This window comes from Watersipora subatra, chromosome 6 (genome assembly GCF_963576615.1).
Source record: "Watersipora subatra chromosome 6, tzWatSuba1.1, whole genome shotgun sequence".
Classification (NCBI taxonomy): domain Eukaryota; kingdom Metazoa; phylum Bryozoa; class Gymnolaemata; order Cheilostomatida; family Watersiporidae; genus Watersipora; species Watersipora subatra.
This window is the reverse complement of record NC_088713.1, coordinates 41,039,984-41,112,072: the sequence shown is the minus strand read 5'-3', so window position 1 is coordinate 41,112,072 and position 72,089 is coordinate 41,039,984. Positions and strand designations below refer to the sequence as shown.

Sequence of the window (72,089 nt, the reverse complement as noted above, 5' to 3'; positions counted from 1 at the left end):
AATAATGAAACTTTTCGATAAAATCTACTAACTTTTGGCAGCCTCATGTGAACGTGATGATAGTGTGAGAGCATGCAAATACTTAGATGGTTTTATCACATGTTAATTTGGAGAAACCCGCATACCGTATAATTTTTTGATGTTGTGGCAAATTTAATTCATGCCAAATTGATTATGCGATCGAATCATTGAAACAACCTGGTTAGGCTTAATTCTGAGCAAACCAAACTCCACAACGATCTCTTTATCGCAAAACACTGAAAAATTAAACTAAGACCTTTTGGTGACACAATGAACTGAGTAAAAGTTATTAATAAAAGATATTTTTAATATAATTCGGTATTTTCATACAAAGTGCACTCAGTCCCATGCTAACTCTATGGATGTAACTAACTAGTACAATTTTGCTTTGAATTTATGAAAATCTATAAAATCATGTACTAGTATAGTGTTATTAGGTTCACAGTCTAGTAATAATTTATATTAACAAATAACAATTTGTCATTGTGTATGATGAATAGCGCAATTAAGTTAGTTGCATCGTATTTACTGTGGCAAATCGCGTTAGTACTTTTTTGCGTGTCGCGTTATGTGTCTTGGACTATATAAATATCACAAACTACTAGAATCACGCTCGGTAATAATTTTTTTAGCCAATTAAAAGCGTTACGTCGGCGATTTCGGTGTGCATGCATAGCTTTGACAATTCTGTGAATTTCGATCGAATAATTTTGTGTTTTTTGTTTATTTCAGGATTTTGGTCAGAACCAGCAATAAAATCATTACGTGTGGTCATATCTTTACTCAACAAAATCTAATTGCTGCTATAACTCCATGAAATCTATTTACTGAGACATCTCCAAGAATTATTTATGGTGAATAGCTTCAGAAGGTCCATTTACTCACCCCACTTTATGATGTCAGTTACTGGTAGAGCTCAATGAGACTAATTTATTGATATAACCTTATTAGATTTATTTACTAGAATAACTCTATGGAAATCATTTACTGATATAATTATATAGGGTATATTCGTTGCCGTAGTACAAGGAGGCTGCTTTATGCCTGCATGATTGAATAAGCAGACAATGGAATGCAATTGACTCCCAATGAATCATTGTGACATTCCAGTCTACTTATTTCATTGATATTGTCTAAGAAAACCATCTGGACCTCATTAGCGCAACACAAAGAAACAGAGAGAAAACAAATCTCACCTTTACATTATGATTTGCTGCCTAATATAAAAAACGATCAAAGCTGTTTGAGAATATACAGGGCCAGCAAAAAACCATCAGGCTACATTTTATGGCAGAAAAATCTTGCAGTACCTAACATACCGTTCCTGCCAAAGGAATTATGTCAAAAAGATACATACTTTATCATGTTTTCATTTTGATAAACAGTTTTATTGGATTCATTTACGGGTGTTTGATAAAAATAACTCTGGTGATTGCATATCACAAAAAGCTATATGTAAAGAAAAACCCCACAATTTTATATCCTCCTATTCAGCTATTGGACACTAACATATTATATGATACTTCTATGGATCTCAGGCTACATTGTCTGTAATCCATCACCACTCATGCTCACAACCACAGTCTATGAATACTATCTAATTTGGTTATCATGCACCATCAGTTCCAAAACTACTGCAATTTTTTTAAAGCTTTTATGGGTCCATGATTGGAATTCAAATATATTTGAGCATTTAAAAAATTGTGAATTATTTTTAATAGCTAGTGCTTCAGAAGTTTAAATTTCTTAATTTTTAGCTTGGTTAAAGAAGTTCCTTTTCTATTCACCAAAAACAATAAACAGTCGCATTAGTAACTGTCCTATCATTGCTGGACCCTTCTAATCCTCCCCAACTCCATGTCTGTGGTCTATTAGTTTAAAGATATTCTATTAGACAACCTCTCAAGTCAGGAGCTCATGCTAACATAATCTAATTAGTGATTCACATAATCTCTGCTGATTGTATGCATGGACTCAACACAGGTGAAGTCCTTGAGATTGTGTTATGGAAGGTACATGTAGTTTATAATTATTCTTGTGTTTGAATTCTATAATGGTACACATATTACAATAGTGCAAACCTATTACATTAGTGTACACATATTGCAATAGTGTACCCATATTATGGTAGCGTACACATTTTATGGTAGCGTATGCATATTATAATAGTAACCATATATTACAATAGTGCAAACATATTACATTAGTGTATACATATTGCAATAGTGTACCCATATTATGGTAGTGTACACATTTTATGGTAGCGTACACATTTTATGGTAGCGTATGCATATTATAATAGTAACCATATATTACAATAGTGCAAACATATTACATTAGTGTACACATATTGCAATAGTGTACCCATATTATGGTAGTGTACCCATATTATGGTAGTGTACACATTTTATGGTATTGTACCCATTTTATGGTAGTGTACACATATTATAATAGTGTACACATATTATAATAGCGTACACATATTCTGATAGTGTACACATATTATGGTAGCGTAAACATATTATAATAGTAACCATATATTACAATAGTGCAAACATATTACATTAGTGTACACATATTGTAACATTTTTTGCCTTAATTAAAGTAAAAGTCGTAGCATAAGGTATTTATAAACATTTAAATAATTTAGGCTATGATAGCCAGATACTTGCCTTATAACAGCACCTGTCAGTTTATGATACAAACATTTTTTTAGATTTGTCTGTCATTGTTAGACAAACAGATGATGACAGCTGCAAGTTTGTGGGCTAAAATAAATAATTTGCTATGCGCACGTATAACTTGTCACAGCAAATCCAAAATTGTTATAAATGAAGTCAGAGTCTTTAGTAAGCACTATTAACTGTGCATTTAGATACTCTAGGCACTGGGTGGTTTTAGTTTTGATAGAGGTAGGGGTGAATGAGGGTAAGCAAAAGCTAATTTGGATAGCCTAAAACTGTTGATAGTGAATTGGCAAATGCTTAGTAACTTCTCAGGAAAAACTGTGGTCTGTGATCCTTACAAATAGTTTAAGGTTATTAGGCTACAGAAACCAAATGCTTGCCTAAAAGTGCATTTAAATAACAACAATTTGTCAGCGCTTCATTTTCTCTGAGAAAGTTGGAATGGCTTCTAGTTGTTTTATGACTTGAATAAGTTTTTGTAAAAAGACTACACCAAACCATCTTAAACTTTCACTATAGGAAATGTGTCACGTTTTTAGCCAATAAAATAAAACATCAATATCCCTTCCATTTGACTGTATTTTCCCCGCTATTAACAACGCTGGATATGTTGGTCCCCGCTATTAACAACGCTGGATATGTAGGTCCCCGCTATTAACAACGCTGGATGTGTTGGCCAGCTTCATGTTGCACTTCGTCTATCACGACCGATAAAAGCAGTTAAACATCATGCAGTATTTTATTAATCTTGTGTCGCTGATTGAGCTAAAGCCATTTTTATGACAGATTTTGTTTTACACCAAACAGATTTCGTTCAAATGGAAACTTCTGTAAATCGTCTTGGTATAAATGAATCATTCCATCCTGAACTCTCAAAATATGCTGAAGGTTTTTTATTAGATATGACCTTGTGGCAGTGATTAAAATTATAATAATCATAGCACTGGTCACGTATTCAAGGGAATCTATTATATTGATGGCCAAATGTTGACAATGGCCATATTAAAACCACACGCTAAATATATTCCAATTGCGCCTAACTTACTCTGGGTACTCTGGGTACTCTGGGTGTGACAAGTATTTATGAGTAATAAAAAGTATGAGCAAGCAGTGACAAGTGATTGTCATACCCATCTAAGGGTAATTGCCTGACATTACTATTGAGTCTCACTTTGATTTCATGCAGATAACCGTAAACCAAACCACAGGAATTATATGAATGATGAGTAAGATCTTTTGAACTTGTACCACACTGCTAGTAGACCCCAATAATATGTAAATTACACGATTGTACATGTATTGTTATGAAAAAATATGAGCACTATTGTGTTGAAAACCTAATAATTTAGCTAGTTAATAGGAAAGAAGCAGGAGAGAAAGAGAGTGAGAGAGGGAGAAAGGAGAGAGAGGAAAAAATAGAGAAAGAGGGAAAAAGGGAGAGAGAAATAGGGAGAGAAAATGAGAGAGAGAAAAAAAAGGAGAGGGAAAGAGAGAGGGAAAGAGAAAGGGAGAGAGAGAGCAGGAGAAAAGGGAGAGAAGAAACCAGAAAGAGAAAAAATAGGAAGGGAGAGAGAGAGGTAGAGGGAGGATGAGAGAGGGCGAGAGATCGAGAGAAAGAAGGAAGAGGGAAGGAAAAGGAAAAAGAGGGAAAGAGGGAGAGATGGAGAAAAAGGAAGAAGAAGAGGGCCAGACAAAGAGAAAAATAGAGAGAGAGAGAGAGAGAGAGGGGAGAGGGAGAGAGAGTGAGAAAGAAGGCTAGAGGAAAAGAAAAGGCTAAAGAGAGAGAGAGAGAAAAATAGAGAGTAGCCCTGATATCCAATAATAGTCATAAACAAAAAACTTTAAAATACAGGTCATCTCTTATAAGCATGAATAAAACTTAGCAAATAAGTGCTTTCATGGGTCAAGGTTTGATATATGCTTGGTTTTTGGATTTCAAGAATCTAAAAAACTCGAATGAAATAATTTTTAAGTCGTAAAAACACAACAAAACAAAGGTTTTTAGAAAGTTACCCAGATAGAACAATTTCATCACTTTTTAACTGGCTAGTGGTAACATTAAAATCTGTGATTGTATAATTCACTGGTATTTCAACAAGTAAGCACACTAGTGGTTTGCTAATAGAAAGCCACTCTTCAATTCTAACTTGTACCTGAAGCATGCAACTGCTTCAAGTATAGCTGAACAGTTTTTTTTAAAAACAAATTGTTCATTTCTGTTGCCAAAATTTTCTAAACAAAATAATCTCTTACGTTCTTTATAATTTAGTAATCGCCTCGGATTATAGACATACGTAATACTGAACTTTACAAAACTGTTAATGCAATAAAAATACCTATCTCAATTGAAGTAAAACGTAAATGCTGCCTGTATATATAAGAAGTTGCGTTCTCATTAAAGTTGCTTTTGAGCTATTATGAGAGTGATTGCATTGACTGAATATAATGCGCCAAAAGGACTGTGATTGGCTGCTTGAAATCTTAACAAGGCTACTCCACCTAACAGCTTCTTGAACACCCACCTGAACACAAATTGACTGAAAACGAAAAAATCGCTGCCATCGGTAAGTTTATCGCTAAAAAAATGATAAAAGTTTGAACTTCAACGCACAGTAATCTTTAGGCTATTTGTACAAAAACCGAAACTGTGAAAAAATTCTGGGTGGTCAACAAATAAATATTGAAATAGCAATAACTCATAGCAACTTTTAAGTTACTTTTACAAGAGCCAAAACTGAGTGAATTAGAATTCTGAATGGTGCACTAATAAAATTTGAACAAATTTTGTCTTTTTAATTTTCAAAAGGTTAGATTATTTTAGTTATGAAGCTGAATAGTAAGAGCAGAATAATATAAACTGAAAATAGCATAATGTAGTATAATAATATTAATAACAATAATAATATAATATAATATAGTAACTGATCCTTCATGAATGTTTGTATCTTTTTTCTACTAAGAAATAGTTAAAAACTCCGACAGCACCGTCCAAAAGGTAATTATTAAAATTAACCATAAAAACTCACGAATCAATAACAGCAGCTTATAAGTTTGTCACTAATCAAGAACATTGAATAAGCAATTTCTGATAAAGAAGATAACTCCAATTTATCTAAAAGAAGGAAGACCTTGAACTAGTCAGGCAAAATCTGCCGCACGGTATTAATTCTTACTACATCAAACTTCTTATCAGTGTGAGGAGTACCAGATAGCCTATACCGAAATTCTGCTAAGATATGTCTTTGTATGACATATCTCTTATGGTAAGCTAATAAAACCTACTGTATTGGTCGACAAAGCGTACACGCTAAAAAATTAGGTAATTTGCAAAGGGGCAATTTTACACTTGGAATTCCTAATCACCAACGGCATAGGAAAATGATTTCTTGTTGAGTTGATATTGAGATAGGATTACTAGCCGCTTACCTGATTTCTCATAACTTATGGTGTCATTTTATGGTGCAAGCTAACAACTTCCAATCAAAGATAGGAACTTTCAGCAAGTTCTCTGGTTACCGAACAGCCATAACTATTTTAAAAAAACTAGTGAAATGCTACCGCAGTTTTAAATTTGCACTAATGAGTGAACACTACTGCAATGAATGTCTAATTGCATGATACTAACACCCTGACAGCTAACAGAGAGATTACAAGGTGTGCCAACTGCGTGCACAATTATTGCTAAAGTTAGCATTGTGCTCGATTGTTGCAGGTTCAAAAGTGTTAGTCTTTTAGTGTGTTAGAATCCTGTGCAAAGCGTATCTTTTTTTCCAGCATCCAATCTTCCATTCAGACGGACAGATGACACGGCCCATATCATAATGATTAAGAGAATAAGTGTTAGAGTGATAGTGCATGGCAATACATGTACATTATTTCAAATGCAGGTATTGTATCAGCTTCTATTGCAACTGCATGCTGTTAACAAAAAAATATGGACAATCAGGATCTCCAAAATCAAGCAAACTAGAAAGATTGTCCTGGAAAATAGGACAATCTTCCAAGCTAGCATGGTTTGGGAGATCCTTGTACCCATATGACCTTCCAATCCACCCTAGTTCTTTTATAAGCTATGGAGGGTGTACGAATAACTCCATCACTACCGGGATACACAGTGGTGACTCGAGCTATGTAGTAACCCTATTAGAGCATTTTTGTATGAACATTGCATTCAATAGACATTTTAAGTTTTGCTCAAACAAAATGGTGGGATAGAGGGCATTGCGAAATGGCATTTCCTATCTACTTTGCTTGAATAGCGGGATGTAAGCGCTCATTAGTTGTAAGCCTACAGCTGTATGCATGCATACGCATTCATTATGGACTTATCAACTAGTAATTATGCGTGTGCAGCAGCCACGCTCAACTGAGGAGATGCATCAATCAATACCTCTCCAGCCTATTAACATATCAAATCAATAAGCTGTATTATGTAAGAGTGAGTAACTCCTCCAGGACATCCAATATTGAGTTGTCCTTGGCGACAGCATCACAACAATGTCAAAAAACAGCAAAGCAAATATTAGCTCTGCTTCTTTGCTACTAAAAGTTTTGTTAAGGCATTTGCTGGCACCAAGGATTATTTGATTATGTAATGGATTGCTGACATTCGCTGCCGTGAGAATGAAAAAGTTTGCGAGTGTTACGAATATTTAAAGATGGATGCACCTCTTAACCATTGGCAACGAGCATGCTTTGAAGCTACAAAGGTGCTGCCGATGAAGGCTGCCTTTAGAAAAATAACTTGTGCAATTCATAGCTGTGCTTATTCAATTTGCAGCTTATTAGTATAAACAATGTAAAGAGATTCATATATATGTAGCCTATGTGTGTGGGAGCAATCCCTTAAAAGTTGAGTGCAATGTCTGCTTAGTTTATTGCAAGCAGAGACTATTTGCTTGTATTTAAGAGTGTTTTTAAAGTTTGTTTTTGCTTTCAAACAATGGCTCTGTGACGTTAGCAGGACATGTCTAGTATGGTGGCAAAGGAACCTCAATGGCTAAAGACCCGCCAAGTTGCAGAAAGAAATTTATGGTCGGATGTCATTCCTGTGGTACCCTGGCAAATTTTAGAGTTGATGACCAACTGGTTGTTTGTAGGTCAAGCGCTAGACCAATAAAGCACAGCGCTTTCCTATTTACATACATAGCACAGGTGTGATCACTGCATTGCCATTACACACAATGCCTAGTTTCTATGTGTGAAAGCAAAGAAGGCTGGTAACCAGAGACACCCTACTTATGATGAAAATTAAAAAACATTTACACACCTGCAAGTTAGCAAACTTGAGCCTCATGAACTGCTAAATCTCACATGCCTGGCTTGAGTTTTTTTAAGGTTTGAAATCTTCTCAATTTTAGGGATTTGTTTATTGTATGTGAATCACTATGTTTCCATGATGCAGGTAATTCGAAAGTGTCCGCCATACTCATGATGGAAACAAAACGAACCGGCAAGCCAAGCAAGTTTTGTCACTTACAAAACTTCCTTTAATGTTTCACGCTGGCAAAAAATGGAAACGACACTTCAGAATAATGCATGCAAGCTAGTCCATTTTAATCATTTTTCACACTTTAGTCATTCCTATTTTGAAAGCGTTCTGCTAAACAAGACAGGATCGTGCTGTTATGACCTCTGGCACAAAACTCCTCATAATTTGTTTAAAAAGGATCCGTAACATGCAATAATTCTTTTAAAAAATTGTTACGCAGTAACTCATAGTGTGCACAACTCCAAATCAGCATTATACGTAACAATGAAACAAAATATATGCAGTATTTTTGAATTTTTTAGTATTTCAGAGAAATTAAAATGCCGAAATCCAATATGGAATAACTTTATAAAAATAAAACTATGGCCACCTGCATGAACTATTCCACAGTGTCCTGATGTGAAGTAGCCTGTTATCTAGAGTTGTCTGTTTGATGATAATCCGTACAGAGCTATAAAAATTTGATATGACAAAAATTGCCAGCTATGAACCCTTTGACCATAAAATTTCCAATGAGCTACAACCATGAACTCACCATGACCTCACCATGACTCTACCATGTTCCCACCATGCCCTCACCATGCCCTCACCATGACCATCACAATGACGTTGACCATGCTTGTGACAACAAGCAAAATACTATTCTGGTAACAGTTTAACTTTTAAATTTCAATTTAAATCAGAAGTCAAATTGCCATTTGAAAGTTTTAATTTGACTTCTAAGTTAAACTAAAACTTTAAATTTAGAAGTTAAACTTTTAGTTTAACTTCAAAATTTCAAAAATGTATTTGAAATTTGGAAGTTTCTAAGCATTAGCTGTTTTTAATAAGCTCAAAGTAGTGTTCCAAAGCAACATAAAATATATTTCTGTTATTAAATTCATTATCATTTAGTTCTAAATACACATAATACAAAACTTGGAGTTTTACTCAATGGTTTGCTTTAGCGATGCGCAATAGACACGTATATCTAACAAATCCACTAGATACATCTTTGTAAACGCTGAGATCTGTTGTTTCAAGGCAAGTAGTATAGCACTTATGGCGGGTTTATACTATATCGCCATATGATGACGCCCTTTCGGCAATTGTTTGCCTACTATGTGCTCCATAAACTGATCATTGAAAACTGAATCGTTGAGTTACTGCATAAACTGAATCGTTGAGATAACGTGAATACGTCGGGAAAGAGTGCGTCTGTCAAACTTTCTCGATAGTTTGCCGAGTTGTCTACAACAGCCTAAGTAATGTGTACCACTTTTGCAATGATGATTGGCCATTGTGGAGTGCTTGATGTATATATTATTTTATGACAGTTGCTGTGGGGCTAGTATTTCATTGTTTCCGTGACAGCGTTACATAATAAGAACGCTGTACCACGAACTATTTGCTGATGTAGACACAGATGGGTTTGTGATAGTGTGAACATTATTGTTACAGATGATCTATGAAGTATTGTGTGATTAATACTATAGTGTGACCTGCCTTTAGCCTGCAAGCATTAAACTGTTTGTAATAAGCATCTGGGATAGCCTTCAATGACGCATTGAGACACCTGTGCTTAACGCCTGGGCTTAACGCCTGCCAGCAAAGCTGCCTGCTAGCAAAGCTTATCGGCTCAGTTATTGAATACACTTGTGTTGTACGAGAACTAAAGCAATTCTCGAACAGAAGTGAGACATTCATGATCAGATTTCTATTGTTTTACCTGTGTCTTACTGCGTAAGGAAGAAGAAAGCATAAGAAATCTGAAAGCAATGATAATTGTTTCTTTGTTAAGAAAAGAAAATTATGAGAGGTTTCTGTTAACAGGGATTGGTTTAACCCTTTTAACCCTGGCCATCCTTGTCACTGTGTGACAGTATTTTGGGGCAATTTGTCCAATGATAGAAAGTTTCTAAACCTTCATTAAATCTACCTAAATGTGCTTAAAATCCAATAATATTTTGTAAAACACCAGTGAATAGCCCAGAAACGCACAGAAAGCATCACCATTTGGAAGAAAATGGTGTTTTACAGTTTTTCGGGCTAAAGCCATAAAATTAATATGATTGTAGAAACTTTTAAAAGTTTTTACAGCAGCATCATGTCCATCGAGCAAACATTCATCACTGTTTTATGATTTAAGATAATCGACAAAATTATGATTAGTATCGCATAATTTTTCCTCTGCGTCACAATCATCTATGATATACCAACAAAAGAGGTGTACAATTCTTTTCAGGATATTGTACTGGTCAAATTGTTATTATAACGAAAGAAGTAGATAAATATTATAGTTGAAAGCAGTTGGAAATGGAAGTAAAATTTCCGATCTAACCCACGGTGCAAAAATTAATTTCATTAGTTTACGCTGTTACTTAGAAACAGCATTTGAAAACAGAGCCATGTAAATGCCAGTATTCCGGCACTCAGAGTTTCTGACACTTCCTACAAGTTGCCGCAGTACCGGTGGTCAGGGCTTGAAGGCTAAAAATGAAACTAGGTTAGACTATTGATTATTGACTATTGATTATTGGTTAGACTATTGATCGCTCTATTCAAAAATCATGGTCTATAATCAGTATAACTTTAATGCACTTTACTGATTCTGATAAACGCTTTTTAACTATTTTGCAAATAAATTCTTTTTCAGAACATTTTTTTTCAGGTACTCAAATATTGTGTAAACATTAATATTTTAGTTAATAACATTTTTATAACCTTTCAACCAGAAGGTTAAAAAAATTCTGATGTCAAAAAACCAGCATAAAAGTTTACATCAGCTGATGCCATAAAAAAGACTACAAATGTGTTGTCAAAAGAGCTTCGATAATTTCTCGCCTTTTTCGCTTTTACCATGAGTAACAAATTGAGCACTTTTTGAGTTAGACGAGTTGGCACTATTGTTGTAGCTTATTGCACTATTACTGCTGACAATAAAATACTCATTGTCACTGAGGCTGTAGCTCAATAGATAACCAGTAGAAGTCCACTGATCTAAAATTCGTGAAATCTGCTTAGCTGTAATGCGTCTCATACGGCTGTTTGGTTCGAAAAATAATTTAGGTAAGAAAATGGAGCTTTTGTAAAGTGAAAATAATTTTTGTAAAGTGAAACTAATCTCAATACGGATGTAAGAATGTTTTTATTGGCTCATCGCAAACAGATGATTATTTCCTTTTGTTTGAGTACAGGCATGGTAGGCTAATTACCTACTAACTAGTCAGAAACCCATCTCACAAAGTTCTTGGCTAAACCCTATGAGTTAAATAACTTAACTGAAACAAGTATTCGCTTCACTTTAGAACTTCAGAGGCAAAAAAATTTAGCATACAGACTGCTCACCACTTTGTAATTACTGTACCAGTTGCATGTATTATTGAAAACTCCAGATTGTTCCTTGCTACCAATTCAGTTTTCATAATGTTAAAGCAAGCGTTTGCACGCTTGACTGGTTCTAGATCCTATCTAATATGAAACAGTGCTGAAAAACAAACCATAGAACCATTGCACATTAATAAATGCACAAACAATCACATAGCAAGAGCTTTTCATTTGATCAAAAAGAGTTTTATAGAGTAATCGCAATGTAAACAAATTTTCAAAGACGCGCATTCAACACTGGCAGGGCTTTTGATTCAACAGCAGTGACACGAAAAAATCATGCAATGTAAAACCTGTAGTCTTTGGGAGGCTCTTTTTTATGATTGCTTACACTTCAAATCATTTTGCTTTTCGTTCTTATAGAAAGTTATGTTCAAATAAGATTTATGCTCAATATTAGAAGCAGTTGCGGTTTAGTAGATATATAGGGTGCTGATATATGATAAGTAGTTAGAGGGGTTGTAATCACACAAGGACCAGCTTGGTGGTGCTAGGAAGAGGATTCAACCACAATTGCTTTTGCCCTACATCAGTCCAAAACCAGTAGATTTAGCCCAAAAAAGCCCGCACTATGGTTTTCTCTAAAGGCCCTTTAGAGAAAACCATAGTGCAGGCTTTTTTGGGTAAAGTTTTTGGCTTTTTTGAGTAAAGGGTATCAGAATATAATCAATCTGTGTGTTTATCCTACTCTAAATTAGCGTGAATCCATCTACTTTTACTACAGCAACATCAGCTCCAAACTTACTTTAATTAAGTTCATTATCATGAATTATTTTTGAAAATAAATGGAATCACTAAACCAGAACTTTAAAGGCCCATGAACGCTATCACTTAAATCAACTTTTAGCTGTGCGATGGACCACAACGATGCGCTACAATGACAACATTTTGAGAGGAACTGCAACGCCATTCATTTGTTCATCATTGACAAAATTTAAATTTATCATATTAGTTAATACTAGTTTGGTGTTAATTTACAGCGCACTAAATAGTTTGTTATGCGTGAGCATTTATAGCACTCGTAAATGTCACAGACTCACCATAAAAATCAATATTTCTATTTTATAACACATTGATGTTAGCTATACCTCATTGCACCATGGCAGCATATTTATGATTAAGGTAAAATGATTGAGATTATGGTGCCTCCTGTGGAACAAAGAAGGGCACATTCACTTTAACTGTCCATATTTTGAATTTGTGGAAATTAACACAAAGACCTTATAGAACCTGTTACTTTATTTAATGCGGCACTGATGAACAGAAATTTCTGCCAAGTATTTCAATGAAATACTTGAGTGCTCCGCTCTTTTGTAAGTCGTTACAAGCCTTGAGCAAAATGAAGCATGAGGCCAGTGAGTGGTTGCTGCCTTTTGTCTTTTTACCGACCAGCTGAGCCCGTAGCCTTGCCATGAGTATGCGTGGTTATTTTCCACTGAGAGCTTATTGAATTAAGACAAAAGAAGTGCGTGGTTAAAGTCTATAGTGGTTACGAAACTTTCAGTAACGGCTATTGTATAGGTATCATGTTATGCCTGCGTCTTACTAAAAACAACATTGAACTGAATAGGCCACGAGAGGAGTGTATTATTGAATATAGGTGATCAATACTTTCTAGTGGCAGCAGAGGAATAAATACGCTGTGCCCGACATTACATATAACATAACGTAGCTGGAAGTAGGATTATTAACTAGCTGTGAAACAGTATTTCAGAATGTTTAGTGGGTAGTAAGGCGTTTGAATTGGTAAGTTTATGGTATTGTCTACTTTAACTTGTATGTCTATGCAACAAGCTTTAGATTTATGTCTATGAAACTATTAGTTCAGATTAGATGCTAAAAAGAGTAGACACACTGCACCTTAAACTTTTGTGAATAGATTTTATCTTATGTGTCTAGCTATACAATTTGGATGCATAAAACAGTTCTATGTGGTAGTGATGATTTCTCGATTAATACTGGAAGCTGCCCTTTTGCAACCTGCACTGAATAGTGACACTTTGAGGTGTTTGTTTCACTGAGTTTGCTCAGAATTGCTGTTTTCCAGTAATACGGTATCATAGCTATATATTGATAAACACATTTTTGAAACGCAAGAGCATTTTCTTTGGTTTTTTCTTTCTTTAATAAGCACAAAGACATGAAACATAAGAACACTTCAAGCATCTTTTAAAAAACATAAAGAACTTTTCATCACGAGTGAAATTTGCATACCACTTAAGATGCAGAAGTGCTCAAACACACATCTAATAGATTGAACACCAATTGACATCATTTAAGATATGGCTGAGCATATCTATTTCACTCTGACACAAAGCATCAGCCTTTATATCTGAGTCTTTAGTATTCTACCCTAGAGTATTTCTTGCATTTTTATGTCCATAAAAGATACCAATAATGATGCCAATGTCAATGACAAAATATGGGAACAAAGCTCAAAGCGCCAGCTATCTCAATTAAAAGACTACTACATACTTGCATTTTGTAATGCTTCCAGCGTTTTTCAGCTGTAAGATTTAGGTAAAAGTGGCTTATAATAAAATTAGGATATGTGGTAACTCTTATTACAAAAATATTTATTGTTATGAAAGTATTTGATAGGTCTGTATGATGTTTCTCAAAATATTTACCAATTCTAAGATTTTTTTATTAAGTTTTTTTAAAGGAGTTATTTGTATTCCCTAATTATCATTTCTAATAGCTGCCCAAACTAATCAAAGTGTGCATATAGCTGTAGAACTTTGTCAGCAAGCTTAAAACATAGCTAATTTATTTTAAGCCAGGACAGAGGTAATAGATGAATCATGGCAACCAGAAAGCCATTAAAGTTTTACCTGGTGATAATGTCTGCTCAAGACAGGTTTGGTCCTGTCACATTTCTATTAAGCTATAGTTCTCTAATACATATACGTATGTATGAAAATCTTAAAGTTTGTCATCATAGTCTACCCTTGTTCGGTGCCTGTCCAGCTATAGCTATAGCTATAGCGACACAAATCCAGCAATGAAAAATCACCATCTCAAAAAATTTCACCCCGAAAGTTGTGGTTCTCAAAAAGCCAAGCTAACCTATTGAGCTACACGGATGCAATAGATTCAATGAGTGACGTAAGTCATTATTCGGGTTAAAATCTGCATATAAACTCCGCGTCACTAAAGCTTGCTCTCACAGTTCTTTTTAATGAGTTTAGTAATTTGGATAGAAGCTTACTCAAATAAGCCAATGGCAACTGCATTACCTGCCACTGTTTATAAGCTGTGTTTTAATACCTGTGCATCGCCAAGCATTCGACTAGTGTATGTACAAGATTGAACCTCCTGTTACATGCCTCCTACTTACTCTACAATGGCCTAGAGAGGCTTAAAATACCAATAAAACATACAAATGGTTTAACAGATTTAAAACTTCAAATACTGAATTCAATATACTTAATAGTTTAGCTCCTTTACCTATCACTTATGTGCTTCAATTCTCAAGCAATAGATATCTTCTATGTGATTTTATTTTGTAATTCCTCAAAGATGCACTCAAAAATTGTATTGCTAATTTTTCTAATCTTATACCAAAATAGATGATGTTTAACTAAACTCAGCAGTTTCAAGTATTACTTGTATAAATTTTTGTCTGCTCATAACGCTACATTCCAATATGTTTATCTTTATTTTTTTTGTGGCACCATATGCAAAACATTTTTGCTATAAAAATTATTGGACACTGTCCAGTAAAAGCGTTTATACGTAAATATATAGTACTTATAAAATAGACATAAATCATTTGTCTAAAAGAGATATAATAATGCAAAGCTTTGCTGAGCAACATTTTAACTCTTCAAATAAAATCATTTCAAGTGGACCAGCTTTTAAATTTTTTTATACAGTTACATGTAAACCTGCACAGTTATCAAACCCGTCATCATCAAATTAGCCAACAATAGCAACTCAATGAAACCGGTCAAAAAGTGCTGAAACTCATAGCGTTTATGGCGCTACACGGAAGGGGAATGTGAGATTTATTAAAATAGCTACTACAACATCTTGTAATATTTTACAAAGTGGAATGAAATATAATACTATAAAAGCAATCTGCAGCCATGCTAAATGCTGTAGCAAGTCTATTGTTGTTGTCATTGCTTATTTGAGTTATAAAAGAGATGGAGAGTCTCTTTGAAATGTTTCAAAGAGCAAACTTAAAGCTGGTGTTTATTCTTGCTATTGACTGCATCCTTTAAAATTGTCATAATGAATACATGTATAGTTGAAGGCTATATTTTGTAATAATGAAATCATTTCCTTTGGATCTAGTTTAGCCTGTCTTGACAAACTGTTGTTTTTGCGGAGTTGTTCCCCATCCGCGGGCGAGCAACACAACAGCTTGTCACAAGACGTACATACTGCACCTGATGCATCAGGTGCACTTATAAGGAGTTGTTCTCTTCCGTCTATGCGTCTTAGTTGCAATGTTGTCAGTCGCTCTATTGGTAATCATAACGGATTTCGCGTAAAAGTTTATGCAGAAATAAAATAAGATTACAACGTTTAACCAAAGACCAGTCTCTGTTGTAAACGTTAGTAGAATTTGGGAATAAAATAAACTGAAAATAAAATCTATAAGAACAAATAAAACTGACCGATTCAAAAATAGAATTAAAACAGACTGAGCGCACAAATACCGACATGTTTAGTCGCTGTTGTTGCCTAAGTTCTCAAGTTCTACTAAAGTTTACCGCAGAGACTGGTCGCTGGTTAAACGTTATAATCTTATTTTTTCGACATAAATTTTTGCGCAAAACTCTTTATGATTACCAATGGAGCGACCGACATAAAATTGCAACCAAGCTGCATAGATGGACGAGAACAACTCCCTATAAGTGCAGCTGATGCATCAGGCGCAGTACGTCTTGCGATAAGCTGTTGTGTTGCTCGCCCGCAGATGGGGGAACAACTCCGCAAAAACAACAGTTTGTCAAGACAGGCTAGGTCTAGTTGAGCATACTAGGTTGGTTAAGTGAGTTGTCTTACACAAAACTATGGCTGTGTGATAAATGAGTAATTCTATATAGAACCAGGGCTGTGATAAATAAGTCCTTCTATTATTATAGAACTACGACTATGTGATAAATAAGTCCTTCTATATAGAATAAGGGCTAGGCCTATGCGATAAATGAGTTATTCTATAGAAAATTTGGGCTATGTAATTAATGAGTCATTATTTATAGAACTAAGACTATGTGATAAATGAATCCTTCTATATAGAACTCGGGCTATGTGACAAATAAGTTCTTCTGTATAGAACTAGGGCTATGTGATAAATAAGTCCTTCTATATAGAGCTAGGACTATATGATAAATGAGTCTTTCTATATAGAACTAGGTCTATGTGATAAATAAGTCCTTCAGTATAAAGCTAGGGCTAGTTGATAAATGAGTTCTTCTTTATAGAACTAAGTCATTGAACTGGCTTTATTTATGTAATTGTAGAATTATGTGCTAAGCATCCTAGCGAAATGTATGAAGTAGTTTCATTCATCTCTATTACCTGATGTACATGTATTTTTAAAAGGTTTTAGCCATACAAGAGCACACAACTTCCTCTTTAAAGCACTGTAAAATTAAGACCATGCAGTTTACATGCAGGCAATGTGAATACCAGCGATTTGCAGTTGCATTTGAATTTCAGGTAGTAAGTCCTACTGAGTTCTTACTTAGTTAAAGCTAAACTTTTCAAATATTTTCTATGCAGTTTTCCTGATCTGGAGAATATTAATCAGCTGATAATTTAGAAAATAGTTGAACTTGCAGTTCAGGTACATGTATATGGCTATCATTGGTTATCGTCGGTTATCATCGGGTATCCTCGGTTATCATCAGTTGAACGCACGACTAATGTTTTTATGACTAAAATTTTGAACAATTTCAGACTCTGATAAGATTTTCTTAGATATTTTTTTATTAAATTCTTTAGTAAAACAAATGCTAAAAACAAATTAATCGAACCTAAACTGAGTGTCACTTGACTGTGATGAACAAAAATTAATAACTATAAAATACCAACAAAATAAAGTAAAATAATTCATTTATATCAAGTAATAAAGCAACAAAAGTTTCTTAAGTAAAATAATCCTAACATTAGATGACCGGAATTCTATTGATAGTTACCTGTTTTATTACATGAAAGGACAACTCCAAAATACGGAACTATACACTGTATACATGTATATGCAATTGTTTGTAGTAAAACGTTAATGTACTGGTAATGTTAAGCAGCAATGTTTATAGGGCAAAGTATTTATAGTAAGCCAGTAATTTCAATTATTATAGCAAACTAGCATTAGCCCTTGGCAATTAGGAAGCACAAATTCAACGTTATAACCATCTTTGCACATCACAAATCTACAATCCTTACTTCCGAAACAAATCATTCAGCCATTCAGATAAAAACTACGTGTATGATAAAAATATTACAACATATTTAGTGCTTTGTAAATCTTTTTCAGAAATAGCAGAAGACATCATTCAAAATTATCATGACTTTTTAATACTTATTCTGTTTCCTGTTTCAGGTTTCTCTTGGCGTTAAGGCCTCCTATAATGCCACAGACCTGCCCACATAAGTCAACACAAGCCTTTCCAATCCCCGTCATTATATTCTGAGCAAGTGACACTTTATAGAACAGACTTGTCAACAGACGCACAAGCCAATTATTATCCTCTTTGAATTCATTTTACAACCATTCCAAAATGGCCGACATCAACCTTTTTATCTTTATCGGACTCGGTATCATTCTGGGTGGAACATTGATCGTCAGTTGCTTATACGTGATCTGCAAATTCTGCAGTGAGTTCCTTCACCCAGACCCGTTGGGAAAAAAAGACGATCATGATACCCTCAAAGACGAGCACGATATTTTAACTTGCGGTGAAAAAATTCCAGTTGAAGACGAATGCGAACACGTCTAACGGCGGACAGTTTTCGCATGAATGAAGAGACAAACTTTGTCAAATGTCTTTCCAATAATAAATCTCTATTTATTTTGATTGCTAATTTCAATAACATAATTTATTTTGTAAATCTTGTAGACGTTTAGCTGATTATTTTTAGACAACTTGTTTTTGTGCATACTTTGTTCTTAAAAAATAGTTATTTTCGTCAAAACCAATATTTTTCAAAGAAAATGCTGTGCATGAGTATCTTTGATTTGAAAGTTGTGTTCTCTTTAGCTAACTGAAGTTACCCTCATTGCATGCACAATTAGTTCTATTAAAATCTTTTTTGATACAAATCTATTGAACACGTGTCTCTAATCTAAGATGTCTATTGTAAGGCATAATCAGCAGTGCGTTCATATTACCCATAATTCAAAGTTGAAATGTATTTTTGTACTATTCAAGCCTGAACTATTTTGTGCAAAAATAGATATTTTATTTTGTATGCTGAGAGAATGAGTTGGAATGCGTAACTTTTTAAAGATAATGTGAGTGAATGAATGAGTAGAAATGTAATTCAAGAATGCTGAGTTTTTCTGTGTGACTATTGCAGTTGTCTCCCATGTTGTGACCTTTTGTTGTTTTAGCCTCTTTCAGTAATATGTTGGAGCCACGAATCTCTCAATTGCCAAATGAAATGTACAGAATTAGTTATTATTTTATTTAACGATATATTTGTATGGTTATAGTAAAAAAATGAATGTTTACTTCTTTAAATAATTTAGTTCATAAACCAATTCTTGGATGATCGTAGCCAATGAGGATGTCATTATTATCTTTCCTCATTTCTCTTATTATTAATGTAACACTAAATACTAAACTAAATAAAGTTAAACAGTTACTAAACTAAATAAAGTGGATAATACACTTCTGTCTAACCATTTTGTGTCTCCGTTTGCAATTGGAATTATGGGTGACTTGGTTCATTGTCAAAAAACAATCTTTTTGCTGTTAACTGACACTTGAAGAGCTGACTTGCTTGATCCTTCCATATAAACCAAAACTGATTGCATTCCTAAGAAGTGCAAGCTATTTTTACAAGAGTGCAGAAATCAATCGTGAAAACAAAAAAGTGTATTTGCCATCACAGCAACCTATATGAACCTGGATTTTCATCTATCTTATATATATACATACATACAGGTGCAAAACCAAATAAAAAGAGAAGTCAACACTGAAAACCTAAAAGATAATTAGTGGAGTATGAAATATTTGAAAAAAATATTAAGAAGGTAAACTTTTAGTAATTGCGCTACAAATCTGTTTTGTGCAATGTACTCATCAGACGTGGTGTGGTAAGCATAGCTGTATATTTTATATGAAACCATACATGATTACTATGGCGTTCTAGCTCAGTGGTAGAACATCTAATTAAAACGCTCATTGATACAAAAATCGTCGTGAGTTCAAATCCACCAGAATGCGATTAAGGTTCTAAGATAGATAGCTAGAAAACTGACAGACGACAGAAAACAGAAAACAAAAAACAGACGACAGATGACATACTTTGAGAAATATATATATATATATATATATATATATATATATATATATATATATATATATATATATATATATATATAAGATATATATATATATATATAATATTGGAAGTTTTCAAACTTTTATTAAATATATCTAAATATGCTCACTGTTCAATAATATTTGGTAAAAAAACTAGTAAAAATGTCTGGCAAACTACAGAAAATGTCACCAAATAGAGAAACAAGCGTTTTACAGTTATTTGGGCTAAAACCATAAAAATTAATACAATTTTAAAAAACTGGTGAAAATCTTAACAGTAGCATCATATTCATTGAGTACCTGTTCATCATCGTTTTAAGACTCAACAGAATCTATAAAATTATAGCTAGTAGGCCTAATATATAATTTTTCATCTGCATCAAAATCATCTACGACTTACTAACAAACGAGTCGTATCAATTTTTTTGTGATATCATTCCAATCAAAATTGTCATTGCAATGAAGGAAGTAAACAAAGATACTTGAAAACAGTTGAAAATAAAAGTGAAATTTCTGGTCTAGCGCACTGTGCAAGAATTAATTGATTGGTTCACATTGTCAGTTAGAAACAACATTTGTGAACAGAGTCATGCGAATTCCGGCTGTTGGGACTAGTGCTGCATGATAACACGATATAATTCGATTTGACAATATATTTCAGTGCATGATTTTATATTTGGTCAGTTTTCAAGGCGATATGAATATCGAAGCCGATATTATATCGAAATATCGGCTGATATTATTTTGCAAAAATGGAGTTGTCTGTTCTCTTTATTGTAACGAGATGACAACTCCTGTTTTTCAAGAGATATTTACCAATATCCTCTCATATCGTTCATGTTAAAGCCTAACAGTATATATCAAAAGAAGACAACTCAAATGTTCGATATATCTCGATATTCAATATATTTTGAGAGCAAATAATCGATTGTACATGCAAAGATATCGTGCAACACTAGTTGGGACCAGAATAGTATTCTGGCCAAAATAGTATTCCGACTCTCAGGGTTTCTGATACACCCTAGCAATGCCGGATTACCAGCTGTTAGAATTGAAAGAGTTAAAGAATGAAGCTAACTTTTTGTCAAAGTAAATAAGGGACTGCCATCATTGCATCTACTCCAATCATTCCTAATAATATCACACATTCAATGAGTTGGTAGACTTGTACAGAACAAGCTATTTTTGCATAGGGTAAGCGGAGTTATCAATACGTGTGTAAAAGTACCACTAATAAGTATTTTACATACTGCAGGTAAACTATTTTTACTCGTAGATCATAAGTAGTTAGAGAATTTAGGAGCTCAGACTAACATTTTGCTTATAATCAAATACTGGTTGAGGTCGTAACCATTTTTTAAGCCTTGTCCTAATATGAATGCAAATTTTACCCAGTTACAAAAACAAATTTTTAAATGCCATGAAATTCAATGATTCCACTTAAAAAAATAATTAAAAACATTATATTGCCAGATTGAAAAATACAATATTTCCAGCACATGATGTTCCGATATGCTAAAAAATTTGCTATTTGACAATGAAGCAAAATATTTTTTATACGTTAGAAGTATAATGAACAAATAGCAAAGCATATTTTCGTTAAAAGTGTTAGCCTTTACACCATGGCAGCTTCCAGGTAGTGATTGACAGTTATTCATACTTTGGATATGGTAACAACTGGTGCCGAATAATATTTAAATTAATAATGATTGTGTGAAAATCCAGTAGGAATCGCTAAACCAAGTCAACAGGTTAAACGTGCGCATAATAAAACAAAATGATTGCAGCATCAGACTTCTTTTACTTGGATTGACACATCTTACTAGTTATGTTCTCTTTCAAAAATTATGCCTATGTTGTCTAGAGAGGGCAACTTCTCTTTGAATTATTTGCAAATTTGAGATTTTTAAATAGATGAGTTTTGTATGAAATAGGGTATTAAGGGCTCAAGAAGTGACTTTTTGGTCAAATTGTAATTTTTTTAATTTATTGCTATATTTTATTTTATTTAACTCTTTAAATAATCTAATCTAGCGTTTTTAATCAGGGTTTTATTCCATGCAAATTCACAAAGTAAGATAATACCAGCAACCTCACAAATAGGATTAGAAATATGCTTCTACCACATGATACTGTTTGTAAATGTCAAATTAAGGTTGTAAGCCTGTTGAAGCTAAAGATAAACGCAAAAGTTTTTTATTTCAAAAAGACAGATATATTCTAGGAATTTGGCATCTGTTTTACCTCGACTAGGTGCTTATACATAAACATATTAATTGTTTTCAATTCAAGTATCTAAGACTAGAAATTCCACTGTCATACAGCCCACGACCAAATTGATATTGGAAAAAAGAAAGGGTACTAATGGTTGAGAAATGCAATACTAGCAGTCAAATGGCACTGCAGTGCAATAGGATAACTGCAATGGTAGCTGTAATATACTGGGTGTTATTATATACAACAAACAGCAATAATGAAAGGAAAAGATTATATGTTTATATCTCTCCCCCTGCAATAGGAGAAATGCAATATTGGTCAATATTACAAGTAAAATGCACTGATATTATTAGAACAACCAATATTATTAATATAGTAATAATATAAAACCAAAGCACATTTTCGTTTACATTTCAAAACAACATAGCTAACAATATCAAGAAGTTGTGACATTTATATAGATTTTTAGAAAATCTATATAAAAAATTGTTTGGTCATGACAAGCAGCAATAATGAAATGATAAGGTTATATGTTTATGGCTCTCCCCTGCAATAGGAGAAATGCAATATTAGAAGTAAAATGTACTGATATTATTAGAATAACCAATATTATTAATACAGTAATAATAGAAAACCAATGCACAATTTTGTTTACATTTCAAAACATCATAGCTAACAATATCAAAAAGTACCAAGAAGAATATCTAAACTTATAATTAAATATTGTAATAACCTCTTTAGAATCGTTAGAAAAAAATATCGTCGTCATTTCCTTTACTTTCACTGCTTTGGACATCACTTAGACTACTCAGGACATCAGTTAGTACTCAAAAGTTTCCAAAATGTCAGTTACTTTGAAATCGGCAAAAAATGATTTTTGTCCTTTTACGTTAATTACAGAAACCGTCGCCAATTCGACAATGCTATAGACTGGTTAAATATGCAGGTTATTTTTTCGTTAAATGCGCACGACTTAATCGTTCTATTCTCTGTCGCTCGGCGTTTCAATTTCCGGTCTTAACTTTGATAAAAGTAAAGCTTAGCAAGATTTAATAACAATTTTCAGTCAAATAAATCTGTCTATTTGTGTATAATCCGTTCAGATGGGTAAAATTTAAGATTTTGCGGTACGCTTTCAAAGACTTGGTAACATGTTTAAATAGGTTTGTATGTGCTTTGTATCGTTATTACACTTTAACGAATCTACAAAAAAATGGTAAAATTTGTTGATGAGATTTCGATGCAAGGGTTTCGACGTTGTTGATGAATAATCTTTGTAAGTTGAGTGCACTTGCATTTATTATAAAAACTCTCAAACATTCGCTCCGCTCGTTTGTTCGTGGGAATACCTCTTCAACATATGCATATATACAACTATAGAAAAACATTATAAATAGTTTAAGTTAGGAGTGTTTGGGAGAGCTTACTGATGACTACTTTAAAACTTGTGCTGTCGGGCTTTGGGTGATTCAATTGTGGCAGCATAATGTATATTTGTTCACATGACTGCCAAATATGGATATTAAAAGGTGAATGTTGAGGGCGTATCACATAATGCCTTTGTAACTTACATTGAAAGAGTGCGAAATGAGGGAAAAAGCTGAATAAAGAACATTACAATAATAAATTTATTGTTTTTTAATATAAATTATGATTATAATGTTTATTATTTTACAATGCTGTTTTTAAGAGTCTAGTGGTCACAGTTCAAGACCTCGCTCACCAGTAACAGTAACATAGTGGTGCTAGTTATCCATTCTTGCATGCCTATTAGTGGGTTGCTTTTGTATATTAAGCAGTTTTTTGAGTGTCTACACGTGGAAGGCAATCTGATTTGTTTCCAAGAGAAGATAACTCTGGCTTAGTTATAAATGGTGCATTTTTTGTGGTTGCGTCATTTAGTACTTGTGAATATGTGCAACATGTTTTCAAAATGTTAACTTATAGGTGGTCTCCTTCAATTTCTAAACGGGTCTACTTAAATTTAGTAGCACTCTTTTATAAAAGCAGATTGTTTGTTGTATCTAACCTTGAACTCAGAAGAAATGTTATTATCTATTCTTGTTATCATGGTTTAACATAAAATCTTTTTGACGGAGCAGTTTCTTTTCAGACAACTGTTGCCTTCAAATCTTTGGCTACAATTTCTAGAGGTTTGTTAGATTTACCTCAGGTTGAATAATAAATACAGATTATTCTGTTCTTCATAATTGATAAATGAGAAATAATTTATGGATATTTAATTTATTAAAATGAGTGGTCCTCATTAAACAGAATAAATTTTTTTTTGTAATTTCTGAATCCAAAATCAGCTTTGCAAAATAATATGCAAAAATTATTACAAATTCATTGCTAATAAAACGTGAATTATGAATCCATTTTAAATTGCCAAAAAAAATGAAGTGCAGTACGAATGTTCAAGTTTTTTATTTTTGTGTTACAGTAGCAGTTGTTTTAAATATGTTGAATTTCACTCAATCCTGAAGCTCTGAAAATGTAGTTATTAAAAATAATGTACTAAGTTCTCAAACTTGTGACAATGAGCTTGGTAGGCTGACACTCTGACTAGCTGAGCTAACTAACCTTGTTATAAAACTCCTCAAGTGTCAGAATCGACTGTCAATATTTATTTTCTGTGCTTAACTGTAGTTAATAAGATCAACATTTTTTTGGTTAATATTTTTTAATGATAATAGTTTTGATGATTTTTATCAGAAGGTGATTGCATTATATAATTACTATGGGTTTCTATATCACTCTATACAATATTTTCACCTCATGATGCCAACACTGAAACAAACTAAAATAATATAATCGTATACTAAATAATTTTTTATTGTAATCGTAGCAAAACTGACTCTATTTAGCCATTACTTGCTAATGATTTCACGTTTACATTTAAACGCCTTCACAGTTTTATTTTTTTTAAATTTATTTCAAAAAAACACTTCTTTTAAGATATGAAATTTAAAAGTTACAGTTTGAAAGAAAGAGAAAAGAGAAAGAAAAAGTTTGAAAACCTTTACAGTTGTTTTATTTTTTTTGATTTATTTAAACTGCACAGAAACAATTTTGTCATGATATGAAGTTTAAAAAAGTTGGAATAGTAAATGTTGTTATATGTTAAATAAGAAATAAACTTTTGGCTCGATGGAGTTTTTATTACCCGTGCAACGCCGCACATTCAGTAGGATAGACGGAACAATCACAAACAGTGGACAGAGATAAGGACAAGCAATGACCATTAATAATAAAACGTATATAATCTAGATTGAGAAACAGTATTCATGAGTTGTGAATTTGAAACCTATCATCATAATTATCATTGTAATAACCTCAACCAATACTATAGTATTTACACGATGATATTCTCACACTCAAATTTTCCTTTGACTCTTCTTTAGTATAGAAACCTCAAACTTACTGATTGGCTACTAATCAAATATTTGCTATTACAATAACTTAAAGTGGCAGACATTATTGTCAAAAGTAAAAAAATATTGTGGGAGAGCAAAGCCAGAAAATTATGTTATCTTTTAGATAAAAGTAGAGTTTAAAGGCATGTTTAGTATACAAATGCCAACTTATAAAAAGTCTAACGTATAGTGGAGATACCATACATACATGTAAGTATGCGCTTCAATTTGTGGTTTTTAGTTGCCCAACTGGATCTCTCATACATGCATGTGAAAAACAAAATCAAATGCCAATATAGGACTGGTGGAGGTAACCATTACCTTGAATGTTACGGCAAGTATCAAATCACTTGGTAATTTCCACATTCTTTGTCATTTATAGCATGAACTCTTTTTATTATCTCAGAACATACATAAAATGCATATTTAAGAAGTGAGTTTGGTAGTCACTCTGTTTAGTAAAAAAATAATTCTAAAAATATATCCTATTTTGGGTACCCAAATTATTTTATAGTATGATTGCCAACAACAGCTGACTAGATATTAAGATAATACTAATATCCTAAATTTAACTTCATATAGTTACATATATATGTTTGTTCAAAAATCATGGTAAAGTTGGCTAATTTCTTTGCTCAATGTGAACTTACTTTTTATGGAATTTTTTGTTATAATGTGCCAAAACCAAAACCAGGTTAGCAAGGCAAACATCGCATGATATTTAATAATTATTATGTGTAAAACTGTAGCCTTCTATTGATATGTACATTGCCATCATTTATCTGATAAACACTTAACAAATATGAAATATTAACAAATAATATGTTTGTTTTCAGTAACCACATAATTACGGTCACCACTAAAGGTTTTATTTTTGACTGATTGATACATTGCATGAAATGTAGTAGTTGAGATTATATAGTGATATAAACTCCCATAAATATTGCTATATTCAGATTGATACTCTGTAGGGAAATACGAGAGAAAAAGCTTCTTCGCATTAAATTTTTTGCTTTCAAAAATAGCTTATGGATGTCCTTGGCTAGGTAGACTCTTTTCATTGACGTATTGTTGTTATGGAGAACATGTTATTATGACAAACTGTAAAGAGAAGAGTAAGAAGGTGGAATAGGTAGCAGTCACCGCCAAATTGTAACCTAGTCCCGCATCTGTCAAAGTAAGAAATATGAGATTGAAGATCTGATAAACTGCCTATGATAAGAGATCAACAGATGTGAGGAATTTCAAAGTTTTTAGGTGTAAGTAATATTTGGGAAGTATAAAACTCCTAATTATTACCTAAACTTTGATAAATTTCATTTTAAATTTAATTATCAAGATTGATAATTAAATCTCTGTTGTAAGACACGTAAATTTGAACCAGGTATATCCTGGAACTAAATAAGCTTTTCTAAAAAAACTATCACTCACGGGCAGCACAAACAACTTAATGTTGCTGACTTTTAAATGATTCTGACAATAAAAAGGTTACAAGGATTGCCAGTCTTTCTCTACTAACTGTAGTTAGACTGACAGCAAACAGGAGATAAACTAAACTCACACATTTAAATGAGTTAAAAAGCGGAATGTTAACAAACAAGCATAAGAGAAGCCTTTAATAGCCTAAAGGCAAATTAACTAGCGTAAATATGTTATACCTACTGGAGAAACATAGGTTGGTCGTAATAATTAACAAGATGCAAAAAACCGACCATTTCACCCCAAAAACTAATACATATGAAACATACCAAAGCATGTTTACACAATATACCTATGTTATATCATTGCTTATTATGCTATATAGATCTACTGTGGTTATGGTAATCAAAATTGTAACATCCTATTATAAGACTATGATACCTAAAAAGCATTTATGGTTATTGCCAAAATATTAATAAATTAGGATTTGATTTACTAAACTTTTAGAACTTGAAAATCAGAATATCATTAAAATGCATAATTTTTCTAATTTGCAGATTGAATTAAAAGCTGGCATGTTTGGTATGTCAATATAAGTTAGACACATCTTGCAACATCTAACTTTGGACTAACAGTTTGTAGAAACGTAAAAAATAGTCACATACCGTGTGGAATGAACCTTGTGACAGCTTTAGACATATTTTGTTATATTTCACTTTATTACAAACATTTTATAAGTATTAGGGTCTGCTTTTGACACAATTGAACCCAAAATTGATTGATATAGAATTAAAATACAGCTCTTGGAAATTAGTAAAAGTGAGCCCAAGTTTTGCCTGTAACTTTTTTAATGCTACATACAGTGAATACTAGCTTATAGCAGTTTTTAGCTAGAAATAAGCACTGATATTGATTTATATGCCAGTCACTTACTAAACTTTTTTTAAATGGTCAAAATTTTTCTTAAATTTACAATGAGCAGATTTTTATTTTCTGGAACTAAAAAATCAATCAATTGACAATCTGGCATATATTGATTCAGGCAACCCACTAACTTTTAGGCTACTAAAGGTAAATAGCATCATTATGGCATTAACTTTTTTATTTATTGACTTCAATCGTGGATGTGACATAAAAATAATAGTCATCTTCAAACTCAGGTAGAATTATTACATCCTTTTCCTAATATTTTAGGTTAAGGCAGGACCCAAGATACTAAACATTCTGACAGAATTAATATATTATAAAATTAAAGATTTAACGTGTTAAACATAACCTCACTCAAAATTTCAGCTTATTTTATCAGAAAGAATTAGTATTTTCTATCATTTGCAATTGTTTTTGATAATTGAGATGATGTGATTGCCAAGATGTTTCGATATTAAAATTGCCAAAATTTGATCATAGTTAAAATGCTCAGACCAAGCCAAAGTGTAATTATGACGTCTGTATTTGCAAAGAGACCAACAGAATAGAGATGTGCAGCACTGAAACAAGAATGAAATAGCCGATATCAATTACAGAAATGACAACAACAAGGGATGTTATTTCGCAAATTTTTTTCTTATGAGCATCTTAACTGCGATTAAGCTTTGTAAATTTTCATCTTAAAACAGCTGTAAGATCACTTCAAACATCAACAAAAATCACAAAGGATCATATTTCAAGTTATTTTTATTAATTTTTAATTTTTTAATAAATATATGTTTCCCCGCAAAGTACTGAAGCTGCAAAAAACAAACCGCAATGTAGGGAAGGATTACCGTTGTTAAACCAAACCAATCCAGCATCTACTATAGCGAAGTACTTACAGGGGCAGATGTTACACATATTTGGACACTCATCTGGTACATTTGACCATTTCTGGCACTTTCCATGGTAGAAACCGCCTCGTTCACAACTTGTTGGTTCCTCTACTGCAGTGCAATTTACTAAAATAAAAAAGTTTGAAAAATTGTAAAGTGTATTTGTTCATCATGAACTTAAGAAAACTTTTTTAGATTTCCTAGAAAATGTCGATATTTTTTTATAAATTGATATTGCTTTAGATACTTGAGGTGATCTGGCTGCCAGGATGTTTTAAGATTAAAATCAATAAAACTTAATCGGGTTAAAATGCTCAGAAGAAAAATGGGTGAAAAATGACATCAGTAGTTACTGTTGTTGCTAGGTTCATACTGAAGTGTTACTCGTCCATTCTGTAAAGCTCTTTGCAACTATAGACGTCGTTTTTGCACTTCTCCTTGATTTACGCATTTTAACTGCGACCCTGTTTTGTCCAATTTAATCTTAAAAAATACTTGTAGTCAAATCACCTCAAAAATCAAACAAAAGCACTGTCGCAAATGATTGAATAATACCGATACTTTCTGATAATAATATCCACTAAAATTTTGTGTAAGTTTATTTTCAAATACAGTAGTGAAGGAAATAGAGATCCTGGTTACAGAAACCAATCAGAAAGTAACCAGTAGTAGGGTATGAATAACCATACATTTCTACATCCTTGTGTAAAGTAGCAGCTAGTTATTGCACATATATTACTATAATAGGCTGAGAAACCACGTCTCACTATTCCAGTCATAATACATTTAATGTTTAACAGTCATATATATTTAACCAATTGCGTAGGCTTAATATCTTGTAGTTGCTGTTTTTTTTAACCATGATTATTTTTTCCTATAGAAAAATACTCCCATAACTGCATAACCTACTCAATCCAGTTAAAATGACAAACAGAACTAAAATCATTTGAGCTCTGTTTGAAATTTGTAATGTTGTGCTTTTAAGTACATGTATATTTTTTGACATGGCAATTTTATAGTTTAAAAGTTCCAAAATCTACTCACAACTAAGTTAAGACATCAGTGAGGCAATTTCGTCTGCTGACAAGTCGACAATATCAGTAACAGACTACTGTGAATTAAAATAAGCTTACCATATATTGATATTTTATCATGACCTTATATAAATAAATAGTAAATAATAAATTATAAAAGATAAATTCATTATCACTTATCAAATGATATTTTTATTCTCAACTGTTTACCACTTATTTAGAAAGGGACAACTTTTTGTTGGCAAATATAAAATGGAAGCCCAAAGCAGCTAAACAATAACATTTATTTTTTTGTTTTCTTAATCTTACAGCTTTTCCTGTTAGGTGTTGTCATAGCAAATAATCCACCTGGTGTCACGTTTATTTCTACTATTTCTTAATGGAACTTGGCACTGTTGCAATTGTTGCTGAATATATCTTAACACTGTGATTGCCTACACTGTAGATGACCTGAATCGCCAACCTACTAGTCATAAGCTGGAGCCCTAAACTCGAAAACATGGCTGCTGCCTCTCAGTTTTATGTTTAACCAAAGAATCAAAGAATTAGTATAGAACCTACGGGTATTGAACCCAGGAGGTCAGATTCAAAGGCAAACGTGCTATCGCTACACAACTCGGGCTGCTGGTCACTTTGGAAGTTCTGTAATTAATTTTTAAATAATAATTGTGAAATATTAAAAAATAAGCAAAAGTTGAAATAGAAAGCCCATAGTAAGGAAATTATGGTTTTTAGATATTTACTGTCATCAATGGTCTGTCACTCTGTTTCTTTAAACTCTAAGCAATTTTTATAACTGTTCAACTGTTTTAATCTTTTTGCTGTTTCATTGTGGGATCCCTAAGATTAAAAAAGCATTGTTTTATAAATTGAGCTAAAAAATTTTATAGTCACTGCATTTTTATTGTTTTAATTTTGATAAGCTGTACATAGTCAAAGATAGGCTAGAGTTTTTTTTCATCACCCAATGAAGGTAGGTTTATGAGAAAACATCTAACAACTTTGATGACACAAAAAAGGGTCGTCATATTCATAAGTCTGCAAGCGTGAAATTTGAATTAAATCTGAAGCTTGCAGAGTAGCTAAAGCTAGTTTCACTAGTAGATACCTTGGCTATCTACATGTTATCTGGTAACACCTGTACATGAGTTGTGCCAACAGTGACTAAGCCATCAATTCTCCATGGACTGATTCCTCATCACAATCTCTTACAAAGCCTAGAACTGGCAAGCGTAGTAGCGCTTGATAATTTTTACAGAAAAACAACAAAAACGCACGCGATAATTTATAAAACACAAGGCATTTTGATTGATTGGTCACTATTAACTAATGTAAAGCCTTATGAAATCATTCCATTTTTTTAGGCCCACAACCTAACCAGAATTCTCTTAACTAGAATCTATAGAAAATCTGTTAAAGGTTGACTTGCAACAAAACTCACATTAGCCTACAGTTATTTGGTATCAAAAGATTCACCATTTCTTACACTGCTGTGTTGTAGGTTCAAAATATGTGGAAATGTGATTACAAGCTCTTAAAAGCTCAAAAACGAACAGTTAATCGCAGCCATCACGAAACTGCTGTAGATTAGAATCTCTTTACGAAATGGCTCAAATGGGGCGTGATTGAACGAGATGGCTTCTGTTCACACTTTCATGCAACCTCATTTGTTGAAATATTTTGACAAATATACTTCACGCATTCAATAAAACCATGTCTATTGTTCTTATCCATCTATTTCATCATCATTGTAATGCTGCCACTTTCAGCAGGGATATCTTATAACCTACCATGAAAATTCGTTCAATCTTTTAACCTTTGTTCGACCATCTTTAAACCTTTGTATATATCAATATCTAATCAACATGATGAGCTTGTGTTGGTCATCTGTGATAACTGAAAAACTTTGCAGAAATTATTTGTGCTGTTTGGCAAGAAGTATGGGTCACATGATCAGATTACGACTTGCTGATTAGACCAGGCAGAAACAATACTGTAAAGTAGCGAGCAGCTATATTTGATACGAGCTCTTAGGCAAAACCCGAAGGGTTTGTCATAAACTAATGCTACGAGAATTTTCATATTGAGCCTTTTATTGGCCTTTCAATTTACGTGAGAACATCACATGTCAAAGCAATAACCAAATGGATTGAGTACGTCAGAGAAACAAACTGATTCCAATCTACGGCGGTTTGTGATAGTGGCGATTAACTGTTCGTTTTTAAGCTTTTAGGAACTTATTATGACATTTCCACATATTTTGCACCTACAACACAGCAGAGTAAGACATGGGAAACCTTTTGATACCAAATAACTGTAATGTGAACTTTGGTGCAAGTCAAACTTTAACTAACTCGTGTAGAAGAAGTGAACAAAGATTATCAAGATGAGTTAGCCAAATATTTTCAAAAATGTGTAATGGTGTTAATACTTCTACACTTGTCTTAGTTAACCAAAAAATTTATACACCCAATTGCTTTTTTAAGATCGTAAAATACTAATAGTAACTAAAATGTTGCTGAAATAATGATCAATGCAAACAATTTCAATACTTACAACCACAAGTTCCAGGATTGTTCCACTTCTTTGAGCACGTGCATTCACATGTGTTTAGGGTAAGGGTACCACCATTCTCACATACTTTTCCATTGCAGTCTTTAAAAAGAGGACATTATTTGGAAATACTGATTGGATGGCATGCAAAATAAACTGGACACCTTTTTATATTGAAAATAAATTCTTAAATTTGTTTTGTTATTAATAAAAACACCAAAATATTAGTAAAAAACAATATAACAATATATTATATAGTTTGTATTTAATTATTAAACAAATTATATATCACTAGACTCAAAATGTTGTCATAATTTAGAAAAACCTAACAAATAATGTATAGCGTGTCTTTGAATCAGTTTAGATACAGATTTTTGAATCAATGTTTAACAAAACAATTAAATTCTATGTAATCAGGTTTCATGACAATATCCTTTTTTTGATATTTACCCATATATGTTCTACATTTCTGAAATTTAGTTGTTTAGGCATTGCTAGATAGAAAATAAGCAAATGAAAATGTTTGTAATGCCATTATTTATGTACATCTTCAGCCATTAAAAATTAAAATGTTCATAGTTTATTCGTTTTACAAAAATTAATACTACTGACATAAGAGCGAAGGGTGAATAATAATAGAGTGCATGGGTCAAGGGGAAAAAAGAAGAACAAACTTAAAAACTATCAAACAATTTGAGTTGGTTTAAAAATGTCAAGATTTAGAGTAATTAAAGTACAGTGGTGTGGATTTTACACCAGACCCCTTTGCTGGAAAACTGAAATTCTCATTTACAACATTTTTACTCAGTGTGAATTTATTTATACAGTATTATTCAATTATTCAATTCAATAATGCGTTAGATAATTCAATATTCATTTATACCGCATGCATTTTTGATGGTTCATTTAAGGTCATATACATGTATACCTAGGTGAATAATCATCATCAACTATTACAAAATGAAATGTTCAAAGTTTAGCCTACATAATCATTCAAAAACTTAATTTTACTGCTGTTTAGCTTCCATCTTTAAAAATCAGGATGATATGAAGAGTTATTCATTATATAATTTATGGATTTTGACTAAATTCACGATGAGTAATAATGGTGTAAATAATAATTTTAGTTTTCTGATAAAATGGCCAAGTTTGCTTTGCACAACACAAATATTAGAACTTCCTTATTTTATTAAGAAGGACTATTAATATTATATAATATTAATATTATTTATATAATATTATTATTGTATATATAATATTAATATTATATATAATATTAATATTATATATAATATTAATATATATATAATATACAGTATACAATTTATATATACAAAATATATACAGTATTGTATATATAATATTAATGTTATATATATAATATTGATATTATATATACAATAATAAATATTATATATATTATATTAATATTTAATATTATTAAAATGTTATAAATTATTAATTTATTTATTTTATTAAGTAAACACAAGTATTACATTTTCCTTATTTTTATTAAGTATAAGGTTTGTTAACTTCTTATGCTATCAGAATGAAGATTGAAGAAACCTAAATTATAGCAAGATCTTCAAAGACTATAAGCTGAGCAACTAGCAAACAGTTATCAAATTTTATGCAGTTCAGCACCACACAGTCTCACCACACAGCTTGTCACTGTCGCATGTATTAGAGCAGTCTCCACATGGTGGTCCAGCTTTGTATGGAATCCACCAATCATAGTTTCCTCTACAATGTCAAAGTGTTTTTCAACCATTTCTTATAGTGGTATTTTATTAAGATTGACATTCAAATAAAATATGGCGTAGTATTTTTCAGTCAGCTAGTCAGAATTTTGGTAAAATAGATTTAACCTTTTTACAGGAAAAATGATGCAAATACTGCCTATATTTGGCTTGCACTCTTCATCTGGCGGCGCAACATTGATGCTGTCAGCCTCAGCATTTTTGCTTAGCAGTTTTTCATATACATCAAAATATCAAACCGAGTTAAACAAGCAACTACTTTGAGTGAATTTCATTAGCCAGATACAGCTGTTAATTATTCTAATGGAGTCACATTAAAAGTTTCAGAGCTAAATGGCGTAAAACTTTCTAGTTAGAGAATTAATTTACATATCCAATAGCGATGGATGCTATTGTGCCGCAGGTGTTTCTGCCTAAAGGGTGTGTTCATCATTCATCAAAACACTTACTTGTCTTCAAGTCAGATTGTAAACCAGATTGTTTTCAGATTTATAAATAAATCTGAAAACAATTGCTTGGATTCAGACCTTAATAACTTCAAATCAGAGTGTAGTTCTGATGATTATGACAATCAATCTTCTCGATTACGCTTTCACTGAAACCATGGCAACCACCACAGCAACAACCAAAGAAATAATTATTCTTGATGTAACCAAGTCATTAATAGTACCATTTGTTAGACACTTTTTTACTGATCAGTTTTTTATTATGAATTAATAAAGATCAAAGTAGTTAAAAGTGGCGTTTAAATAAATTTGGTGTTTAATTGAAGGGAGACACTCCATTTTCAACTTTTTTCTCATAGTGACTATCAAATAGAGGTGGCGTTAAAGTTAAGGTTTAACAGTATTTTGACTTGAGATATTTTTGATTGATTTTTATAATTATTTTGCTGTTTTTTAAGGTATCTTTTGTAGCTGTCACCTTGTAATGACTGTCACTCTTTCTGGAGTGCAACTATTTGTTCAATTAAAATTTATTTCTTACAACACAGTAAGATATTGAGACAGATTTCGGACAGGGACAATGAAAATCAATGTTAAATTATAAAACAATAATATCCTAAGTACATTACAAATTTTTTATTTGGATTTCTAGCTTATTATTTTAAACATTTAAGCTTTTATTACTTTTAAATTACAGAGCTGCTGAAATCTACCTAATTTACTTTTGTCTAAATCTCTTTTTTCATAAAAATTCAGAATGCCGGCTAATTTATTAACTGAACCTGTATTTTGCAAAACACTTTATCCTGCTCTTTAAAGAGACTTATTATTTCAAATCTCAAGCTTGCAATCTCATAAATGAAAACCTCAATGGAAGAACGATCAATGTCGCAATTGCTCAAACATGAGATATAGCCATTTTAAAGTTTAAAAACTTAGACATTGATCAGTTTTGCAAAATGTTAGTTTTTTTTAAGTAGGGATATCCCTAGACCTGGATCATTTTTGCTGAAAGTTTGTCACAGAGACTAAACTTTGTGGCCAGAACTATCTAATGGAAATTTAACCTAGTCTTTTGAGAAAATGTGACATTGATCGTTCTTCCGTTGAGGTCTTCAAATATGACGAGCCTTTCCTGTTTCACCAAAAATCTTAGATGTTTTCTTATAAACACACCTTCATTTGGTGATGAAAAAAACTTTAGTTTATCTATGAGTATTTATTGCTCACTGAATTAAAAAAATAGAAATAAGATGAAAATAAAAATTTAGGCTCAAGAATAAAACAATAATAATCTAATTTTAGATATTTCACAATTAAACCGCAAAAAGAATTAAAACAGTCAAGCAGTAAGTAAAGAGTGCTTAGGAACCAATAAAACTGTGTGACAAACCATTGAAAACCGTAAAAATCTAAACACCATAATGTATTTGGTATGAGTTTTTCTATTTTAATTTTAAATCTTTTTTTAATGTTCACAAAACTATTACTTAGAAATCAATTACAGAATTTGCGCCAAATTTTGAAAAAAATAGTGATTAAAAATTACTTAGACTTCACTGAAGCAGAGTGACAGACTTTAGACAAGAACAGTAAGAATAAAACTCAATTATAGAACAGTGTTCCACTTCAAGCCTAACTCTGCAATTACCAAATTGTTGCTGAATGCTAGTAGCTGTATATACTAGTTGATGTGACGTTGACTAGCAGGTAGGTCAACTTACGCTGGTCCATAGTTGCAGACATAAAACTCTGCATTCAGATTAGTACAGTATGCATAACCACAGCCTATTTTAGCCGATGATGCCCATACCATCTAGAATAACAGAAATGCCTAGTTATAAAAATGCAAAATTAATACAGACAGCTACTATACAAATGTGTAATAGAGACCACAACTTGCTTTTTGGTGACAACACTTTTTTAAATGCAGTAAGTGGTTTTTTGCTTTTAGTAGTAATATACTAGTTGCCTAGAACCACCTAGAACCTGTGAGAAAAACACAGCAGATAAAATGGCCTAATACTATCTCCATGTTTGCTGGTTTCTATATATCTAGAAAGGTTCTTTCTGGAATTATTAGTTAGCTTGGGAATCTCCAAGAACAAATTGATGTCACTATTTAATATGACAACACAGCTAGTTTCACTAATTTTAGATGCTATAGCTTGACTATCTCGCATGTCAGGCTATATGAGCCTGCCACTGGTAATACATGTTATCTGATACCACCTGTTAGTATACGGGTCGTGCTGGTGCCAACTAGGTCATCAAACCTCATTCAAATGGGTAGGACTAGCTGGAAGTCCTTACAGAACTAAAAAAGAACTGTGAAAGCACTACAATAATCTAGTGATGCTTTGTGGCAGCCTAATGAAACAAACCTATCCATCTACCAGATGAAAAAGCTATCATGTGTCAACCGGTTATTGTCTGCTAGAAACTATATCTTTTTAGACGAAAGAGTGAAAGTGGTCCAGAAATCTAGTGCAGTCAAGTTACAGTAACTATATTTAACAGGGCAAATAACATTGTTTGGGGTGATAAATCCAACTTTTGTCAACACTGATTGTGCAGCCATTGCAAAATAATATGCTACATGGATACTCCCCGAGATGAGTACTAATATATTTTATTAGCAAATAATATTAGTTATGCATTATTTTCTAATTTTTAATAAAAACAGAAAATAATAATAATATGATACACCATAAATAAATAGAATAAATAATAAACCTATAAAAAGCTGTATCTGAATGTGTGTCATTCTACAGCCACTTTCAAATTTTGAACAAAAATATTTTATCATGCTTGATTTGAACTTGCAACATTCAGCTTGGAAGCTTAAAGGCCCATGCACACTATCGCCCGAATCAACTTTTTGCTTTGCGGTGGATTGCACCGATTAGCTGTTTGTACATCATCACCACTGATAAGATGTACACACTATGAGAGATTAGATGTAAGTGATTGCTAACCAACAACTCTTAGAAATTATGAAGTTGCATTTATGATATAGTGGGTCCTTTTGTTATCTTTTAATTATCTGATTATGCAATTCATCATGAACATAGTTTCCTGCCATGCTTCCGAATATGATTTCACACTGATCTTCACAAGTTTTTAAATTGAATTTGATGCGGTCAACAAAAAGCCAATCAAGATGCCAACGGTTGGGATCATTAGTGTCAAATTTCAACACGCGAATCGCTAATCGTCCATCGCATCGTCGCTAGCAATGATTACGATGGCCGCCGCATCATAAAATGATGTCATAACAGTGCATCATTACGGTCCATCGCTCAGATAATTGTTGATTTGGGCGATCGTGTGAATAGGCCTTAACACTGTTCCAAGAGCGCCAATCAACAACCTTGTTACAATTCTGCTGATAAATATTACAGCTGAAAATCTCTCATGGCGCTCCAGTCTGCTATGGTACTAGTATACTTAATCTTTCCTATGCTTACAGCCGTAGCCACTCATATGTTCACAGCTACAATTGGTTGTCCTATTTTCCAGAGCCGCTCGTCTGTCAAAAGGTCCATAACAAAGGATTTGAACTTGCAACCATTAGCTCACTAGACTAACACACTAACCACTGTGCCAATCATTCACCATTAGTGTTTTGGAACTATTGAGCATATAATTGTTATTTGCACATTATTAGGAGTACACAAGACAATCTTTCCCAGCTCACCGGACTCCCAAGGTGAGATAATAATTAGTAGTTTTTAATGAGCTTGTCTTTTTGTAACTACTTTAATAAAATTACCTATTTTTTGCAACGAGAATTACTGTGATGGCAGGGTTATAGGTTTCACTAAATTTTGCAAACACAAGATCTCACAAAATTAAAACCGTTAAAGACATTTCATAGAGTGGTAGGTTAAAATATCATAGATATTCTTTAGCTTGGTGGTAGAACTACCAAAGTGTATACCGTAAGTCCTTATGCTCAAGCCACGCGGCTTGAGTGTAAGAACTTACGGTATCAAACAATATAATTTACACCGGTGACAGATTTGGGTTTATACAGTTAGCATTAATTACTATTAGCATCACATATTATTATAGGTATTGTGTTGCAATTATATACTTGTTATGTAATACTAATTATATACAAATATCATTGCATACTATTAATATTACAAACCGATTTAATTACTATACTATAATCATATACTTATTATATAATGTTAATTATATATAGTTAGCATTACATATTATTGGTATTACATATTGATATAATTACTATATTATTATATACTTAAAATATAATGCTAAATATATATAATTAGCATTACATATTATTATTGCTATAACAAATTTCTACCTAATCGTTTTATCCTCCATTTTCTTAGCAGGGAAACGTATTTTAACCACTTTGTCAAACTATATATTTGATTTTAGTTTCTACCTGTTGCCATTTTTTGCTTTAAGATTGTTGTATAGCATAACTTGAAAAACATTTGTGTTTGAAATGAAATTGTTGCCAATAAAGTAATATATATATACATATATATATATATATATATATATATATATATATATATATATATATATATATATATATATATATATATATATATATATATATATATATATATATATATATATATATATATATATATATATACAAATATTAGCTATTTCACACCCTCATCACCAGCAAGGAAGTTATGCACTATTTCAAAATACATGGAGAGTGTTGGTGATGTAACAATGAAGATCGTACATATTTCATAATGACATATGTTGTTACATCGATTTTTAGAGATTCGGAGTAGTTTTGGCAGCAGCATAAATAAATCATAAAATTGCTGCCAAGGCATCATATACCTGTGTGTAGTGTCCAACAGCTGAAAACCTGTTGGCAGATTCACTGCCATATGTGAAGTCGTCCACTTCATCATACCAGGCCTGCATTGCACCATCCCAAGTTTTGTATCCCCAGGCTAAGTTCTGCCCCACCGAAAATCTTCCAGGAATTGCCCTGTACTCGTCATGACTGTTTTTGCAGTTGTCTGCCCATCTTTGCGCTATGCTCGCTATCTCATCATCCCACACCTTGGGGTATATCATAAAAGCAAATTGTAGCTATAATTACTGAATGCCTTTGTATATTTATCTGCACACAAATGGTATACCTAGTATCTGACCACATTATAGATAATATATATGGGTGTCCAGCTATGTCTACAGAGCTTCCTTTTAGGTGGCGAGTTTCTATTCATTTTAAATTTTTACAAATCGCAAATAACTTACCAAGTAATTAAAGTTCTAAAACCAATAAAAAGTATTTTTTCAAAAATGTCTTTGTTCGTCCTCTGGTAACACCACAAATTGGCAAAATTTTCAAATTTCAATCTTGTAGTTTAGAAATTACAATTTAGCTGCTGTTTTTTATTGCTTTTTAGAATTTCAAAGGTCCAAAGAAAATTTAAAAAAGATTACGTAGCATTCTGCCAGTAATTGCCAATTTACCTACATGTACAATGTATATTGTAAACAAACATTTTGTAATGCCAATGTCATTATTCAAACTGGGCTTTCAAAGAACTAGTGCTCATAACTCATCTTCTATTGGTTCTAAAAATCAATTTTACTACATAATGCAGCAAATATGTAAATGTCTGTAATTGCAAATATGTAAATATATGTAATATAGTAATACAGTAATAAAGTAAGGTAGTAATATAGTCATTAATGTAATATATGTAATTTGCAAAGCAAATATCTGTGTAAATGAGTCTTCTTAAAATGTTATTACATGTATTTATAGAACAAAAATTGCATTCAAACTTGTATTTTGCTGGAGAAAATTGACAGCTCCCACAAATTGCAGTACAGACTATAACTTCCAGTACTGGTTTACATATACTACTGATACATATACAATACATATACTACATATGCTTCAACATCACATTTGATTAAACGCCTTTATAGTATCATTATGCAATAAATTCATACAGAACTCTACTGATACATGTTTGTTTATCTGTGGTATAAACTGCCAGAGAGTTTGCGTACAGTATGTGGTACTTTATAGGCACCGACCATCATGCTCTAAGACTAAGGTATAGCATATGTCAGCCACTTGTTTCACTAAACAGCTTGTAAACAGCTTTGAATAGAAGCTTTATCCATATACAGTTAAGTGCCAATTTTTTCCTAGAGCAAGTTTAACACTTCAAGAAAGGGTATTCAAACTCAGAAATTCAAAATTGCGTCTTTCTTACTGTATATTTTTAATTAAAGCAGCTACTTTACTTTTATTTCAATCTTTTGTAGCATCCATATAAAAACTAACAATATAAAGTTAAAATTAGAAGTTGCTACAACTATGCCTATATCTAAAAGACTCTAAACTTAGAAGGCTTCTACAAGCTATCATAACACGACTGATTTTTGAAAGATTTAAATAAAAGATTAACTCAGCTTTTCTGTTTTACATCTAAAACAAAAAAATTTCTTACAAGCTTCTAGAACATTAAAGCGATGTGCACATGTGCGATGTGTAGCTGTTAAGAATGAGAATTTTGCATTGCAAAATTGTTTTACTAATATAGTTTTAAGTGTTTGATTTTAAGACAAATAAATTTTTACAGTTTTTCACTTTGGTTCATATGAAATATGAAGGTAATAGAAAACGTTTTCTACCATAAAAAGCAAAATTTAAAAGCATTGTTTAGGCTTTCACACTAACAGTAAAACACATTTTCAATATAATGCAAATTCCTAACAAAACACTACATCAAAGTTTCTAGTATAAAAATTATGTTACATACTCAATGAGTAGAAACTATAATATTTGAATATTTTTAAAATTATTGTTATAAACATGTGAATTCAAAGTGGACAATTTTTTAAAAGTTTTTTTCTTTGAATTGACATGTTTATAACAATAATGTTCTAAATACTTAAATAAATACAGCTTTCATGTCATATGTTTAACTTACCATTTTCTGCATGTCACCTGCACCTTGTGAAGATCTCAACTGGTTATGTTTGTTTACAATAATCCTCTTATCAGGCTCTGAAACACCTGAAATGTCAGAGTTGGAAGACATCTTAGTAAATTTATTCAAAGATGGACTTACAAAAATCTGTTGTAGATTTGATCAGAACGTATCAGTAAGTTTTTCTCATTTGAAATTGCGTTTTATGCTTAAGGTGATCTGAGTCTCAGGATGTTTTAAGATTAAAATCGATAAAGGTTTACAGCGATTAAAATGCTCAGAAAAAAACATTTAAAATGATGGCACTAACTGTTGTTGCTGTGATAGTTAACATTGGCTACTAAGTTTAACTTGAATCTTCACCCGTCTCTATTCTGTCGACCTTTTTGCAATTATAAATGTCGAAATAGCACTTTCGCTTGATGTGAGCAATTTATTACAATTAAGTTCGATCGATTTGAATTTTGAAACATCTTGACAGTCAGACAACCGTAAACATGAAAAAAATATTGCGAAGGAAAAAAACTGCGAATCATTTTTGAACAAAATTTCCAAAAGATGTTGGGCAAGTTCATCTTTAACATTGTTTTAAGATCTAAGCTAGTAGGAGTAGACAATCTACATAACATAAATTTTAGCATTTGTCTGTTGTGTGCCTGTTGTCTGTGTATCCAGTTATAGCAATAAAGTTATACCAACAAAAATCCACATTTTTAGTAGAGTTGAACTCTTGACATTTAAAGCGCAAATCTACTAAATAGCTCACATCACTTCATGATCACTTCATGATCACTTCATGATCACTTCATGATCACTTCATGATCACTTCATGATCACTTCATGATCACTTCATGATCACTTCATGATCACTTCATGATCACTTCATGATCACTTCATGATCACTTCATGATCACTTCATGATCACTTCATGATCACTTCATGATCACTTCATGATCACTTCATGATCACTTCATGATCACTTCATGATCACTTCATGATCACTTCATGATCACTTCATGATCACTTCATGATCACTTCATGATCACTTCATGATCACTTCATGATCACTTCATGATCACTTCATGATCACTTCATGATCACTTCATGATCACTTCATGATCACTTCATGATCACTTCATGATCACTTCATGATCACTTCATGATCACTTCATGATCACTTCATGATCACTTCATGATCATAAACAGATCGTGAAGAGTAATCACTTTGTGCAGTAATTATTCCATAAAATAGTAAGGCGACCGAGTGGTGTGGTGGTAGCACTCTTGCCTTAAAATCTGAGGCTTTGGGTTCGGTTTTTGTGTAGGAAATATATTTTTCTAACTTTCTAAGCGTGACTTAAGAAAAAACGGACAAATGATCACAGCTCTATTTATTGTAAAAATCTGATGAATGCATTAGCTAAACTTTACAGCATACTTTGTCGCACGCAGTAGAAAAACTGACCGCAAACACTATGATGATAAGACTTGTAGTTTCTGTTCTTCCGCGCTCTATTGGTTAAAATAAAATACAAGAAGCTGTAATTGATTGCTATAGAGTATTATTATAGTTAATAATGTTAACAACACAAAATATTGATTGTACAAAATTTGTGTTCAGATGTCCAATCCTTCTACCATGAATATTAACAGACCATATTACAATGATTATTATTTCACGAAATATCTTCCAAATTCCTAAGCTACAAAACTATTTAGAAGTTCAAACCATAATTGTATTTTGACTGCTTGACTCTTTTTACATAACCAAACTAAAATGTTCTTTTATAATAAACTTTGAAAGTCTGTCCTAAAAACACTTAATAAACCCAAAAAGCAAATTACTGATGTAAATTTTGTGTAAATGCATCACCAATTTAATGTTTACTGAGATTATTAGCTACTCTCCATATGCAAGACACTTTATTTCTACGCAACTTCTACTAAACAGACTAGTAAGAGTGTCAGAACAAAAATGACTCACCAGAACTTGTTGAAGTTTTAGACTTAGTAATGCTGGCCGTGTGCTTTTTGGAGAAATGAAAGAATTTCTCTGCAAGGCAGTCATCCAAAGATACCTACAGTTGACATTTGATCAAATAAATCAATCTGTTTAAATTGACAATGCAATTTACTATTACTATTTATTATAGCAGTTTTTACCATTGGTTGAACTTATGACATCACTAGATACTAAGTGATCAAACCTCTATAAAACTTGTATAAACAAAGAATGCTTAGGAGACATTTTTTATGCTTCAATAAAATTTGAAATTTAAAAGTTAAAGTTGCAAAATGTTTGAAAAAAGTTTGCTACAAATTAACTTGGAAATCCATTTTTAATGAAACAAAGCAACCGAATGATTTCTATTTTTCACACAATTTGAGCAAATTTACTAAGTTTCCATGCTTCAAATGGATTCAGATTTTTATGTGCTCTGATTCATTGAAACAATAAAATCCGAATGAATTTGCCACCATTTTGCTTTGAAAAATTTGTGCAAAGGCATTCACAGTTAGACTACTATTTGGTGTCACATACACGCTACCTCCCGACCGGGTTCAAATTGATATTGTCTAGTTAAGTTCTTCCCAGTGAAAGCAAAAAGTTTGGTGCATTCTACCCCACTACTACCTGGGTATGTTCTAAATACTATTTCCAACGATAGGTTGGTTAGTTTGACAATGATAAGATAAGTACCTTTTTCTTTCTTTATTACCTTATTCATTAAATAGCTGAACTTACTGATGTAACAAATTTCCACTTTATTGGTTCAGATGTCTTTCTAAGCTTAACTCTTTTAGCAAAAACAATTTTTTTATTAAAGTTATTGTCGTTCATGCGATGTTTGAAGTAATTGCTGTATAGCAAGTACTAAATAATGTTGTTGTTTTGTTATATTTAGGGGGCAGCAATTAAAATAAAAAAAACTCATCAGATATCATAGCTGAGTTAGTACAACGTGTGTACAAAACGTGAATTGAAAAGTGACAGTGATCCGAGAGCAAGTCTGCTTTAACCAGTTCTGTTTTGAAAAGTACATCATTAGTATGAGAAAAGTTGATAAAGTGCAAATTTGAATCGTTGAAAAGGTAAGATACAAATTCATTGGCAAATATCAGTTCCGTACCCATTTCAAGCATGGGAACTTAGTGATTTAGTGATTGAGTTATTATAAAACAAGCTACTAGAAACCCATCACACTGACCATTGCAAACAATTTCGTCTGAATGTTAGCATCTGCCACACGGTTGTTATTATTGTTGTTATTATTGTTGTTATTATTGTTGTTATTATTGTTGTTATTATTGTTGTTATTATTGTTGTTATTATTGTTGTTATTATTGCTGTTATTATTGTTGTTGTTATTGTTGTTAATACTGCTGTTATTATTGTTGTGATTATTGTTGTTGTTACTGTTGTTGTTACTGTTGTTATTATTGTTGTTATTATTGCTGTTATTATTGTTGTTATTACTGTGGTTACTATTGCTGTTATTAGAAACCTAATCTACAGTTTCAAACTATCAACCAAAAACAAAATGGAAAATTTGAAAATGCAAAACTGTAATAACTTTCAACCCTGACTATGACAAATTGATTGAAGATGCCAGCCCTTGAAGCAAAGTGTATCATGCATTGCTGTGACAATATTGTTAAGCGCATTAGTGATGCTTCATAGATGCATAATTTATCTGTAGAGATTAGTTTGTAGTCAATTATTTATCTATGTTAATCACAATGGGTTGTTAACATATATCACTAAATTAACTTATAGTAACATGACTTCAAGTGATCTGAAATACATCTAAAACGCATAAGAAACAAGTAGTTCCCTTGCAAAGTTGAATAAGTTATAACAAAGAGGTTATTAATGGATAAATGAATGTTACAGGCTATAATAAATCAATGAGAGATGTGCTCGTTTGTTTGTCTCTCTGAAGTCGCCGTCGAATGTTGGAGAAAAAGATTGTAGCGTATAGGATACAAACTCGTGATTTTCAGCTTGGTTGACCATTGCTCTAGCAACTACTCTAAGCAAGCAGCGTAATTCTGCATACCGCTATTAAGCCTGAAAGTCTCTCACAGGACACAAAGTTGCCAAGATACTAGTCTGTACAATAAATGATCACATAAACTTTAAACCAATTCACTGGCTTTCTTATAATTCTCTATTTAGTGGCTATTTATAATCTAATGCTTTGGGATTGAACCTATCATAACTAAATACTTTAACTTTAATACCTTCAACTGAGGCATTGTGTGATTACATAGTTTTTAAGTAATAGTTAAGTACTTCTTGCAAGTTCTATTAGTAATGATTACATTAGTAACATTTCTATAACAATTTCTGCCAAGTTTTATTAGTTCTACTAGTGTTACTATTTCTATCGCACAATTCTTTTATAGAATGGAAACTATGCGCTATTTTTAAGGATGAAATATTTGGGTCATTGTGCCAGTCTTTCATTTGGTTCATAGTTTAAATAAAAAAATTTCAGTTATATATGGTATCTGTAACGCTTTTGCATCAGTAAAAGATTTTTGGAAAATTTTAAAACACAATTTATTGCAGAAAATTTTTTTTTGTGAATCAGAGAAAATATTGTCTTTCATCTGTATCAAATAGGTAAAGGTTTTTTATGACCAAAATTTTAAGAGATTTTGATTCGGTGCCCTTCTTACCACTAACATGAGGTTCAAACTACTTAATTATTAAACACAACTTGGGCCCCTAAACTTCAACACATAACATTTTTTATAAATATGCTGTTCAGGATTTTACTACCAGATACTTTCAATTAAAATAATGCAATAGCTAGTTTTTTAACAAGAAAACTTTTTAGCGTCTTTAAAATTGGCAGATTACCGAAAGCAAATCTGTCAAATGTAAAACTAACCTGATTGGAAGGACAGACAAAAAGAATAATCAGAAAGGTCACTTTCAGTCCATCCATATTTTCTCTTTACAAGAGCTTGTTCCTTCTACAAGCATCGACTCAAAATCACATGCATAATCATGAGAATATTGGCATGAGCCTGGTTTTTGATATTAGAATTTGATAGTTAATTCATAGCACCAATGGACTATCGTATAATTTACTCTGTGCTGTTAACGCGTAAAGTAACAAGAAATAATTTAAGAAACCATGACATTAGTAGGTATATGCAGCTTCTACTTACATCTAATTTAAACCAAATGCAAAATGAAAAAAAATGAACTTTTATAAAGTCTCAATTTAGTTGGAAAAAATTTAAACAAAATTTTAATGTAAAAATAAACTTTAGGGTTCAATTATAAATGTGCTTTTATGCTTATATCAAAAGTAGTGCACAAACTAACATAGCTATAGGCCTTCTACTTATCATCTTTTACCAAACAATTTAAAAACCTGTATTTTATTCAGTAACTTATTTTAGTGACAAAATTTAAATATTGCATCAAAGCTAACTGCAACACTTTACTATTTCACTTTAGCTTTTTTGTTTCTGTACTGTAGATGTACTTATAAAAATTTTATGAATTTCATCAAAAAAGTGTTGATAGCTTTTTCTTTGTTGCAATTGTTTTTTATGTTTGAGGTGACTGCCAGGATGTTTTAAGATTAAAATCGATCAGTATTGATCGTGGTTGAAATCCTCTTAGAAAAAAATGCGTGTAAATTGATATCACTGTTTGTTACTGATGCAACAGTTGATATCGGATATTGTGTTCAAGTAGCAGCATTACATATGATTTAATTTTGTTGATCTCTAACCAACTAAATACATCATAATTGCATTTTGCTTGATTTGAGCATTTTGACCACAATCCAGGTTTGTCAATTTTAATTTTGAAACATCCTGGCGAATAGACCGCCTCAAACATAAAAAACAATTTCGATTGATAAAATAATACCAAAACCTTCAGATGAAATCAACTAAAGTTTTGGTAAAGTTGTTTTTTAATAACATGTTTTTTTTATAATCCTATAGCTAAAAATAACACTTTAAACTTACCAATAGATACAACTTCAATCTTGAGAGGAAAATCTACGCCAAGGAATCAATCTATTCTCTAGTTTATATTGATGTCTGACAGCAAATAGTAAACTACAAATACTATCACTTTACTACACACCAACATTGCCCGTGCTGCTTAATAATTCTTTACTTTATGTGTAACAATCACATGAATGCCAGTGAGTAAGTATTTACATAGATGTATTGAAAATATTATTTATCTAGGTTAGCAAATAGGAATGTTTTATTAGCAGCCTAACAGTTGGAGTTGTTTCCTTCTGAAAAGATCTTCAGTCTTTACTCATGTAAGAGCTATGTCAGTCTGGTAGATGGATGTCTAAGTAACCTCCATCTAACTCACATATGGAGGTTGAGAAAAAAGATTACAGTTTACAGGATTTGAACTCATGATCTGCAGATTAGCCGACCGAAATGCAAAAATCTTTACAAATCATTACCTGTATAATGTTCATAATAATTTTGGGCATAAATTCTCTCTATGCTTTACCCCTAATTATTTCTCATAACATGCTGGGCTCTCAGAATACTAATTTCATCAAAAAATATCTCGTTTACGAATTAGTGCTTTTTAACTTGTTGGTTTGTTTTAGTAAACCTTGGGATACAGCTTTTTGTTTAAAAATTAAGTACACAGACTACTTTTTAGTTGATTTTTGCACATGTTTACAATGGGTCAAATATTGCGAGTTGTTCAAACTATGAAACAAAATGATCCTGCATACAAATATAGTGATATGCTGTTCTTGCAAAAACATAACATCACAAACTTTTATTTTACAACACTTTGAGGTTAAAATACTAAAATATGATTGCATTTGCTGTTTTACTTACAAAATTCCTTTTATGGTAAAACTTATTAAAGACAATAGTGAGTACAAAATCTCTCCTTGTCTAAAACCTCAAAAAGACATTTTTCTAACCATAAGAAATTGGGATAAAATTAGCTAAAACATCTACGTGTGTGTTAATAAATCTAGAATGAAATTGCACAGATTTGTTATTCCGTTTAAACACTTTGCACACAAATTTTGACACAACCTTACACAATTTTTTTTCCAAGAAGTAAGTAAAAGTATTTACTTTCAAAACTCTACCTGGGTCCTGAGAAACGACCTTTTAAATATTCACCTGCAAGCTTTTTAATTAAAAATGAAGAAAATTACGAGCATTCCTGGGAGTAATGCTACCACAAATTAAAGCTGTGGTTGCTTTGGGCACAGAAAACTTACACAAAAAAACTTCAGACGCACAAAAAATCTTATTGAATAGATTAATGGAAGTATTAGCATATTGCCTGAAAACTAACTTAACTTGAAAGCATAACAATTTATAGCTTTCTGATTTGTATTTAAATTTTCCCAAAAAATATTAATTATTCACATTTCCTAAACTAACTGTTTTCAAAATTCTAATGACGGGTGTAATAACAATCTCTATTATTAAAATTTATTAATTATTATTAATTAGTTATTATTATTTGTTATTATTATTAATATTAAAATGCTGAAGTATAATAAATATTGAAGCTCGATTAATGGTTTTTTGTTAACCGTTGTCTAATATTTATTGTGATAGATATGCTTTCTTGTTGCGGAATTATCTTCTCAGTAAAGATTGTGTTCTCCTGCTCGGCTTTAACAAAACCAAATTACCTTACAAGAGAAAACAAAAATTGTTTTGGTTTTTTTAAGTATTCTAAAATATTATATGCAGTACATGTAAACACCAACTTTGAGCCTTTTAACATACAGTGGTAAGCAGGATTGCATTTTTTGGTGTATTTTTATTGACATCTTTTTTATATAACTTTATCGAGAATTAAATCTTATGGGTTTAGGAGTTAAATTAGTTGAGGATCACCTTTTCGAGAGTCAGTTTTCACAAAAAATTAGTCATCGAAGAACACAGTCTAATGAATACTGGCTCAATGGTTGTGTGTTTGTCATGGGCCAAAGCGGTAGAGCTTTCTTTAAAAAAACACACACATTTCAATTTTATTAAAGTTTTCACCGCTAATGTTCATGTGCAGTTCATGATATACATCAAAAAATTGCATGCGCAGAAATTCGGCATTATCAGAGTTCAATGGTTATTTAGTTTGGTTGTAGTTTCACCTACATGCAGATAGCTGGTTTGATACTATAATAAAAGTTTAAATGCAACAACCTCTACCCTTGCTACTGTGTAAACACAGTCTAAGAACTGGGCCATAATCAAAAGAACTATTGGTTGATAGCAAAGTTTGTGTACAAATTCTACCTTAACAAACAGCAATAAAAATAGTATTTTTTTGAAAATAGAATACAAAAATTACTTTGGTAATGGGGACAAATAAACTAAATGGAATGATTCTTTAAGTTTTCACATTTGAATTTTGTTGATCGAAAGGAATTGAAACAGATTTTCAACATGGTGACAATAATTTTGACAAAAAAATAGACCATGTTAATAACACACCATTACTTGTATAATATCCTGAGAACCTCATTAAAGAGTTCATATGCACTTATCATATCAATTAGAATTGACCAATTTTGTTACGGTGTCAAAAATCTTATAATTTGTCAGTGTTTAAAATGGTTTTTATCGAGTTGAAGGTTTGTATGTTTTTAACAGATGACAAGACCTTCTAGGAAGGTAGAGACTCTGCGCTAATACAGTTTTAAGATTTTTCTAGTTAAATGAGAAACAGCCAAGCAAGTAGAACTTAGCTATAATTGTGAGTTTTGACTGAGTCCCTAATAGGAAGTTCTTAGGCTCGCAGATTCATTATTGAATACCTAAATATTTATAAAATTTACAGCATTTGAAATAGTTTACAACAGTCTTTGCTGGAAGAAAAATGTGTTACGATATTCTCTAAGCATCCTGACTGCAGTTGCTATTTAATGAACATGTTGTTGTTTAGAAAAGCAAGCCGAATGTTTATTTTGGTAAGACAAGGAAGCCAAAAAGTCTTTTGGACTGGCGATCAGGAGAGTTCGAGATCAAATTTTTTGCGACACAGAATTTATACTCCAATATTTTAATAGCTATAGTTGAACAGACTGATGTAAAGAATGACAGAAAACAGAAAAAAACACAAACTTTGAGATTTAGATATTTAGATGCTAGTACCCTGGCAGTGTGCCATGAGAGACAATCAGGTGTGGCAATAATGCACGAAAAATACGTACATGTAGTTGTTAAATTCAGTACAATAGCAGTAAAAATACTATAATGTAAACATTCTTGGAAAAAAGTATTTACTGTTTAGAGACCTTTACTGAATAGCATGTAAATATCTAGGAATAAATTTTACTGTTTTTTATCTTTAATTATAAAACTTGAGTTTCAACTATTTTTTCATTTACAAGAAATTTTAAGTTTTTGCTGCACAAAAAGTATTCTTATCTATCGCTATTAAAAGTTTTTAGTTTTATTTAGCAAGAAAACTTTTGGCTTTTCCTTCATCTTTACCATGTTTTTTAGAAATTTTTTTGCATGCTTTTTTTTAAACGGTATCTTTAATGCATAGTTTTATAAATTTAATAAATGTTTATGCAGACACACATTTTATCAGCTACTTCAGAATAGTTTTAAATGTGGTAAGGTGACTCACATCGTCTGAATAAAAAATGAGACACGAATTTTAGAAAGAAAACTACATTTTCTACTGCTTGATCGAAGCAGCTAGAAAGCCCTCCATTCACCATATTTCATGTTACATAATGCATATACTTTGTCAACATTTAAAGTTGAACTCACACACAATTTTAATTGATTTTATTAGAAAATACAAGTATTTCTATTTTTCTATCATTTGCCATTGGTTTTAATATTTGATGCCCAAATGCTCCGATGTTTTAAGATTCAAGTTATTAAAATCTCAATTTTCTTAAAATGATCAGATCAAGCAAAAGTGCTATGTATTTTGCAGAGAGACGATAGTTGCAGAGAAACCGACAGAATAGAGATGTGTAACTTTGCAACTTGAGTGCAGTAACTGATATCTACTATTGCAACGATAGCAAAAAGTGATGTCACATATTTTGCTTCTAAGCATTTGAATTGCAATAGAGTTTTGCCAATTTTAAGTTTAAAACGTTTTAATAGTCAGATCACATCAAGCATCATAAACAATCACAAATGATAGAAATTACCAGAAATTTCTAATAAAATTTACTAAAACTGTGTAAGCTCGTCTCTAAAAGTGGATGAGGCTTTTGTTACTGCCAACCAATAAGAGGGCAAGTTGCAGTAAAAATTAGAGTGGCAAAATTATATTTATTCCATTGCATGCTGGCAGATTTTTCAAGTTTGTTATATAGCTGTTCCAAAACGGGTGATACTTAGTGGCGCCATTATTAGGTGACTTCACATTCTTGCTATGATTTTAAAAGAAGCTGTAAAACACCTTATTTTAGATTTACGCTGGATTGTTCTAATTTTAACCCTTTGAACCCTGGCCGATATTGTCAATGCACGTCAGTAACTCTGGGCAATTTGTCGATTTTTTTGCAATAGTTTTCTCATAGAATTGGCTATTATAACAAAGGAATTAGGTAAAGATTTTTAAAAACTTTTACAAATGGAAGTGAAGTTTCTGGTCTAACTTTTTGTGCAAAAATTAATTTGATTGGTTTACGCTATTACTTAAAAACTGCTTTTGTAAACAGAGCCATATGAATGTCGGCATTCCAGCCGCTAGCATTTCTGACACAGCCTACACAATGCCAAAATACCGGCGTTAGAGTTCAAAGGGTTAATAAGATGGTAAAGCCAACATGAAATAAGCCACTAGGAATCTTTCTATTTACCATATTAGATATCACATAATATCTGCTTTGCTTTCATTCAAATAATAACACTGGTCATGACAACATTTATTGTGGATAAGATTTTTAGTACTACATACCGATTAGATCCCTTGTTGAAAAAAAACTTGGCAGTAGACAACAATCAGTTTGGTTTTCTATATGCACACAGATTTTCAAATTTTTCGAATTGCTTCTGCGCAATGAACAAAGTTTAGTGACATCATTATTAGATGACTTGCTAGTCTTGCTATAAATTTATAAGTCTTGTTGTAACGTTCTGTACTTTTATATTGATTTATGTTGCCCAGCAAAGAACCTAATATAATTTTACAGCTAAAAAAACTTGAAAATAGCGTATTTCTATATATTTCCTTGTAAATATACTAAAATTTCAGTCAATTAGAATAACAAATGGTTTTAGTTTTGTTACATACATCTTATGGATTAAACATGGTTCTCAAACTTTATTTCTGTTACTACCCATTTTGAGTAACTTTTATTTAACAATTACAATAGTATTATACAACAAAACTCAAACATAGACTTATGGTATGTTATCTACATGTATATGATATCTGCCACAAAAAATACAGTAAAAATTAGACTAATATATTAAATTACGTTAAAAGGCGTAACTTTGTAAACATAAATTTTTAGACAGTTTTTTGCATTATTTAAATAGCTTACATTGATCATAAACTTAAGCTAGTGAGTTTTTGTCATATACAAAGGTTCTAGTTGCTAAGAAAAAACTTTTTTACCTATTATGAAATATACCACTGCATCTATGTCTACGCATCTATGTCTACGCATCTATGTCTACGCATCTATGTCTACGCATCTATGTCTACGCATCTATGTCTACGCATCTATGTCTACGCATCTATGTCTACGCATCTATGTCTACGCATCTATGTCTACGCATCTATGTCTACGCATCTATGTCTACGCATCTATGTCTACGCATCTATGTCTACGCATCTATGTCTACGCATCTATGTCTACGCATCTATGTCTGCGCATCTATGTCTATGCATCTATGTCTATGCATCTATCTCTATGCATCTATGTCTGTGCATCTATCTCTGTGCATCTATGTCTATGCATCTATGTCTATGCATCTATGTCTATGCATTTATGTCTATGCATCTATGTCTATGCATCTATGTCTGTGCATCTATGTCTATGCATATATGTCTATGAAGAAAGAAAAAAAGTTTTGTTACTCATGATCAATAAATTATTTAGCCAAATTTGTTTGGAAAATTATCTTTGTTTTATACTTTTTAATTTAAACTCAAAAGTTCTTAAAATTTGATAAATTTACAATAAATGCAATTTACCTAGTACATTCTTTATAAATTTAATAAAATTATCATTCTCATCCTCATCCATCTCTGTTACAGTTACATCCATCTCTGTTTTCCAATAATGGAAGCCTCGGACTTTTCCTTCCGATATTGTCTGTCTCTCATTTCCTTTTTCCAGGCTGTTATCTCCAAAGCCAGTTTATTTAATCTCTACATTTTATGTTCAGCCTTTCTCTTGCACGCTTTTTTGTCTTCATGTCTAATCTCTAATCCAGATTATCCATCTGTCACCCGCGATTCTGTCAAAACTGTCAGTCCATACCGATTTCTTTTTGTAGTGCTTGAATTGCATGCTATTATTTAGTTTGCCATTGCGCTTATTCATTTTCTGTTTTATTTTTGTTTGCTAAAACTTACATTACTATTTCCAATTTTTTTGCCTCATTCCCAGCTTATTTCCTATGTTGCTTGATATAATCTACATTAACCATTTCGCGGGCAGGGCGACGTTTTTGTCGTTTCGGTAACGTATTTTATTATTGCAGTTTCTGGTTAGCTAAATGCCGTTTTGTGTTTACTTTTTTTACCAATAGCAAGCTATGATGTAGTAGTTTTGGTTAGCCTCAAAAATTGATTTACAGGTTGAAAAAAACTGTGATGCCAGTGCCTGGAAGAATATAACCAAAATAAACAGAGATAAATCTCCTACAATTCAGCAGTTTATAGCAGTGACAGGTCCAATATTTACTCTAGTAGATGCTCAACCAGTAGAGTATTTTGAAAAGTTTTTGGAGCCTGTCAATCCAGGAAGTACATTATTGTGGGAGCTTTTTGCTACACGAATAAGTACATGGTGCAAAGACTGTGATGTGGGCCTGTGTAAAGGAGAATGCTTTCGAAAATATCATTCGTAAATAGACAATCATTATGAAAAGCATATATTTTATGTTATACATTTTTATTCGTTTATAATATATATATATATATATATATATATATATATATATATATATATATATATATGTGTGTCTATGGACATATACATGTATACATATGCACCTTTAAACATAGATATATGCACATAATAACACACAGAAAAGTGTATGAACCTTTTAAAAAAATTGATTTTTTGGGAAATTAATTTGCCCATGGGGGTCTGATTTAGTTTTGAAAATTCGCCCGCGAAAGGGTTAATATTTTATATGGTAACTCATCACAATTGTAATCTATCCCGTAACATGATAACTTATTAACTAGGTTAGTGTGAGCTGTTTATCTTCATCTCTTTATATTTAGCAAACTCAGTGAGCTGATTCATAAAGTTATTGTGTTAAACTGTCAAGATGGAATGACTGATCAAGATCTTCTGATAAAACGTTTTAACCATTTGATACTTTTAGCCAAAGTTCTGAAAACTAGCAATTTGGTTTTGTAGAATTTAGCATCAAAGCTTTTTTCTTATGCAAAGGGATGTTTTTCACACAACTGGCAATTGGCAATTATGCTAAAAATAAGCAAGATTTGCACAGAGAAATTATTAAAGTTGGTATCCTGATGTTTTTCTCAAAAATTTACTATCTCAAAACAGGCCAAACAAACTGTCAAGTTGCATGACACTGATGGTTTACTGACAGTTGGCCCATATATGCTGTCAGTTAGCTGATAGATTAAATAATGGCCATTAGTTGATTGATTACTGACTGACATTTAACTGATGATTAACTGACAGTTGATTGGCAGTGATTTGGTAGTGGAATAATGGTTGATACCTGATGAAGAGGGAGATGCGGGAACATTTTAAAATTATTTGACTTGACATTCAACTATGCCAAGTTATAGCAACTAACAAATTAGTGTGTTACAAATTAGCTACATTACTCGTCTACGGAAAGTCTCACGTACATCAAAAAATTTATCGAAAGTTGTCTTTCACACTGTAAAACAACTCCAAATATGCAGTCTACTGAAATTTTTGCCCTGATCAGAGTATGCATACACATACGCAGTCATACATTAAATAATGTTAGGAAAAAATGAAAATCTGCAATGTCTTTTACAGCTAGATGGGTGTAAAATCTATTAAATATTCTAAATTCATGTGTCTAGTTTCATGCGTTCCGTTCATAACCATCTATCCATTTATATTTGCTGTTGATGATTGCGCGCTTTTGCGGCCAACTCCCCAACTCGGCTGACCAGTCTTTACCCGCCAAGCAGGTGAAAATTGCGCACTTGCACTTGCTTCACAATCAATTGCCTAGCACTAAATTGCTTTGCAATCAATCGCCTCATACTCGCAATCAATTGCCTAGCACTAAATCGCTTTGCAATCAATCGCCTCACACTTGCCTAGCAATCAATTGCCTAGCACTAAATCGCTTTGCAATCAATCGCCTCACACTCGCCTCGCAATCAATTGCCTAGCACTAAATAGCTTTGCAATCAATCGCTTCACACTTGCCTCGCAATCAATTGCCTCGCAATCAATTGCCTAGCACTCACTCGATTTGTAATCACTTCCTTCGCACTCACCAGCTCTTTCATCCAGAGCGCCGCTCGTGGAGACTTTCGCTGCACTCGAAACAAGAAGGATCTCACACGCATCCCAGAGTGAGGCCATATAGCCCTAAGCCCAAACCGCTAGCTAAGTTAACCATCCACGGGAACAGATTCACATACAGCGAAAGGTTTAGCAAGATATGTTTTTCATACTGTAAAACAACTCTAAATATGCAGTCTACTGAAACTGTTGCCCTGATCAGAGTATGCATACACATTTGCAGTCATACATGTTAATAATGTTGGGAAAAAAAATGAAAATTTGCAATGTGTTTTACAGCTAGTCTTCAATACATCAGTCTCAAACCACTCAAATTGGAGTTGTCCTATTTTGGTACAGAAACCTGAAAATGAAATTGACATTTTTAGGCAAACTGAAGTTCTTCAAACTGACAGTATTGAAAAATTTCGCATCTTTTTTAAAAAATTCCACTAAAAATTTTGCTATTGCCAGCATTTATTGAATGAAGACTTCTACATGCTTAAACACTAATCATGGCTCATCAGTTCTTCGTCTATAATTATAGCCTGTTTTTTGAAATGGTATTTACAAAAAATTCTGCAGTAATGTGGTTGTGTTGTTAATATTTATATGTGTAACAGCACAGACAGTATGATGTTAAGGCAGGTACAGCATTAGCCCTTTACAAGAATAAAACACAACGCCAACTTGATAACCTTTTTACGAGATACAATGAGGAAACCCAATGCCTGAAAAAATATATATACTGGAAATATGTTAGAAAATGCTGCATGTGGACAATATGTAGGTATAGCCAAACATGAAGAATATAGCATGACATAAAATTAACATATTGGTAATTCATTGCAAGCCTGACAACAATAACACAATGTTAAATCAATGCAAAACTTGCGGATAAACAACGTTTTTTGTTTTTCTGTTGGGTGTATGAACAAACAGTTTTCAGCTTTTGCCTACTTTTGATCACGCAACGTAGAGCTGGTCATGGCTAAAACAGGGCAATAGTAAGTCAATACCAGCTGCTCTCTTTATTTTCACAGTCGCGTATCGCAACACTCAGAGTACCCGTGCAAGTTCTGTAGTAGCTGTAGTACTCGTAGCTGAACAAAAATAGAAGTAACTCAGCCGTCGAAGGAAATGAACATGTTTCTACATACCAAAAGTGGCAAATGAAACGTTTTCAAGTAGTGGAGATGCGGCATTTCATAGGCAATACAATATTGAATGAGAAGTACTTACCTTTTTGAAGTAGAAATTTAGTAAGTAAACTTTGAAACAAAAACAATTGTCTGAGTGGCCGGTAAAAACAAACATTCTTGTGACCTTCCATTGACAGTAAATATTAATTTAATATTTACTAATTAAATTTACTACTCATTATAATATTTAATGAGTCATATACTTTGTTTAATTTTATCGATTTATTCACTAATCATAATAATTCAGCTGGCTTTGTACGACCAAATAAAAAAAGTGAAGACCGCTCTATAAATTATTTATTAGTCATATTAATTCAGTTTGCTTCGTACGGCAGAATTGAAAAAAAGAGAGGCCGCTCTACGAAGTGGAATAACACACACATGCATGCACACATGCATGCACGCACACATGCATGCATGCCTGAAGGCACACAAATATACAAACAGATCTTTTGCCGTTTATGTAGTAGATAGATTAAAGAACTTGCTGATAGATTACCATTGATACCTATTTTTTACAAGACAGCAAGTTTAGTGGGAGGTATTTAAAGTTTATTTGCATTAGTCTCAGCAAGCTAGCGTTATGTTTTATCTAATCTATTTCAAATATATTTTACTGATTGCCTTTATATTCAGTAATACATGTATAATAGTTGTGCATAGACTATTTTTTATTGTCAGCAATGTTTCTCAAGACCTGTTCATCAGCCATAATAGTTTTGAGTCAGAGTTAAATCTCTCATGCTCTCAAAATTTTAATAACTTTGATATTTTAATTTTTTGATACAAGTATAACGTGAAATTCCAAAACAAGTTTATTCTATTGAAAAAAATTTGTCTATCAAAAAATTTTCGCGTTTGCTGTTTCTCTTTCACTATTTTTTGCAAAAATTAATATTTAGCAAACAATCTTCAAATGCAATTTAACTGCAGATTGGAATGACCAAGTGGCTAGAATAAGCATAGACAACTCCTGCTAATTTGATATTCAAGTAACTTCAACTTGGAAAACTAATCTTTCGTAGCATATATCAGGAAACAGGTGAGAGTGTTTTGTTTTTTGTTATAAAGGTAGTTTTTCTCTCTCTTACTTTTTACTGCAAGCTCTCTCTGCCTATTTACTGTGAGAAACAATATATCTAGAGAACATCGTATATATTCTTCAACATCTCCAGTATACCCTACTAAAACTGAAATGAGGCTGACATACATTGAAAAGAGAAATTTGGTGCTTCAAGAAAGGTAACAGAGGTACATAAGTATATGACATGACACCAGTTACTAGACAACCTCTTTGTCGAAAATAGTTAAACATTTTTCATTGGTTTTAGAATTTATCAATTTCAATTTTCTATGAACAAATCACTTGAATTTCAAGCTCAAAATATAATGACTGATGCTGCTAGTGTCAGCAGGACATCATGTCTGTGAGCATGCATAGGCAAAGTTGTGATTGAGGAATTTCATAGGCACTGCGCCGCACCAGCGCTATTTTTTGAAATTATCAGTCACAGCCTGACAAGTGTCAAGCACACAACAATGTTGTAGCTGTAGCAAGAAAAATTTAGTCAAAAATCATCTAGTTTTAACGTATTTATCTTGCATAGGTTAAAGTTTTGTTAACTCAGTTTTTTGAAAAAGACATTGTATATATAAAAAATACCTGTATAAATACATATATACGTTTATATATATATGTTTATATACATGTATATATGTGTATATATACACATGCGCATATATACATGTAGGTAGCATACGCAATTGTTTTTATATCTATATATATTATATACATGTATATAATATATATGTATGTAAAATATACATACGCATTATATATGTGAATATAATATCTACATATATAAAAATATATATATATATAAGAAAATAATATATATATACATATATATGTATTTTTTGTATATATATATAAACGCAAATATCACTTAGCACTTGTGTGGATAGACCCTTAATGTTCGGCGCTCGTGATGTTCTCTGACAGAAAAAGTGCTCAAGTCCACACAAGTGCTAAGTGATATTATATTTGCGCTTATACATTTAGTTATTTTTGTTATTATGTTTTTTCTCATTCATAAAAAGTTGTTGCTTCAATCAGGTAGAGTGCAATAAAATGTCAAAAAATTGAAAAAGTCTCATGCAGATACAAATTGCAAAGGGAAATTTATAACAAAAGTTAAAAGCGACTCAAATTTGAGAGCTATTTTCACTTCATTGTTGAACTAAAGGCTTGTGCTAGCAGAGCAAGCCTTCAAAAAAAACTTACACAAAATGTTAGTAGATTTTATCAGAAAGTATAAGTATCTTTTGTCAACTGCGATTGTTTTTGATGTTTGAGGTAATTTGATTGACAGGATTTTTCAAGATTAAATTGACAAAAATTGATCACCACTAAAATACTTGAAAGAAAATACAGGTGAAATGACGTCCCTAGTTGATATCTGCTATTTCAATCAAATTGAAAAAGCCGATGAAACCGTTTATGGCTTTAAACGTATGGTTTACTGAAACTTAAAAACTTATCAGCTAGTCCATGAGAGAAGCTATACTGTTTTCAGATGCAAGATCTTAAATTATTTGTGTATAGGCAACGTATATATTCTTAATTATATGCCTCAAATAAAAACAGCATAACTAAATTTTATCTACATTTATAGTTCTTCTTACAGTTCATGCTTAAAAATAAGCTATTAATAAAACAGAGATACAGCAAAAAGTATTTATAAAACAATTAAATAGGTTTTGGTTAGTTGCCAACTTTTAAAAGGCTAGTGAGAGTAATCATCAATATGCATGATGTTGTAGTCAAATTATTAATGGTTTATGGTTATCTTATCTTTCTCCAAAAAAGGCAAAACTCTTGAAAAGTTACTCTAGTTGTCAAGTTCACTTACTGCAAGCTTAGCTGTCGTTCTGCCATTGCATTACTAATTTATATATATATATATATATATATAATATATATATATGTATATATTTATAATTACTAATTTTATTATAATCTTTACCATAAAAGAGCCGTGTTTATTTGTATAAAGCGTGGTTCAATTTTAAGACAATACAGCTTTGTAAAGGATTCGAACTCATGACTTCTCGCTTGAGAGACCAATACTCTCACACCTGGATTAACTGACCACTTTTGTTAGTTTAAAATAATTGCGCAGATAAATATTATTTGTGTCTTTTTGGAACATCTGCCGATTTCTCAAGATGCACCAAAAAGTAGTAAAGTATTAGAAATGCAGCACAGTTGATGGATTACAATGGTAAGGGTAGGCAAATGCTATTTTGAAAGCTCATAGCAGCTACATGTATAAGTTGCCTCTGTAACAGTCTGTAAAACACATGACTACCAACTAGAATCAGTATGACAGTTTCAACTGCCAAAATTAGACTGATTCTAGCCACAAATAAGTTGAAAGACTTTGCCTTTGCTGTGTCTTTAGTCAACAACTTTCCTGTTGAAGCACACAAACCAAAACCATGTTTTAACACATTCATAAATTCACTCGAGTTTGTGAAGTTTGAAATTAGGCTGCTAGCTAAATGGCCCGTAAGTACTTGTATATTTAAAATCATATTTGAAAGCATGAGACACAGTTAGTCCAGACCTTTGCAACACATGATATACACCGAAAAACCTCTAATTAAACACCACCTTTATTTGAACACCACTTCTATTTAACCGCTACTAAGGGAGAAAGATCAAAAAATAGACCGCCACCTTCTAATTGAACGCCATCTCCATTTGACCACCAATTTGACATTCTCTGAATTTATGAACCTATAATAGCAAGTGATTGATAGAAAAGTCTCTACAAAATCGTTTTGATAATGAATCGTTTACATCAATAACAGTTAATTCTCTAGTTGTCAAACTCCAAAGCTTTTTTTAAATTTGGGTAAAACTTTTAAAGAAACACCATAGACATTATTTATAACTGTATGCAGGTAATAGCAGTTCTTTGTTTAATGCGATCTTGATGCTTCGAAGTACGTAAAAAATTGTACATATTTACAATGTGATATGAATGACTAGTTTTACGCTAAAAGTTGTGCTAAATGAGCATGCAGGTTGAAGTTTCTCATTACATGTACTGTATTTATGCGAAATGAAGCGTGCAAAAGGTTCGCTTTCCTAAAAAGTTGTTTGGATGGTAATATCTACTAATGTAACAGTACAGAAAAAGAATTGAGGTCAGATAATATTGTAGAAGGCATTGAACCAGAATATGTAGGCTTCATTGAAAGCAACAATCAGAACGCAGCTATCCGAACAAACATTTTCAATGTTTTTGTTTTAAAAATGTTAGTTTTTTTTATGTGTTATAGATATGGTTCGTTTATGTCACTTGTTCATGAATTTAAATCTTTAGTATTTGAGAAATTATTGTTATGTAACTTATTAATTTGCAGATTTATATCATAGTATATGATAGGATCATTGGAGTTATCTGATCTTACACTAGATCAACACTGTAACTCATCTTCTATTACACATAAAAAACTAGTTTTGGCTGCAAACTGTAGCAACACTAACAATGAGTGCAATAGGCTACTATGCAACACTGTTAAGTCTAGATATAAAATAAACATATGTATTCAAAACTAGAATGAAATAAAAATAGAAAATTTTACAAAGTTGCAAAGTAGAACACAGGCTATAATATCATCACAGGTTAGTTGCAAGCAATAGATATCAACTGGTACATATTTTTATCGGCTTCCATTGCATATTTATTAAGAGATCATTGACAACTTGGAAGTAACTTAGCAGATTTGTTGTGTCTAAAAGAGTTAATGTTGCCCCACTGGAAGGATATGGCAAAAAAAGGCGACATTCGCTTCGCCCGTAAAATAACTAAATTTATCTTTCAAAATTCTGACAAGCCCTTTGAAAAATAAAATGCTAGCCTTTGGGTAAGGTTGAAAATATACCATTGGTTTACTTAAAGGTTTCATGGTTGCTGTCATAATGAATGAGTAAGAATGCCAATAAGTCATACATCTCCTACAGAGCGAATAGTCACGTGTCTGCACATTGAAACTGCTCTATCCACTTTATGATTCATAAAAACTAAAATTTTATTTCTAATTTTTCAAATTTTGTTTCATAAATTTTTTTAAAAATTGCATATTTTAAAAATATGATTAAGTCTGAACCAGTCTGAACAAGATTGGAGTAAGCTTTTATTACCTTGCTAGTGCTTTGCTAGTGCTTTTAATCAGATGTTTATTTAAATCTGGTGCAAAAACAACTGCTAAGTCTTTTTGATTTTTCTTCTCAACAACATTCATTTAATATTTTACAGATGTAAGAGCATGAATGTAACTCAAACCAACTTATAAACACCGGATACACATGAAATGAGTTGAAAAAATTCAGAGTTATTTTTTTTCTGTGCAATTGTACGTATGTATTGAAACATTCACTTTGAAACTATTGTTAATATTATGAATAAAAAAAGGGAAAATTTATATTTACCTCTTGATTCTAGCCTCAGGTTCCTGAACTTAGAATCTCACTAATATACTTTTTTTAAAACAAACAGCTTTGCAAAAACACAGAAGCACACAAATATAATGAGAAAAATATAAAAGCATTAGAAACAAGCCCTTCTAGCATAAGGCTTGGCATTATGTTCCTAAAAAAGATGTCTGCTAAAAACTCGCTGCACAGTTATATGATAGTAGAACTAAAAAATGTGGCAACGCTACATACAAACTTAGTAAAATTTTACTAACTTTGTGAATGGCTGATTGTCTTGCAACATTCTACTTTATACATAGAAAGGCATGTACATGCATGCTTATCCAAGGTTTTCTTAAAAAATTTCATTAGGATTACATAAGCAAAACTGCTCTTGTATTAGACTTCCCCGATTTAGCCACGTCTTATTCTGTAATGTTTATTTGGAAATCTTTCATCTAGCATAGCGTGAACTTTTCTGATAGTATCATTTGTTCGTTTCTGCAGCTCTTGTTCATTGCCATATATGATGTCCTACAAAGTTTTCAAACATTACAGGAAATAGTACAAATACAACCATGGCCATGTCTCAAAACTCTGACAGTTCAAATAATATTAATACTATTACGAATAATGCCAACTCTCAACCATGAGTTCCTTGAATGTACATGTATAAGGTGACTACTTGTGTTCAGCCATCATAAAAGGTGAATGTTTAAATTAAAAGTTTCACACACCACATCAACTCAAAACTTTGGCTCTCTTCCATGCAATGGTAGTTAGAAATCAAAAATCTAATAAAAGAGTAATAATCTTACAACATTAAATATATATATTATAGTGCTATTTTTCATGTAACATATTATAGTGATATCTTGTCATATAACATAAATATATATTAAAGTGTTATTTTGTCATATTAAATATATATTATAGTGTTTCTGTGTCATATAACGTAGTATAGCGCTATCTTGCGCTTATCTATATATATATATATATATATATATATATATATATATATATATATATTGTGGTGTTATCTTGTCATGTTATATATATTGTAGTGCTATTTTATCATATAACATAATATAGTGTTTTTTTGTTATATTATATATATTGTAAAGGATCTGACTCCGGTAGCTGAGTCAGCTTTACGTCCTAACAAGGGAGTCGCAACCTGGGCTACTGGCTGACCTTGTCCGAGGCCTGATTGACCTGCCTGTGGCGGTCAAGTCAGTCCAAGACAAGAATCTAGTAGTCAGGCTTGCTCTGAAACCAAACCCCCGGCCTGCCTCTAGATCTCTATCCCAGGCTAGTCTGGATCCACTAATGGCTGGTCTTAAGACTGGATCTCTAGTGCCATGGCACACCTGATCGAGTCTAGACAAGGCCGTGGATCGCCTCCTAGCCTTCTTAGAGTCACCCTGGCAGTTCCGTCTGTTGGTTGCACTGAGTCTGCTTATACAATCGGTGAGCCAACCAGGCAGGCGTCAATAGAAGCAGTTCGTATGAGTATATAGCAGTTTATTATCGATATATTTGATACAAGTATGCACAAGTATGAGTGAAATCAAGCACCCCTCTGCCTGCCTACCGCGCTGGCTTATATAGCCAGCGCCTATCGTTTAACTCCGCCTACTGATCTATTTATAGCACAAAGGAATTGCCAGATACAACATGATGGTTATGTAACAAAAAGGCAGTTCAGTAATACAAGGGCAGTTCAGTTATGTAATAAAAGGGCAGTTCAGTAATACAAGGGCAGTTCAGTGATACAGTTATATAATAATAAAAGGGCAGTTCAGTAATACAAGGGCAGTTCAGTGATACAGTTATAAAAAGGCAGTCCAAGCATGCAATAAGGAAAGTTCGAGAGGTTCGGTTAAACGACAGTGCGGATATATATGTGAGTGCAGTAATTAGTACACAGGCATGTCCCGGTCCTCCACACTCTCCCCCCCAATTGTTCGGCCAGGGGTGAACAATTAAGTGAACTCAGTGGAAACGCCGCGCTTGTGTTCTCAACCTCTGAGCTTCTACCCGGCATTCCTCGGCCATCCGGATATAACGTCGGTATTGGTCCTCTTCTCTTCCCGCTCTACGGTTGTACTCTTCTCGCCGGGCCCGTGTGTTCTCAATGGCCCTGGTTACCCTGTTGCTGGTAGGTTCCTTGGTCTTGCCATCGGCTTCGGTGTATACCCCAGCGATGTCATCCGCATTGATGTGGATCTCCAGGGCAGTCTCGCTTTCTCCCGCTATCTCTGTCCCAGCTCCCTTAGGCGGTATGTTTATTTCCGGATTGATGAGTCTTGCTTCCCTCCGTTTTACTCTTGGGATTACGTACCCTCGAGACAAAGGCCTTTGGACCCGCTCCTCTCTTCCTCCGGTGGCTCGGCATCGGTTTAAATGGACGCGGAGGTCGGCTGGTCCGTCTCTCCTGTTGTCCTGGAGGGTCTCCGATTCAGTACACCCCCTTTCTTCTGGTGACTCTGTCCTGGGTCGTTTTTGCCCCATCCCTCTACCTCGTACCCACCCGTTCCCATCCTTTATGGGAAGGCAGGTTCCAAACGGGGGGTACTCTGTCCATTTCATGTATGTACAAAAATCGGTGTACCACTCCTGATCTACTTTGTATACAATAGTAGGGTGTAGTCCGGAATCCTTGGCTTTCTTTTGATGCTTGTATATACTAAAGAATGATGATGAGTTTTTCTGACATTTGCACCAGTAGCGCCAAAAGTGTTGCCGAATATGTCTCCTTACTACCCTACCGTCCTTGTTTTTGAAACCACAGAGTCTGCACTCTCCCTTCTGGCGGTCTTCCGCGGCCTCCATCCTTGCGTAGGAAGTGGGGGAGTACCAGATATCCTCGGCTACTCCGTCGAGGGTCTCTCGGCTTTTTCTTCTCTCGGGCGGTCCGTTCACTTTTTTCTGATCGATCGGAATCATTGTTAGTTTTATCGAGCAGGCTTGTACTGGTCCTGGTCGCGGTTGAGTATTCAGTCGGTGCCTCTGGCTAGTCTCTAGCGGAGGGCCACCCTGGAGTGGTTTACCTCTGCTCCTGACTTGGGAACTCTGGCCCTCAGAAGTTTGCCTGGCCTGTTTTGGCTTGGCTTTGTCCTGGGGCACCCTGTTCCCTATCATTTGCACCATCCTGGTAGTGGTTATCGCCGGTTCTACTGGCCTCGCTCCCTTATAGGCAATGGGTGCGATATTTTCCTTGGTTATATTATTCCCAGGTAGTTTTACCTGATCGCCGTCTTGGTTTCCTGCCGTTATCTCAGTTCCTTCCAAGATCTCGTCCAATTCTGTTAATAATACCTGCAGTTCTGGATCCCCGATGGCGTTGGTTTCATCTGGAGTTGGTCTCATATTCGTGATATAGGTTTGTGGAGAGAGCTGGTTCTTCGTTAGTGCGCAACGGTTGAAGTGACTGGAGGCTGTCTCAGTTTCATAAGATGGCCGCTTTCCGGTCCTACCGTGCTCTCGTTCCTGAATTGTTCTATCGTTCGGAGTCGGCTGTCGAAGGCCTTCATTGCCGGATGGTTCTTCTCCTGTTTGGTTTTCTTCGTCTGCCTCCGTCTCTGTCCCCTTTCCCGGGATATTTCGGCCAGGTATGACTGTATCTGGTTGCCCTCCTCCGTGGCGGCTTGCGGCCATCATTTCTTCTAGTTCGGCAACCGACTCTTTTAGAATTGTATATTGAGACATCAGTTCTAAGTTCGTCCTCAGACCTTCCCTCTCTATCAAGGTCTCCAGTTGTTCCACCATAGCTTTGGTAGACTGATACCGTTCCCTGAGTTCGGCCTGTCTTTCTCTGGCTTCCGGTCCTTCTTCTTCAGGGTCGATTTGGTGGCACACAGTCTCGCCGTATCTGATAGGAGGGCCCGCCATTCGCCGTGGTCTCCCGTCTCGTCTTTCTCCCATACCATTTTCTGTTCTCCTGGGTTCTGTGTTTATTCGCACCTCTTCTTCAGCTGGTGCTGGTGTAGGAACTTCGGGTTGGGGCGGATCCCTTTGTTCGGTGACCCCGGAGTCGGAGGCCTCATCGACTGTGGTATTATCTGTCTCTCCTTCCGTCAACTCTTGTCCGGGGGGCTCCACCGGGGTTTCGGAACAGGGCCCGAGACTTGGTTCCTCTGGTTCCGCGTTGGTTATACCGGTTTGCTCTGTTGCCTCCCTAACCCCTCCGTTGGGATCGTGACTGCCCGAGGCAGACTCTCTTTCTCTGGCCAGGACCTCCAGAAGTCGTCTCCTGAACGTGTCACTGTCCATATCCGGGGGAGGTTCCATCCTCTCCTGCCGTGTTAACGGGGGAGGCTCCCTTCCAGTGTGCTCTACTGCGGGCAGTATCTCCCCTAACTCTTCCAGCCTCCTCTCTCTTCGTCCAGTGGCACCCCTCATGTTTGGCCTCATGGAGGGTTCCTTAGTGGCCGGGGCCCGCCCATCGGCCTCTGGACACGCGTAGTATGGTTTTAATCTCTCTTCGTTCTGTACTGAGATTTGTCCTTGTCTCTCTACTTGGTACGTATGGTTGGGATTACACCTAGTGACTGTATAGGGTCCCACATATTTGGGCTGTAACTTGGGGTTTTCTCCACGTCTACGTCTCTTGTTGACCAGCAGCACCAAGTCACCGGTCCCAAACGATGGGGGCTCTTCGTCATCCTCCACCCGGATCTTCATTTGGCGGTCTCGGAGAATTTCATACGTTTCCTCCAGCCGGCTGGCCAGTTCCAGTACGTAGGGCTGTACCGCCTGGCCAGTGACTGTAACGGGGTCTGAGAGCTGGTCTGGCAATCGCAGTTTCCTGCCCATCATCATGTAATTCGCGGTTTCTCCCGTGGCGGAGTGGGGAGTGCCCCGGAAAGCCCTCATTATCTGTGGCAGCAACAAGTCCCATTCTGTAGGCCCACGGCGCAGGAGCAAGGCTCTCAAGGAATCTCCCAAGCTCCGATTGTTTCTTTCTACAATGCCATTCCCCTGGGGGTGGTATGGCGTAGTCCGTGTTTTGTCTACGTTCCATAGACTATATAATTCTCTCATGAGTTTAGACTCAAATTGAGCCCCTTGGTCGGAGTGTAATTCCTCGGGTAGGCCAAAATAACAGAACACCCTTTCGTCCAGGGTTGTGGCTACCACCGGGGCAGTTGCCTCCGGGATCGCTATTGCATCCTGCCATCTGGAGAAATGGTCGCTAATCACTAGGATCCACTTGTTCCCTCGGTTAGTCACTGGCATTGGTCCCACCAGGTCGACCGCTAGCTTCTGCCATGGTCGCCCGGCGTACAATCGGTGTCTGCTCCTAGTTGCGTGATTTCCGCCGGTTTTTGCCACTTGACAGATCTCACACGTCTTGACGAGTCGTCTCACGTCGGCATTCAGTCCCGGCCAATACCAATTGAGTAGTAACCTTTTTACCGTCTTGTGAACCCCCGCGTGGGCAAGCCTGTGCGTGTCCCACATTACCCGGCTCCGGTCCGCCCGAGGACATAGGGTACACCATCTGGGGTGGCCGTCCGTCGTTAGTCTGACCTCCAGGACGCCGTTTGGGGATAACCTCAGAGCCTCCCGTCTCTTGTGTAAGACCCGGAGCTCGTTACTCCCTAGAGTCAGCTCCTCCTCTGGTAGCTCCTGATCATTTTTTACTGCCCAGTACATCCTGGCCACAGCTTGTGTCCCTTCCATTTGGCTCTGTACCAGCTGTCGAAAATTTCGGTCTCCTGGTAGTTTAATTGCGGCCACGGTGTCGGACTCTCCTTCCAGCAATGCCTGTTTGCTAGGGCCCCCGTCTCGCTCTTCTATTCGGATACACTGTCGACAGTCGTTTGGGCAGACCTGTCGACTCAGGCCGTCGGCATTCCCGTGCTTGACCCCTGCTCGGTGTTCCAGTAGGTACGAGAATTCTGATAAAATCTCCAGCCATCGAGCTACTTGAGCCGACGGCTCCCTCCTTCTACACAGCCATCTCAGGGAGGCATGATCCGTGCGGAGCACAAACTGTTGACCATACAGGTAGGGCCGGAAGTGCTTAACGGCTTTTACTACTGCCAGGAGCTCTCGGCGCGTCACACAGTAATTTTGTTTGGCTGGGCTGAGGGTCTTGCTGTAGTATGCCACTACGGTCTCCCTGCCCCCCTGGTTCTGGGACAGGACGGCCCCCACTCCCACATTACTGGCATCGGTGTCCAGAGTATATTGACTCTTTGGGTTGGGGTACCCCAGCACCGGTGCCGAGATCAGGCCTTGTCGGAGGGTCTCGAATGCCTGCTGCTCTTCTGCTCCCCACCTCCAAGGCTTCCCTTTGCTAGTCAAGATCGTGAGTGGCTGGGCAATAGTGGCGTAATCTCGCAGGTACTGTCGGTAGTACCCCGTGGTCCCCAGGAAGGCCTGCAGTTCCTTTATATTTTGAGGGGTCTGCCATTCGGCCACTGCCTTTACCTTTTCCGGGTCCGTGGACACTCCCTCCGGGCTCACCACATGGCCAAGGTACCTCACTTTCCTTTGGAGGAGCTCACATTTAGAGGGCTTCAGTTTCAGCTGCGCGGCGGCGAGTCTCTGGAAGACCTCTCCCAAACGGGCCAAATGGGTCTCGAAGTCTGGAGCAATTACGATGATATCATCCAAGTATAGCAAGAGGGTTTTCCAATGGAGCCTGTGAAGTACAGACTCCATCAGTCTTTGGAAGGTGGCGGGTGCTGACGTCAATCCGAAGGGCAGCACCCTCCACTTCCACAACCCGCTTCTCGTGGCAAAGGCGGATTTCTCTTGAGCATCCGGATCTAGCGGTACTTGCCAGTATCCACTGGTCAGATCCAACGTACTAAAAAATCGGCTTCCTGCCAGGGCGTCCAGGCTTTCATCAATCCTAGGGATGGGGTACGCATCCTGTTGGGTGACCGCATTCAGCTGTCGATAATCAATACAAAATCTCCATCCGCCATCCTTCTTCTTTACCATGACGACTGGGGAACTCCACGCCCCATTGGCAGGCTCGATCAAACCCTTTTCCAGTAGTTCCTGTACTTGTCTGTCCGCTTCTGCCTCCTTGAGAGGTCCCAACCGGTGGGGGGGGGTTGTCTGACCGGCCTGGCACCCTCCATCAGGGGTATGCTGTGGGCGATTCGGTCGGTCCTTCCTACGTCGCCATCATACTTGCTAAACACGTCCTGGTACCTGGTCAGAAGATGGGCCAGGCTCTGCTTTTCTCCTTCGTGCCGGCATCCTGGGAGGGCCTGCTGATATAGCTCAACCAGGTGACCCGGAACGGCTTCCCCCGTCTTTACAGTGGCACACCCCACTCCTGATTCGTCGAGGCTCCCGTGTTCCGGCCCAGACCAGAGATCCGTCTGTATGTCCTCTTCTTCTACAGCCGTGTATGAGCCAATGACGTGTCCGGCGCCCAACTCTATCGGTTGACGTCCGGGGTTCAGGCATCGTATGGTGACATCACCACCCTCTCCAGGCCTGTTCAGGCTGCATGCCACGGGTAGATGTGAATCAGAGCCCTCTATCAAGCCCATCGGCACGTAATTTCTGGCGGAGATCTTCCCCGTTACTCTTACCTCTGACAAGGGAGGGATAGTAACTTTCTTCCAGGCGTGAACGTTGGACACCATTATCCTCCCGTATTTGTCGGTGCAAGTAAGTTGCCTATTCCCTAGGGAAATGACGGGTCGGCCGAATTCAATCTGACACTTGTGGGAGATCAGGAAAGGCATACCCAGAATAGCGTCTTCGCTGATCTGGCTTACGAGAAAGTTCTCCTCTATAGCCACGTCCCTGATCCTTCCGGTTAGCCTTATCAGTCCATAAAACTGGAGCTTGCTACCATCTGCCATGAGTCCATACCGGTCATTCTCTTCTAACTGCACCCTCACTCGCTCCGGCATTCTGTCGAACACCTTTTTGGAGAGTAGGTTAGTGTTGCAGTCGGTGTCTATGAGGAACAGGAGGTCTTGCCTCTCTACCTTCCCCGGCAGGAAGTAGCTCGACCTATGGGGTTTTTCCAGAGCTCCAACTCTTGGCAACCCTTCCCCCGTTGTGGCGGTATCGAGCATCTCTTCCGATTTTTTCCCCCTCGGACGTCCCCTAGGCCTATCCGGTGGTGGACTCTTTTCGAGCTGGTCCTCCAGGCTTTCCTCGGGAGTAGCTGGCCTTGTGCTCTCCCCGTACCGGCCTGTCGGACCCGACACCGGACTCGTGGGTTGGCCTAGATTCCCTCCTTGGAGATGGCCGCCTCGGGTTGGCCCCCGTCTCGGGGGTTCGGCTTCATCCCAGCCCTTTTCGTCTCTGGGTATATGGTACTCCGGTCTCTGGAGATGCTCCGCCATTGCTGGGTCCTCGTTCCATCCCGATCCGGTTGATACGGATCTCCTGAACGGATCAGCGCCGGTGGGGCCATCTCTCTCTGACCTAACCTGTCTAGGCTTACGGCGGGGTTCCATCTGGGTCGCAAGCTCCCTTCTTCCTGATCTGTACAGCGTTGGTCTCTCGAGAGCTTCAGTTACCCCTGAATCTGCTCTCTGTCCCGACCCTTGCTGTCCAGATCGCTCGGGGTGCTCGGCCCTAGTGGGACCTCCCTTCCGCCCTGGCCTTTCTGGTTCTCTGGTACGTCCATAAACTCTTCGTTTTTCGTCCAGTCTCTGGATCTGGTGGAGGTACTGCCGCTGCGCCTGTTTGGCCGCCCGCGGTGAGTCCCGGGGGCTCGCCTCGCGTCCCTCTTCCTCCTCGTCCAGTTCCCATAGACTTTGGTACGGGTTGTAGACGGGAATCGTTTCTACCGGGGGTCTCTTGACTGGTGCCGCCGTTTTAGTCGGATGCTGCCAACCCTCCGGATCAACTCCAGATTCCCTTTGACTTGTATTGTTACGTTGTCTGTGTTTTTCGTGTCCGGGTGCCCTTGTGCAGCCAGCAGGTAGACCTACTGCTGCGGGCCGTAGGCGTTTCCCTGGTCCTGCCTATAGGATGTCCTCTGATTTGCCTGCCTCCGCGGACAACTTCTCCTCTGGTGGCCTTCCTGGTTGCACCCCCAGCATCT

The 72,089-nt window shown here is 34.4% G+C and overlaps 1 protein-coding gene across 1 annotated transcript; it reads right to left on the bottom strand.

Annotated features, from left to right (window-relative positions):
• Positions 1-26,779: 26,779 nt before the first annotated feature.
• LOC137398266 (cysteine-rich venom protein pseudechetoxin-like) lies at positions 26,780-56,440 on the bottom strand. The gene is made up of 9 exons (XM_068084374.1): positions 56,353-56,440; positions 43,672-43,740; positions 41,688-41,773; positions 39,565-39,792; positions 36,447-36,538; positions 34,174-34,259; positions 32,520-32,618; positions 28,936-29,055; positions 26,780-26,874 (listed from the first exon to the last, which is right to left on the bottom strand). Exons 1-9 carry the CDS (start codon positions 56,438-56,440, stop codon positions 26,780-26,782), a joined length of 963 nt encoding a protein of 320 aa, XP_067940475.1.
• Between the last annotated feature and the right edge of the window lie 15,649 nt (positions 56,441-72,089).

What these genes read in the sequence shown, in the direction of transcription:
- LOC137398266 (XM_068084374.1), bottom strand. Translation starts at nt 56,440, where the DNA reads ATGGCCTCACTCTGGGATGCGTGTGAGATCCTTCTTGTTTCGAGTGCA. An exon ending in CAGGTGACATGCAGAAAATG is followed by an intron (nt 39,793 to 41,687) that starts GTAAGTTAAACA and finishes ATATACCCCAAG; the next exon opens with GTGTGGGATGATGAGATAGC. An exon ending in TATGTGTAACATCTGCCCCT is followed by an intron (nt 26,875 to 28,935) that starts GTAAGTACTTCG and finishes TTACTTTGACAG; the next exon opens with ATGCGGGACTAGGTTACAAT.